Consider the following 72,089-nt stretch of genomic DNA (forward strand, 5'->3'; position numbering starts at 1 on the left):
AGACCGGCCATTCCCAAACTGTGGTCCGCGGACCACTAGTGGTCCGTGAGGGTACTGCAGGTGGTCCGTGTAAAGGCAAAATAAGAATATGTATATTTTGAGAATATGCTGTGTTGTGCTTGAACGAGTTCATTGAACAAAAGTTTAACGTGATCTGAACGTACTGTATTACAGCCTGATGAATGTTACTGTGAACTGTGTTTCAGTTTAACGTCGTTCAATGGGGTGCCAGATTTCTATATTCTTCCAGGCGAAAACCCGACTAAAACACACTGTAAACAGTCCTTAATGTGTAGCGGAAAAAACACCCAATCTGGCAACACCGCCACCAGTCACTGTTCACCAGTCACGCTGCATGCGTAATCAAAACAACACAGACGCTGTTGATATTCCTGCTGTGCCACTCAAATAGTTTAACATTAAATAACATCATATTTGTCTTAAATTGTTAACGATTAACATAGGCTGCTAACGCATATTCTGGATCTTGAAATAGACTCTGACTAGCTCACGCTACTTAACGTGCACGTGCGGTTTGCGGTACCTGAGAGTTGTCATACACGCAATGCCTCGCAGCAGCCGGCTAGCCTTTCAAGGTATGTGCAAGCAAATACAAAAATTAAAAGACAGTCAATGCTTATGTTAACCCTGGTTGGATAAGGATTTAAAGTTGGACATGAAGATGAAATCTGACGCATTTAGCTTCAGTGTTACAAAAAGATCAAATAATTGCTGTCTGTGGTTCTTTATGGGCTATAATGGCAATCTTTTTTTTTATAATATGGGAAAAAAGAACTATAAATTTGTTCATTTTTGGAACTGTGAACTAGTTCAACATTTTGAAATATGAACTGAACTAGTTCATTTAAAAATTTGTAAACTGTGAACTGAAGTAGTTCATGTAGAAAGTGAACTTTCCCAACACTGAGAATATGTATATAAATAATATTGATATAAGAATATTGATATACATTTTTAATTAAATTGTCAAGTTATTGTGCGATTACTAAAATAGACCAGTGGCGCTCGGCCGTGACATTCAAGTTCAGTACACACAAAATGGATTGCTGTATGAATATGTGGCAGCTGTTTTGAGCAGAAAACTTTCTTTTAAGAAACATGTTGTACTGATGTGATGACAAGTTATAGTTTTAGTGCTAGTAAGACTATTTAGATGTGCAGATTAATTCAGGACTTTGTGTAGACATATTTTATAATGAGTATTATGAGGTGGTCCGCGAAAATTCTTGATTACAAATAGTGGTCCACACACACAAAAAGTTTGAAAACCCCTGGATTAGACAACACAGTTCTGTTCCAGAATAGTTCACTTTAAATAAATTGTCATAATTTACTCGTCCTAAAGTTATTTCAAACATGTATGAGTTTTTCTTCTGCTGAACACAAAATAAAATATTTTGAAGAATCTTAGTAGCCAGAAAGTTGATGAACCCCATTGACTGCCATGTTATTTTGTTCCTACATATGAAGTCAATGGGATCCATCAACTGATTTTGGTTACCGACATTCTTAACTCTTTTCTTTTTTGTGTTCAGCAGAAGAAAGAAACTCATACAGGTTTGAAACAAGTTTAGGTATATGACCATTTAAATTAAGTGAACTATTCCTTTAAGTAGGTTATCTAAATTACACAGAGTTGCGTGTAGCTGGTATATTAGTTAACGTTCTGACATATCAGGATTTTGGAAAAATATTAGCCCTACTTAAAAATGTGTTTTTCTACTCTGTCTGATCTGACTTTCATTGTTTATTATTTTTATTTGAACACAACTGAATGCTATTTTTACATATTATCTGTTCTGTTGTCAGACATAAAGAAAGAGTTTAAAATAGCGACTAAACACGACCCAATAACACCTCGTGTTTAATCCAACTAGCTGTTACTTTATACTGCTAAAATCCTGATTTAAATGCGACATTGTCTGATACAATTTACATTGAAGAGCTGATACGAGGTGATTTCGGATTACCTGTGCGTCTCATGCAGGGTTGCTCTTCTCATCTGATTGTGTTTATGAGTGCTTTTAATTTTAAATTAAAGTTTAATTGTAGATCGCGTATAGCGCAGACAATTCAGCGCAAATTCAAAAATATCAGAGAATACTGTTACGCGTGCGTGCGCAAACCGCACCATAGGGAGAGAGAGAGCTCGTGCACAGAGAACTGGTGTGTGTCTGTGTGGGAAAACACTACTAACCTTTAAGTCGTGATACTCGATCAACAGTCTTCTCTGTCAGTAACATCTGTTGACTGTTAACTTTTACGTGAAAAGACAAGTACACGGAGGAACCCAGGTGGAAAACACCGCCAACTTTTAACTCCTTCACTCAGTGTCATGTAAGAGAGGGACTGTCGAGGTTCCGCACGCAGCAGTGAGAAAGCGTGCACGCGAGCGAGAGAGAGAGAGAGAGGCGCTGCTGAGCGCTTGCAAAAGCGAACAAAGCCGTTTTAAATAGTAAAATAAAATGTAAATGGTTATCATGAGAAATCTATTTGATTTGTGTTGATTTGTGCCTGTGTTGAGTCTGTGGCGGGTTGCCCGCCCCTTATTCGCGTTCGCACGAGTCTCAAATCAAACAGTGATTGACAACTGGTCCAAAGGTGCGGTGGGTGTCTTGGTGTCTCTTTCCTCCTGTTTAAAAACGCGCAACTACTGTGCTCGCTTCGTCTTCGCGTTCGCGGGAGTCTCAAATCAAAAAGTGATTGACAGCTCTCTGGTCCAATGGTGCGGTGGACATTTTCAGGTTGACAGTAAATCTAGCTGGCCCAATGAGATTGGAGGGGGGGCACCAGGGGGGGCCAATCATATTCCAAGGGGGGGCGGTGCCACCCCATGCCCCCCCTCTAGACACGCCCCTGCACTCCTGACAGCTAAGAACAAGAAACTGAGGCTGCAATTCGCACATGCTCACCAAAATTGGACAGTAGAAGTTGAAAAAACGTTGCCTGGTCTGATGAGTCTTGATTTCTGTTGATTGATGACCACAGTGTACCCATCCTCTGATGGATACTTCCAGCAGGATAACACGCCATGTCATAAAGCGCAAATCATCTCAGACTGGTCCTTTATCATGTTATTATTTTGTTTTATGGTGCTACTTAGCTGTATTTTTTAAGTTATGAAGGTTTAAATCAAAACAAACCAACTGCAGTTGAATTGATATTAATTGAAATGCACAACCAAAAACCTGATTTCTGACAAATAAAAAAACGTTTTCGTTTTGTAACGAAACTCTTCATATATATTCTAGTGTGTGTATTTACATTCCACAAAAAAATTATTGTTATAAATTCCCATGTAGGTAAACCTTATCATGGTTTTACTCAGGGGCGATTCTAGGATTTTCATTTTAGGGGGGCTCAGCCCCCCAATGAGGGTATAATAAAAGATAAAAATAAATAGTTTGAATACAGTGTTTGGTTATGTGTATATATGAACAGTGGCAGAGCTAGAATTAAAGGGGGTGACCAAGTTATAGTCTATGGGGTCCATACAAGAAAACAATGTGCAAACTGTATCAAAACAGCATGAATGAATCTCATGATTGCTGAATACTTAATATTACCCCACATTAGATAAAAATGCATATAGGCTACTGCACTGACTGCATGGATTCCTGTAAACATAATGTAATGTTGAATTTTAAACTTTTCTTTTCTCTCATTTGATAGAAATGAAACTGTTAATGAAACAAAATATCTTATTTTAACTGCAGTAACTTTCGCAAAAGTTCCACCAGGAAATCTAAACTACATTATAAACCTCAAACTTAAAGTTTTTGGGCAAAAAAAAGTAATTAGCCTATTTCAAATAAATATGGATTAATCTTTGTAACAGAGGAACAGATAGCCATATCATAGAGTGATTTTCTCTTCTTGTTTTCTTTTAGTTAATTTTGATGACAGAGATTTCATCAGGTATAAGACCGAATGCAATAAAATGTTTACATTCGGTTAAGATAATCAGTTGTTTACTATGATACTTACTATGACAGCTATTTTGAAACATGTTTATGTGTATTTGTCTGTTAACCAAAAAGACGCAAACATAAACTCATTCAGCTCTGTGCACGCCCGCTTGGGTAGGAAGTGCTGTGCCGCGAACAAGATGCGCGTCGCGTTTTCAAGTTCAAGGCGGCAGTTTAATGCAACACAGTAAATCTAATTATCATACAGTAAAGAGATCACTTCAAGAAGAAAAACATGTAATTGAGTTCTGCTGTTAAACAGTATAAAGAGAAAAAGAAAGCTCAATCTATAAGCATAGACTTTATTCAGTCCACAGAAAGACAAAAACTACACTGAAAAAAACAACTTGTAAAATTTACTTAAAAAAATCCTCGTAACAATTTGCACAAACTTTTTTTAAGTAAAATTTACTGCTTTTTTATAAGTAAAACTTACCTACTAAAATCAAATAAAATTAACTTAAAATTGCATGATAAAACATATGTTAAATAATTAATTAAATGTTACTTAATTATTTTATTTAGAAGTTAGATTTATTTTAATTGTTTAGGTAAAGTCTATTAGGGTTTTTTTTGAAAATTGAAGCATTGCTGTCCTAATAATATTAAATAAATCGTATTTTCTGTTTGTTATTTTCTTTACACATTTCTATGGACCTAGTTATTTTTAGTGTTATAAATGGCATTATAACACAAAATTCATGACTGACAACAAGTCAGTCATTGAATAAACTTGATTCTGAACAGAAACGCACACAAACTGTGTTTCTGACATGCATTATCAGCACTGTGGAGAGAATTACAATATAATGTTCTGAACAGGGTTCATGTAAAGAAACACTGATCACCTGAACGGTGACTTCACAAAATTATTATTTACAACAAAACAATATCAATAATATAAGAGCTTAAACCTTTATGACATTTTGCTAACAAATATTTAAGTAGTTAAAGTTCTTATCAGTTCTTATTCTGTGATAAAGCTTAAAAAATAAAAATATTCAGGTGCAAAGCATTGTGGGTATTCCTTACAACATGTGCAAATAAATGTAAGTAAATTTGTACTTAGATTTTTTAGTTAAATGGATTTAAAATTTACTTAATTATTTTATGACTATGTGCAGTGACTATAAAACAGTTAAATAATACAAGAAAATATCTAATAAGACTTACTATTCCCACACAGTTCATTTTTTACATGAATTAATTGTGTATTTATCATGTATAAATCTAGTTCTCAATAAATGTTAATATTAATATGTAGAAATTATGAGAGCTAATTTAATAAATATTACTACACCAAAAAGTTCGTTTTTTCAGTGTATGCACCCTAATCAAGCTGCTGAAATCATTATTTAAAATTTGCAACGTACGTTAATATTTTCTTAATATTTGTTTTTAACAATGTGCTGTTTTAATTAATGGGAAATAAATTATTGTAGGGACTAGGGAGTGAAAGTAGCACATTAAATATGAACGCCCTTTTAGCTCCGCCACCTTATTGGAGTATTCCACTGTATTGCATAGATGGGCTGAACGTGCTGAAAGTCAGAGAGGGGAAAAAGATAAAGTCTGCCCTGCTGACTTGTTCATATGTAATGTAAAGAGGACTGAAACGATAATGAATCCGTGTTCAGTTTATAGAGCTAACATAGAAAATTTTTAGGGGGGCTAAAGAAGAATTTTAAAATGGCCTAATGACGCCCCTGGTTTTACTACAGAGAAAGTTACATTCCTTTTGAACATTCCTACAAAGCTCATTATGTGGCTCATTATGCAAATCTTTTGTTTCCTCAGCTGTCAATCACTGATTATTCAGGAGCTTTCCCGCCTCCATGCATACTGCCTTTCCAAGCAAAAGTGTCTTAGAAATTGTAAATCAATATATTGTTTTATGTGAATGAGTAGGCCGAACGATTTTCACATCATTTTGAAGAAAAAACTCTAGACTACTAGATCCTGTTTTTGGGAAAACATGTTTAGAATGAGTTTTGTGGACTTATATCAGTGACTAAAAAATTTAGCTTTTTCAAAAACTATGAATAAACATTTTTTCTCTCAAAAATACAAACATGTACATACATGTTGATCATATAACAGTGTGTTCAGCACAAACTGGGCTACAATATTATGAGACTTTTGCCATTAATATGTTTTTAAGCAACTGAAAAAAAAAATGTCAGTGCAGGTCAAAACTTCTCCAGGGCCCTAAAAACCTGTTAGACCCCAGAGGGTTAATACAAGAGAGAACACTCTGACTTTACTTAAGTAAAGTTTTTGGCTACTCGTTCCACCTCTGTTAAAATCTTCATAAATCCAGGCTGAGTTTGCCACATTAAGCCTAAATAATCAGTAGCTTGCAGACAAGCGGCCTAGGTTTACTATTTTTTGGTAGGCATTAGGCAAACATGTTTGCTGAATTTAATAAAGACTCTGTTATTCTCAGTCCTTCATATAGGCCGTGATTTGTGTTTTTGGGGGGTGCCCTTTTTTTAGGTCAGAGCAACTGCCCCTCAAAATTCCTGTGCACATCCCTGATATACGGACAATAAAAAATTGAAAGAGACATGATTGCATTTAGCGCCTCCACTGCAAGTCATGAACACACACAAATGCACATGGCAACTATCACTGCAACACCCCAACATTCAATCACTTCCTTCCAGCTCTGTGGGAATAAAACCACCAACCTCTGGGTTACAAACAAGTCTGACTCTCTAACGACTAGGCCACAACGCTTGGACAAAATAAAGCTGTGAATCCCAGTAACTTTTACCTCCAATCTGTGTGAGCTTTCTGAAACCTTTATTTACTGTATTTGGCTTCTTGATGCCATAACGTTGTTGTTGACATGGTATATACATTACACACCATGTATATGACTGTATAAAATGCTGTGTAGAAAGTGTCTATGAAAATGTGATTCTATGATCATTCCTATAATATTTCTTAGAAATTATAGGTAAGAAGGGTGACATTCTACTCTTGGGACAACATTTTCCAGACATGTGTTCTGTCCTGCTATAACAGACTGATTGTGACTCATACTATGGTCACGATGTACCACGATGTACCTTGAACTTAACATTCTGAATTCACAATAAGCTCACAAATAGCTCACACTGTGATTATCACAGTATGAGAATGGTGTGACGTCACTGTGATCCTCCAGTATCCACCTTTTCCTAGTAAGATATAGGAAGTAGAATGTACCTACTTGTGTTGTATTGCCTTCTTTTAACCTGCTCAACATTTTAAAATCACAATGAGCTCACATATAGCTCACACTGTGAATTATCACGGTATGAAAATAGTGTGAATTCACTGTGATCTCGTGTGATCTCACGTGTTGACTGGGGTTCATCTGAGATGTTCTGAATTTAGTCTATGTTCAATATAGTTTATTTGAATTTAGTGCTACCAGTGATATTTACCCATCAGTTATGTATGTAAGCTTCTGTGTTACTTCTGGGGACAATTTATACTAACAGCTGTGCATACTGTAACTTTCTTACAGGTCTTCATCTCTCTCAGCTGTTACAGTACTACACTGCACACAGCACAAAACCATGAAGTTAAAAGACATATTCACACTTTTTGTGCATTAAATTTATCTGGCAACATGAACCACATGAAGTTTATGTAACAGCTCATAGCAGAGCTCTGTTGTGTATTAGTTTCTTAGCATATTATTTTAGCACAGGTTGTGCTGAATACAGTGTTATGTGATATTAGCCATTAATAATGTTTAAAGCAACTGAAAAAGACAGAATGTTAGAGCATGTCAAAACCTCTGCAGGGGTCCCAAAATAGTCAGACCCCAGGGGTTAATCAAGTGACTGTCCTAAAATAGAATATAATGTATATCTAAAATAGAATATAATGCACAATGATCTCTGCATTTAAGTATGCTGTTACCGGAAATGACTGAGCTGCATTGAGAAGAATGAGGAAAAAGCAAGTAGTCAATTGCTGCTTACTTTATTGTGTTTAACATTCACCTTCATTAAAATTAATTATATATAATTTCATTAAACATTACAGAAGAATCCAAAAGTGTAGAAAGAAAAAAAATAAGTAAATTAAGTCAGTTAAGATATGTTAAACGAGTACAGTTTAAGCTATACTTAGAAAATATTTTAAGCATTATCTTTAAATTTGCAAATCATTTTTTAAAATTGTAACAGAGTAATGTTCAAATCTAAAATAATAAATGCAAGGTCTGATAGATAGCAAAATAATCTGTTATCCGGTCTTCATTCCTCACACTTGGTTGGAGTGCATTCACAGCTGTCAATGTGGATGTATTGGTGCGAGATCACTTTGTTATTTGGACACTTCAGCTTCACTTCTTTAATGCTAGTATTCAGCTCCCGGCAACAAGAACAGACGTGCATCATTGAGCCTTGCTCCATTGAATACCTGTGCCCAAAAAAACAAGTGTAAATGAGTGATGTTTTTAAGTGACTGCCAGTTTTGGTTGGCTTGCGACCTGAAGTGTACAGATTATTAAAAGATAAAAAATCATGCACTCTTACATTGACTTGGTACCACATTGGCCACTGCAGGACGTCATTTCTATAGGATCGATGGATATGCAGTTGTTTGCGCTCACTTTCTCTGTGGTCCTTACGACTGCACAGTTTTTGCGATCACCTAAACAAGATAAGCAAGAGATAAGCGTTGGCCCTTCTGACATTGCCTAGATTAGATTATATCTGATGATTTATTTGGTTTATCTGATATCTTATTTAAAGCAATGACATCTGTGCATTTTTAAATGTCCAAACACATGATTATAATTTTTCCCCCCCTTTTAATGGTCAGAGAAAATATCTTACAGATTTTGCAGCATCCATTTTCATCCATTCTCTCAGTCCCCTGTATGAAAACAAAGCCTTTTTACATCAGAGCAATACAATGTTTCTCAGGCATTAGTTGTACACAGTCGTACATCGCACAAAATATACAAAAATATCATGTTTGGCCTACAAGCTAGTGCTACAGATAGTGTACTTACCGGCACACAATCAACTGGATTAAAGGCCGGGCAATGCATTATTGACTTTTCAATCAAATACACTCCATCAACCTCCTGGCAGACCACCTCCTCGCATGCAGAACTGTGTATTTCTCCAACCTAATAAACGACAGATAGGGTACTGAAAAACCAATAATTTTTTGGATTGGTGAAATAGAAGTTTGAAGAAAGACGCACCTTGAGAATTTGTGAGACGTTGTTTGCGTTTTTATACAAACATCCTGTTTGCTTACATTTTCCACAACACTCTCCTTCAACCTTTACCTCTTCAAAGCCCTTTGGAGCGAGTTTAAAGGGTCAATAGACCAATTTCAACTTGATTCTTATAAATCCATTGAAATATCAAGGATCTCTTACAAACTACTCAAACCTTTAATATTAATTAAACCTTCACTATTTGTCTGTGCCTAAAAGTATGGTTAGACTTTCTAATATTATACAACCTGATCAAAATGGTGATATTACCTCTCCACAGGGTTCACATTTTATTGGAGAACATTGCATAATATTTAGGTTAGTCTGTGGGTTCTTGTCCATTCCACATGTGCAATAGTTGCATGAATCTGTTGGGATTTCAACACCAGGCTAAAGAAAACGACAGAATAATTAAAGTGAACCCATCACTGTAAAATTAGAAATGTTTGATTTGTGTGTTAGTATGCCAGATGTGCATTTTGTGGTGTTATGATGTAACGTTCTTGTACTTACCTTGTACTCATTGTCATTGTAAACACAGACATTTTTGGGTACTGATCAGAAAAAAAATGGAATTAGTGATTGTTTAATTAAAGATAATTGTTTAATTATAGAAAATATGCTCTTACAAAAATGATCAACACTGTTAAGGTGCTGTGTGTACAATTGTGTAGAGCTTAGAAAAATGTGTATAAAATGTTCTAGTAAATGAGTATGCAACTTACCACAGGCTGGACAGCAGCTTTCCTCAGATTTAGTTGTTGCTAACTCGTATCCAATGTCACATTTCTTCATAAGACACAGCTCCATATTGCATTCTGAATTTAAAAAATAGACAAGCTTTTTAAAAATGATTGTTGACTGTTATGAAATTTAACAAAAGGGTTATGACTATTTAGAGGTTGGATACTCATAATGTACTTTATGATCTGAAATAATTGCTTATGATATAGCATTTCAGTCTGGATGTTTGCGTTTTCATTTTCCCTGCTTCTTAAATTTTAGCAATAAAGGCCAAAGTATTGTGCATTTTTTATGCATATGTGCAAGGGTCCATGTACAGTGTGCGTGACTCAATTTCTGTCTTCAGTATTCTTGAAACCCCACTTACATAGGTTACGCAAGAGTTTGTAGTATTGCCACAAGAGGAACTGCAAATTGTCGCAATCCTATAGGAGTTATCTGACATATCTAAGAGTGTCTTTTGGTGCCTTTGCTGAAGGTTTCTACAAAAGGGAGGCCGGGCAATTTAGGAAACCACTGTCTGTATTAGTTGTCTTGTACTGATAACTCACCACATGTTGGACAGCAGTTTGTTATAGTTGTTTTGTATTGTTCGCCACAGGGCTTTGTTTCTGGACACTTAACAGGCTCTTGCACAACACCAAAGCTCTCACTGGAACACCTATATGTTGTACAGTTGATGGTCCATGAATCCCCAGGCTACAGGAGATGAATATGTTGATGATAGTTAGTTATTGTAATGTTAATGTGTAAAGTTAATCGTATGAATGATTATAAGCCTGTTCAAATGATTCTGTACTTAAAACATACCTGTCTAGATAATCCGTCTGGGCCAATGCAATCTACAAGCATGGATTTAAAACACATCAACAAAAAATATTACATCAAGATGCATTAATCTTACAAACAGGGCTAGTAAATACAGTAACATTTCTTACCGCAGTTAGCTGTACATTGATCTGACGTTGAACTAAGTAGATATGTGTTATCTGGACAGAAACAGCCTTCCATATACTTTGGATCTTGGCATTCATTGTGCACAAACAGTTCGTTGTATCTGGTTTTAGGTATTAAAAAGAAAGATGTTTAAAATGTGTTGAATACAGTACATTAAGGAGCATTGCAGGATTACATGTATTTTAACTCTCAGAAAGAAAGCTACAAAAGTTGTCACTGTAAAGGTACCTTTTATTTAGGTCCTAATATGTACCATTTTGGTAGCTGTATGTACCTCTAATGTGTACACCAATGGGTACCTTTAAAGTACCAAAGTGTACAAACTTTTAGGTACCTTTTTGAACCTTTATTTCTGAGAATGTAGGACTTATTTTTGAATAGAAAGATTACCTTGTACTGCAGGTTTTTTCAACCTTTGGTCCACATGCCTTGTAGACTTTGTGATCAGCACACTTGTAGTCTATTGTGGAAATCAAGAGAAATTAAGACTTTTGATGGCCTCCTTACAGATAACCTTTTTCATTCATTCATTCATTCAAACCTTTATTTAACCAGGATAAAAACTCCTTGAGATTCAAAATCTCTTTTACAAGAGTGTCCTGGCAAGTGGCACCAACGCGGTTACAAATAAATACAAAAACATTGCAGCCATGAGTGTGTTTATATGAATATGTTATTTTTTTAATTAAATTGTTTGGCACGATTGGCACAGTTGTATGTTTGGGTTGGTAGATCTTTGGGCTGTTAATGCTTCGCTGTATTAGGGAATGGATTTCCAGTTCCCATGATACTTTGCATGGGACTAGACTGGAAGAGTAAATATTATGTTAATATAAGTAAATTTTTAAGTTTAATTAACTTGGATTTCAAGTAATTTAACTGTATTGACTAGCAATAAGTTGCTGTAACGTATAAAAGTAAAGTTAACATAACTAAAGCCAAGCATAACTAAAGTTTCTTTACTTAATGAGTGTTTTGTGGTAATGGACTGACTTTTCTTTGATTTTTTTATTTGGTACATTTAATATGCATGGTTTTGAATTAATTAAGTTTATTCATAAAAAAAATATGGACATAGGCTTTATGTACAAACAAAGTAACGCATTTGGTTCTTGCTGTTTTCTTACCGCATAGTCCTTTAGGTTCAGTTGAGTTCCTCCAGTCAATACAGATAGACGCCTCACCACACGTCCGTGCATAGGCCTCCAGACTGGTACAGGCCATTGATTCACTTTTCTTGTTGCATATGTCATATTTACATGCGTCATAGTAGCTTTGATAGGGCACCACTGCATGGCAACTCTTGAACAAACTGTATTAAATACAAACCATTGGGAATGAATAGATGTGAAGTGTATTGTGGTTTAGGCCTTAAAAAAGTCAAATGAATGATTGTGTGGTTGTCTGTGGCTTACTCGCTTTTGATGAGTTCACAGTTTTGTGCATTGCAGCTGGAGCCTGTAGATGGTGGTTGTGGAGAGGCTTGACAATCTGGGCTGTCTGCCCACAGTTGTGCCATATTCCCACATGATTCGTCCGTTTGTCCATCGGGACGTCTGCAGTCATTTGTAGGGTTGTTGTCACAGACCCCTTGAATTAGCAATAAAATCGAAAAAAATTTATTAACTTAAACACTTCGGACCTGCCAGCGAGTCCAAAACTGCATCATTAATGTTTTTTCAATATATAAGTTGTGAAGAACAAATAAGACAATTTTTTAGCAATTTACTCCAAAGTATGCAAGTAGATGACTTTTTTAAATTCAGGCATGCCCAATTCTGCAAAAATGTTAATTATATTGCAGAGCATAAAAATATTGTGGCACAGGCAACATGGAATGAAACCCTGTCGTAGTCTCATCCACAGATAAATCGGTAAAATAATATTTTTGTCCATTTATTAATGATTGTGGCATGAGAGATCTAATATATACTCACCACACTGTCCTTCTGTATTACCACTAAATTGATTGAATGGAAGTTTGACCTCAAAACCATGATGATTAACTAAAATTTCTGCTTTAATTTCAGGGATGCTCAAAGTCACAGCCATTCCAGATGTGGTAATGGTAAAGTCTTCATTACTATATGTTGGGATCTTTACATCATTATTGACATAGACCTGTGGGTAAAAAGTCATAATAAATATATATTTTTCTATTAAAATGTTATTTTGAACTCACATCACTACATGGCATATGGATGTGCATTTTGTGTGCCCAGGATACACTGCAGGATTTTTGCAGTCCTATAAGATCATTACTATATCACACTGTGCAACATGGATCGTTTAAACTTGGATATGACAAGCATGTAGTCTATGTGATGATGACACCTATTGAATCGAACGCTTCGGCAGATGCGGCACACATTAGCGCAATGTTATCAGCATGCGCTAGTGGTAAACAAATACCGGTACGTGAAGTAGTTTGTTTTAATCCGAATATGTGTATCAAATACTTTACCATTATGTTTTTGTGTTTTTCTATGTTTTTATGTTTTTCTGTATGGATATAACCAGTTATATGTATCACGTAGTGAACCATTGTGTTTGTAGGAAATTACCAGCATGCATTGCAGTTTGTTCAAAAAATACATGCTGAAGGTCGCTACATGGGGTGGGTAGGAACAAAGGACCTACAGTCCCGGGAATGAGATCACCATGTTTTTTTATATGATATGTTGCTTCATGTTACAAACCCTTGTGTATAGAAGCATATGATAAGGTTAATGTAAAGGTCATGAACTGCGTGCGAAGACAGCCTTAAATACTGTGGTACAGTGAAAAGATTTTCAGTGAGTCTTGGCGTTTGTGCCGAACTGCTCTGCTTTTATTTTATCCGGATAATAAAAGTCTATCTCTTGAAATCAAAACCTAAGACTGAAGATGGTTTCAAGTGAGGAAAAGAAAAACCACAACATACGCAGGTTGTAGCAGCAAACACTAGATCAAAACGTTGCAATAAACCCTTTTTGCAAGTGGATAGTGTGCGGGACTTCTCTCTTTTCAATTTTTGATATTTGGACTTTCGTGTCCTGCACTCATACGCACCTATCATACACAGGTTTGCGACGTTTATGTGAATGATTACATTTTTGAAGCTGTCAGAAATCTTTGGTGGCAAGACCGGATAAACGGCCGTCTTTGAACCTCTCTCACTGTACGACATAGGACCACCGATTAAAAGCCACAACCACAGAAATAGCCATGGTTGTTTCACAATGGTAATCTTTCTTCTGGTACAGCCAAAAATTGTGCAGTGTATCCCTTAAGTGTGTAAATATCACATCATCACAGAGTTTTTTGGAGTAAAATGTGTAGATAATGACCACATTTTCTTTACTAGGTGAACTTTTCCTTTTAGTAACTTTGCTTAACAAGTATGTTTGAACAGACTTGTCTGTATTAGTCCTGAAACTCACCTGAATATCCTCGCTATAGCTTGTCATCTTGATATTATAGGATTTGTAGTTCACAATCACATACTCCGGGCAAGCAAAATTTTTTGCAGTGTTACAGTAATAGTTTTTAACGTGGACATTGAAATCATATTTAGGAACAATTTCTTTGACCAAAACATAGGAACAGTTTCCTTGGAAAGCATAATATGTTCCATCAAATGTTTTGTAGTGAGGGTCACCCCAGCCACTGCATTTACCTGTTGTTTCAGAAAAACAAGTTAAATAAAATATTTTGCTAAAGACAGTGGTTACTATTTGTATGGAAAGAAGAGTTATCATTTCTATATAAAAAGGTAAACTTACATTGGCATTCATATTTAGAGCAGCAGCCATTGTTGTAATACACTTTCTCAGGTGTTAGTCCATTAGCACACGTAGGTACCACGGCATCATTTGTGTCACACTGTACAGGGGTGGAGGTCACCGTCCCTTCTGTGCACGTTTTCGTCATACATTCTTCAGTCCACGATTCTCCATTCTGTTACAAATAATTCAAATAATATTGTTTGCCCCATTTAAAATGACCTTGATTTTTAATACACCAATTGTATATATCACATTCTGTTTTATATTTTAAGATTACCTTTCGGTTGACATCATTACAATCTTTTGGAACTGTTGAAACTGGAACTGTAGTAGTTTTATAACACGGGTTCTTCGTTATCTCAACAAAACAACTTGAGTTGCAGTAAGCAGTGTAGCACCAGTCTGCTTTATCAGTTTGGTTGTATATCATAGACCCTGGTTATATATGATAGATAGCACAAAGTTAAAGTTAACATAGTGATTACAATTATTAATGGTAAAACATAGGTAAGGCATTTCTGATTCTGATTTGGCATGGCTTTTTACACTTCTCACATCACGAAAAAGTAAACAAGTCAGACGTTGTTGTGTCAGAAGCAAGGTTGTCGATGTGCAAGTGGAGAAGGCAGGAAGGAATAAAACCTTGTATGCCAGGATCCTATGTTCCTGCTGTTGCTTAATTAGACGCAGTAGTCCTGAACCACAGCTACACATTGTCATATTGTAAGACAACCTGAAGTAAGTACAGTGAGGGTGACTAGAAAAAATATTGCTTTCACGCTATTTTGATGACACATACCAATCAGTTTGCACTAGTTGTGATACGGATCACAAAACTCACGATTCGTATCACATTACGGTTTTTAAGGCACGGATCGGATCATTTTTCGAATCAGCCAAATGGGGTTGGGAAAAATATAATAAGAACAAATTAAAAAATTACAAGAAAATATATAAAAAAGGCAAAGTTGCACATTAGGTGAAATATCACTACAGGACACAAGTTGGACCTGAATGCTGTGACACACAGTTTGGACAGTGCATAAAATTATGCACAAAATTTAAATATGTACAAAACTCTGTCAGTGAGAAATTGACATGAATGTGTGTTTTACCTGGAGGGAATGTTTCATTTGCGAATGTGCAGTAACAACTTGTTGTAATTTTTATTTGGTGTGAAGTGAAATGAGATGTTTGTTCAGTTGATTGTGTGAAGACTGTAAACTTTGTTGATGTTTCTGTCACTGTAGTAGACAATGGTTTTGATGTTGTAGCAGTAATGGTGGAAGTAGCAGTTTCTTTTGTTAATTGTGTAGTTGGTTGTGTTGTTCCTGTTGATGGTGCTGTAGATGTGGACACCCCAGTGGTTTGTGTAGCTGTTGTTGGTTGTGTTGTTGGTGGTCCTGCAGTTGTGGACGAACCAGTGGTTTGAGTAGCTGTTGTTGGTTGTGTTGTTGGTGGTCCTGTTATTGTGGACAAACCAGTGGTATGAGAAGTTTTTGATACTTGTGTTGTTGATTGTGCTGTTCCCATTGACGTTCCTGCAGTTGTGGACGCACCAGTGGTTTGTGTAGCTGTTGTTGGTTTTGTTGGTGTTGGTCCTGTTGTTGTGGACAAACCAGTGGTATGAGAAGTTGTTGATACTCGTGTTGTTGATTGTGGTGTTCCTGTTGATGGTCCTGCAGTTGTGGAAGCTCCAGTGGTTTGTTTAGGTGTTGTTGGTTGTGTTGTTGTTGGTCCTGTAGTTGTGGACAAACCAGTAGTATGAGAAGTTGTTGATACTTGTGTTGTTGATTGTGGTGTTCCTGTGGATGGTCCTGCAGTTGTGGACGCACTGGTGGTTTGTGAAGCTGTTGTTGCTTGTGTTGTTGGTGGTCCTGTAGTTGTGTACAAACCAGTGGTATGAGAAGTTGTTGATACTTGTGTTGTTGATTGTGCTGTTCCCGTTGACGGTCCTGCAGTTGTGGAAGCACCAGTGGTTTGTGTAGCTGTTGTTGGTTGTGTTGTTGCTGGTCCTCTTGTTGTGGACAAACCAGTGGTATGAGAAGTTGTTGATACTTGTGTTGTTGATTGTGCTGTTCCTGTTGATGGTCCTGCAGTTGTGGAAGCGCCAGTGGTTTGTGTAGCTGTTGTTGTTCGTGTTGTTGGTGGTCCTGTAGTTGTGGACAAACCAGTGGTATGAGAAGTTGTTGATTCTGGGGTTGTTGATTGTTCTGTTACTGCTGATGTACCTGCAGTTGTGGAAGCACCAGTCGTTTTTGTAGCTGTTGTTGGTTTTGTTGTTGGTGGTCCTGTTGTTGTGGACAAACCAGTGGTATGAAAAGTTGTTGATACTTGTGTTGTTGTTGATTGTGGTGTTCCTGATGATGGTCCTGCAGTTGTGGATGCACCAGTGGTTTGTGTAGCTGTGGTTGGTTGTGTTGTTGGTGGTCCTGTAGTTGTGGATAAACCAGTGGTATGAGAAGTTGTCGATACTTGTGTTGTTGATTGTGCTGTTCTCGTTGATGGTCCTGCAGTTGTGGAAGCACCAGTGGTTTGTGTAGCTGTTGTTGGCTTTGTTGTTGGTGGTCCTGTAGTTGTGGACAAACCAGTGGTATGAGAAATTGTTGATTCTGGGGTTGTTGATTGTTCTGTTACTGCTGATGTTCCTGCAGTTGTGGAAGCACCAGTCGTTTGTGTAGCTGTTGTTGGTTTTGTTGTTGGGGGTCCTGTTGTTGTGGACAAACCAGTGGTATGAAAAGTTGTTGATACTTGTGTTGTTGATTGTGGTGTTCCTGATGATGGTCCTGCAGTTGTGGATGCACCAGTTGTTTGTGTAGCTGTGGTTGGTTTTGTTGTTGGTGGTCCTGTTGTTGTGGACAAACCAGTGGTATGAAAAGTTGTTGATACTTGTGTTGTTGATTGTGGTGTTCCTGTTGATGGTCCTGCAGTTGTGGATGCACCAGTGGTTTGTGTAGCTGTTGTTGGCTTTGTTGTTGGTGGTCCTGTAGTTGTGGACAAACCAGTGGTATGAGAAATTGTTGATTCTGGGGTTGTTGATTGTTCTGTTACTGCTGATGTTCCTGCAGTTGTGGAAGCACCAGTCGTTTGTGTAGCTGTTGTTGGTTTTGTTGTTGGGGGTCCTGTTGTTGTGGACAAACCAGTGGTATGAGAAGTTGTTGATACTTGTGTTGTTGATTGTGGTGTTCCTGTTGATGGTCCTGCAGTTGTGGATGCACCAGTGGTTTGTGTAGCTGTGGTTGGTTGTGTTGTTGGTGGTCCTGTAGTTGTGGATAAACCAGTGGTATGAGAAGTTGTTGATACTTGTGTTGTTGATTGTGCTGTTCTCGTTGATGGTCCTGCAGTTGTGGATGCACCAGTGGTTTGTGTAGCTGTTGTTGTTCGTGTTGTTGGTAGTCCTGTAGTTGTGGACAAACCAGTGGTATGAGAAGTTGTTGATACTTGTGTTGTTGATTGTGCTGTTCTCGTTGATGGTCCTGCAGTTGTGGAAGCACCAGTGGTTTGTGTAGCTGTTGTTGGCTTTGTTGTTGGTGGTCCTGTAGTTGTGGACAAACCAGTGGTATGAGAAATTGTTGATTCTGGGGTTGTTGATTGTTCTGTTACTGCTGATGTTCCTGCAGTTGTGGAAGCACCAGTCGTTTGTGTAGCTGTTGTTGGTTTTGTTGTTGGGGGTCCTGTTGTTGTGGACAAACCAGTGGTATGAAAAGTTGTTGATACTTGTGTTGTTGATTGTGGTGTTCCTGTTGATGGTCCTGCAGTTGTGGATGCACCAGTGGTTTGTGTAGCTGTGGTTGGTTTTGTTGTTGGTGGTCCTGTTGTTGTGGACAAACCAGTGGTATGAGAAGTTGTTGATACTTGTGTTGTTGATTGTGGTGTTCCTGTTGATAGTCCTGCAGTTGTGGATGCACCAGTGGTTTGTGTAGCTGTGGTTGGTTGTGTTGTTGGTGGTCCTGTAGTTGTGGATAAACCAGTGGTATGAGAAGTTGTTGATTCTTGTGTTGTTGATTGTGCTGTTCTCGTTGATGGTCCTGCAGTTGTGGATGCACCAGTGGTTTGTGTAGCTGTTGTTGTTCGTGTTGTTGGTGGTCCTGTAGTTGTGGACAAACCAGTGGTATGAGAAGTTGTTGATACTTGTGTTGTTGATTGTGCTGTTCCCGTTGATGGTCCTGCAGTTGTGGATGCACCAGTGGTTTGTGTAGCTGTTGTTGTTCGTGTTGTTGGTGGTCCTGTAGTTGTGGACAAACCAGTGGTATGAGAAGTTGTTGATACTTGTGTTGTTGATTGTGGTGTTCCCGTTGATGGTCCTGCAGTTGTGGACGCACCAGTGGTTTGTGTAGCTGTGGTTGGTTGTGTTGTTGATGGTCTTGTAGTTGTGGATAAACCAGTGGTATGAGAAGTTGTTGATACTTGTGTTGTTGATTGTGCTGTTCTCGTTGATGGTCCTGCAGTTGTGGACGCACCAGTGGTTTGTGTAGCTGTTGTTGGCTTTGTTGTTGGTGGTCCTGTAGTTGTGGACAAACCAGTGGTATGAGAAATTGTTGATTCTGGGGTTGTTGATTGTTTTGTTACTGCTGATGTTCCTGCAGTTGTGGAAGCACCAGTCGTTTGTGTAGCTGTTGTTGGTTTTGTTGTTGGGGGTCCTGTTGTTGTGGACAAACCAGTGGTATGAAAAGTTGTTGATACTTGTGTTGTTGATTGTGGTGTTCCTGTTGATGGTCCTGCAGTTGTGGATGCACCAGTGGTTTGTGTAGCTGTGGTTGGTTTTGTTGTTGGTGGTCCTGTTGTTGTGGACAAACCAGTGGTATGAAAAGTTGTTGATACTTGTGTTGTTGATTGTGGTGTTCCTGTTGATGGTCCTGCAGTTGTGGATGCACCAGTGGTTTGTGTAGCTGTGGTTGGTTGTGTTGTTGGTGGTCCTGTAGTTGTGGATAAACCAGTGGTATGAGAAGTTGTTGATACTTGTGTTGTTGATTGTGCTGTTCTCGTTGATGGTCCTGCAGTTGTGGATGCACCAGTGGTTTGTGTAGCTGTTGTTGGTCGTGTTGTTGGTGGTCCTGTAGTTGTGGACAAACCAGTGGTATGAGAAGTTGTTGATACTTGTGTTGTTGATTGTGGTGTTCCCGTTGATGGTCCTGCAGTTGTGGACGCACCAGTGGTTTGTGTAGCTGTGGTTGGTTGTGTTGTTGATGGTCTTGTAGTTGTGGATAAACCAGTGGTATGAGAAGTTGTTGATACTTGTGTTGTTGATTGTGCTGTTCTCGTTGATGGTCCTGCAGTTGTGGAAGCACCAGTGATTTGTGTAGCTGTTGTTGGCTTTGTTGTTGGTGGTCCTGTAGTTGTGGACAAACCAGTGGTATGAGAAATTGTTGATTCTGGGGTTGTTGATTGTTCTGTTACTGCTGATGTTCCTGCAGTTGTGGAAGCACCAGTCGTTTGTGTAGCTGTTGTTGGTTTTGTTGTTGAGGGTCCTGTTGTTGTGGACAAACCAGTGGTATGAAAAGTTGTTGATACTTGTGTTGTTGATTGTGGTGTTCCTGTTGATGGTCCTGCAGTTGTGGATGCACCAGTGGTTTGTGTAGCTGTGGTTGGTTGTGTTGTTGGTGGTCCTGTAGTTGTGGATAAACCAGTGGTATGAAAAGTTGTTGATACTTGTGTTGTTGATTGTGGTGTTCCTGTGGATGGTCCTGCAGTTGTGGACGCACTGGTGGTTTGTGTAGCTGTTGTTGCTTGTGTTGTTGGTGGTCCTGTAGTTGTGGACAAACCAGTGTTATGAGAAGTTGTTGATACTTGTGTTGTTGATTGTGGTGTTCCTGTTGATGGTCCTGCAGTTGTGGATGCACCAGTGGTTTGTGTAGCTGTGGTTGGTTTTGTTGTTGGTGGTCCTGTTGTTGTGGACAAACCAGTGGTATGAAAAGTTGTTGATACTTGTGTTGTTGATTGTGGTGTTCCTGTTGATGGTCCTGCAGTTGTGGAAGCGCCAGTGGTTTGTGTAGCTGTTGTTGTTCCTGTTGTTGGTGGTCCTGTAGTTGTGGACAAACCAGTGGTATGAGAAGTTGTTGATTCTGGGGTTGTTGATTGTTCTGTTACTGCTGATGTACCTGCAGTTGTGGAAGCACCAGTCGTTTTTGTAGCTGTTGTTGGTTTTGTTGTTGGTGGTCCTGTTGTTGTGGACAAACCAGTGGTATGAAAAGTTGTTGATACTTGTGTTGTTGTTGATTGTGGTGTTCCTGATGATGGTCCTGCAGTTGTGGATGCACCAGTGGTTTGTGTAGCTGTGGTTGGTTGTGTTGTTGGTGGTCCTGTAGTTGTGGATAAACCAGTGGTATGAGAAGTTGTCGATACTTGTGTTGTTGATTGTGCTGTTCTCGTTGATGGTCCTGCAGTTGTGGAAGCACCAGTGGTTTGTGTAGCTGTTGTTGGCTTTGTTGTTGGTGGTCCTGTAGTTGTGGACAAACCAGTGGTATGAGAAATTGTTGATTCTGGGGTTGTTGATTGTTCTGTTACTGCTGATGTTCCTGCAGTTGTGGAAGCACCAGTCGTTTGTGTAGCTGTTGTTGGTTTTGTTGTTGGGGGTCCTGTTGTTGTGGACAAACCAGTGGTATGAAAAGTTGTTGATACTTGTGTTGTTGATTGTGGTGTTCCTGATGATGGTCCTGCAGTTGTGGATGCACCAGTGGTTTGTGTAGCTGTGGTTGGTTTTGTTGTTGGTGGTCCTGTTGTTGTGGACAAACCAGTGGTATGAAAAGTTGTTGATACTTGTGTTGTTGATTGTGGTGTTCCTGTTGATGGTCCTGCAGTTGTGGATGCACCAGTGGTTTGTGTAGCTGTTGTTGGCTTTGTTGTTGGTGGTCCTGTAGTTGTGGACAAACCAGTGGTATGAGAAATTGTTGATTCTGGGGTTGTTGATTGTTCTGTTACTGCTGATGTTCCTGCAGTTGTGGAAGCACCAGTCGTTTGTGTAGCTGTTGTTGGTTTTGTTGTTGGGGGTCCTGTTGTTGTGGACAAACCAGTGGTATGAGAAGTTGTTGATACTTGTGTTGTTGATTGTGGTGTTCCTGTTGATGGTCCTGCAGTTGTGGATGCACCAGTGGTTTGTGTAGCTGTGGTTGGTTGTGTTGTTGGTGGTCCTGTAGTTGTGGATAAACCAGTGGTATGAGAAGTTGTTGATACTTGTGTTGTTGATTGTGCTGTTCTCGTTGATGGTCCTGCAGTTGTGGATGCACCAGTGGTTTGTGTAGCTGTTGTTGTTCGTGTTGTTGGTAGTCCTGTAGTTGTGGACAAACCAGTGGTATGAGAAGTTGTTGATACTTGTGTTGTTGATTGTGCTGTTCTCGTTGATGGTCCTGCAGTTGTGGAAGCACCAGTGGTTTGTGTAGCTGTTGTTGGCTTTGTTGTTGGTGGTCCTGTAGTTGTGGACAAACCAGTGGTATGAGAAATTGTTGATTCTGGGGTTGTTGATTGTTTTGTTACTGCTGATGTTCCTGCAGTTGTGGAAGCACCAGTCGTTTGTGTAGCTGTTGTTGGTTTTGTTGTTGGGGGTCCTGTTGTTGTGGACAAACCAGTGGTATGAAAAGTTGTTGATACTTGTGTTGTTGATTGTGGTGTTCCTGTTGATGGTCCTGCAGTTGTGGATGCACCAGTGGTTTGTGTAGCTGTGGTTGGTTTTGTTGTTGGTGGTCCTGTTGTTGTGGACAAACCAGTGGTATGAAAAGTTGTTGATACTTGTGTTGTTGATTGTGGTGTTCCTGTTGATGGTCCTGCAGTTGTGGATGCACCAGTGGTTTGTGTAGCTGTGGTTGGTTGTGTTGTTGGTGGTCCTGTAGTTGTGGATAAACCAGTGGTATGAGAAGTTGTTGATACTTGTGTTGTTGATTGTGCTGTTCTCGTTGATGGTCCTGCAGTTGTGGATGCACCAGTGGTTTGTGTAGCTGTTGTTGGTCGTGTTGTTGGTGGTCCTGTAGTTGTGGACAAACCAGTGGTATGAGAAGTTGTTGATACTTGTGTTGTTGATTGTGGTGTTCCCGTTGATGGTCCTGCAGTTGTGGATGCACCAGTGGTTTGTGTAGCTGTGGTTGGTTGTGTTGTTGATGGTCTTGTAGTTGTGGATAAACCAGTGGTATGAGAAGTTGTTGATACTTGTGTTGTTGATTGTGCTGTTCTCGTTGATGGTCCTGCAGTTGTGGAAGCACCAGTGATTTGTGTAGCTGTTGTTGGCTTTGTTGTTGGTGGTCCTGTAGTTGTGGACAAACCAGTGGTATGAGAAATTGTTGATTCTGGGGTTGTTGATTGTTCTGTTACTGCTGATGTTCCTGCAGTTGTGGAAGCACCAGTCGTTTGTGTAGCTGTTGTTGGTTTTGTTGTTGAGGGTCCTGTTGTTGTGGACAAACCAGTGGTATGAAAAGTTGTTGATACTTGTGTTGTTGATTGTGGTGTTCCTGTTGATGGTCCTGCAGTTGTGGATGCACCAGTGGTTTGTGTAGCTGTGGTTGGTTGTGTTGTTGGTGGTCCTGTAGTTGTGGATAAACCAGTGGTATGAAAAGTTGTTGATACTTGTGTTGTTGATTGTGGTGTTCCTGTGGATGGTCCTGCAGTTGTGGACGCACTGGTGGTTTGTGTAGCTGTTGTTGCTTGTGTTGTTGGTGGTCCTGTAGTTGTGGACAAACCAGTGGTATGAGAAGTTGTTGATACTTGTGTTGTTGATTGTGGTGTTCCCGTTGATGGTCCTGCAGTTGTGGACGCACCAGTGGTTTGTGTAGCTGTGGTTGGTTGTGTTGTTGATGGTCTTGTAGTTGTGGATAAACCAGTGGTATGAGAAGTTGTTGATACTTGTGTTGTTGATTGTGCTGTTCTCGTTGATGGTCCTGCAGTTGTGGAAGCACCAGTGATTTGTGTAGCTGTTGTTGGCTTTGTTGTTGGTGGTCCTGTAGTTGTGGACAAACCAGTGGTATGTGAACTTGTTGATTCTGGGGTTGTTGATTGTTCTGTTACTGCTGATGTTCCTGCAGTTGTGGAAGCACCAGTCGTTTGTGTAGCTGTTGTTGGTTTTGTTGTTGGGGGTCCTGTTGTTGTGGACAAACCAGTGGTATGAAAAGTTGTTGATACTTGTGTTGTTGATTGTGGTGTTCCTGTTGATGGTCCTGCAGTTGTGGATGCACCAGTGGTTTGTGTAGCTGTGGTTGGTTTTTTTGTTGGTGGTCCTGTAGTTGTGGACAAACCAGTGGTATGTGAAATTGTTGATTCTGGGGTTGTTGATTGTTCTGTTACTGCTGATGTTCCTGCAGTTGTGGAAGCACCAGTCGTTTGTGTAGCTGTTGTTGGTTTTGTTGTTGGGGGTCCTGTTGTTGTGGACAAACCAGTGGTATGAAAAGTTGTTGATACTTGTGTTGTTGATTGTGGTGTTCCTGTTGATGGTCCTGCAGTTGTGGATGCACCAGTGGTTTGTGTAGCTGTGGTTGGTTTTGTTGTTGTGGACAAACCAGTGGTATGAAAAGTTGTTGATACTTGTGTTGTTGATTGTGGTGTTCCTGTTGATGGTCCTGCAGTTGTGGATGCACCAGTGGTTTGTGTAGCTGTGGTTGGTTGTGTTGTTGGTGGTCCTGTAGTTGTGGACAAACCAGTGGTATGAGAAGTTGTTGATACTTGTGTTGTTGATTGTGCTGTTCTCGTTGATGGTCCTGCAGTTGTGGAAGCACCAGTGATTTGTGTAGCTGTTGTTGGCTTTGTTGTTGGTGGTCCTGTAGTTGTGGACAAACCAGTGGTATGAGAAATTGTTGATTCTGGGGTTGTTGATTGTTCTGTTACTGCTGATGTTCCTGCAGTTGTGGAAGCACCAGTCGTTTGTGTAGCTGTTGTTGGTTTTGTTGTTGGGGGTCCTGTTGTTGTGGACAAACCAGTGGTATGAAAAGTTGTTGATACTTGTGTTGTTGATTGTGGTGTTCCTGTTGATGGTCCTGCAGTTGTGGATGCACCAGTGGTTTGTGTAGCTGTGGTTGGTTTTTTTGTTGGTGGTCCTGTTGTTGTGGACAAACCAGTGGTATGAGAAGTTGTTGATACTTGTGTTGTTGATTGTGGTGTTCCTGTTGATGGTCCTGCAGTTGTGGATGCACCAGTGGTTTGTGTAGCTGTGGTTGGTTGTGTTGTTGGTGGTCCTGTTGTTGTGGACAAACCAGTGGTATGAAAAGTTGTTGATACTTGTGTTGTTGATTGTGGTGTTCCTGTTGATGGTCCTGCAGTTGTGGATGCACCAGTGGTTTGTGTAGCTGTGGTTGGTTTTGTTGTTGGTGGTCCTGTTGTTGTGGACAAACCAGTGGTATGAAAAGTTGTTGATACTTGTGTTGTTGATTGTGGTGTTCCTGTTGATGGTCCTGCAGTTGTGGATGCACCAGTGGTTTGTGTAGCTGTTGTTGGCTTTGTTGTTGGTGGTCCTGTAGTTGTGGACAAACCAGTGGTATGAGAAATTGTTGATTCTGGGGTTGTTGATTGTTCTGTTACTGCTGATGTTCCTGCAGTTGTGGAAGCACCAGTCGTTTGTGTAGTTGTTGTTGGTTTTGTTGTTGGGGGTCCTGTTGTTGTGGACAAACCAGTGGTATGAGAAGTTGTTGATACTTGTGTTGTTGATTGTGGTGTTCCTGTTGATGGTCCTGCAGTTGTGGATGCACCAGTGGTTTGTGTAGCTGTGGTTGGTTGTGTTGTTGGTGGTCCTGTAGTTGTGGATAAACCAGTGGTATGAGAAGTTGTTGATACTTGTGTTGTTGATTGTGCTGTTCTCGTTGATGGTCCTGCAGTTGTGGATGCACCAGTGGTTTGTGTAGCTGTTGTTGTTCGTGTTGTTGGTAGTCCTGTAGTTGTGGACAAACCAGTGGTATGAGAAGTTGTTGATACTTGTGTTGTTGATTGTGCTGTTCTCGTTGATGGTCCTGCAGTTGTGGAAGCACCAGTGGTTTGTGTAGCTGTTGTTGGCTTTGTTGTTGGTGGTCCTGTAGTTGTGGACAAACCAGTGGTATGAGAAATTGTTGATTCTGGGGTTGTTGATTGTTCTGTTACTGCTGATGTTCCTGCAGTTGTGGAAGCACCAGTCGTTTGTGTAGCTGTTGTTGGTTTTGTTGTTGGGGGTCCTGTTGTTGTGGACAAACCAGTGGTATGAAAAGTTGTTGATACTTGTGTTGTTGATTGTGGTGTTCCTGTTGATGGTCCTGCAGTTGTGGATGCACCAGTGGTTTGTGTAGCTGTGGTTGGTTTTGTTGTTGGTGGTCCTGTTGTTGTGGACAAACCAGTGGTATGAGAAGTTGTTGATACTTGTGTTGTTGATTGTGGTGTTCCTGTTGATGGTCCTGCAGTTGTGGATGCACCAGTGGTTTGTGTAGCTGTGGTTGGTTGTGTTGTTGGTGGTCCTGTAGTTGTGGATAAACCAGTGGTATGAGAAGTTGTTGATTCTTGTGTTGTTGATTGTGCTGTTCTCGTTGATGGTCCTGCAGTTGTGGATGCACCAGTGGTTTGTGTAGCTGTTGTTGTTCGTGTTGTTGGTGGTCCTGTAGTTGTGGACAAACCAGTGGTATGAGAAGTTGTTGATACTTGTGTTGTTGATTGTGCTGTTCCCGTTGATGGTCCTGCAGTTGTGGATGCACCAGTGGTTTGTGTAGCTGTTGTTGTTCGTGTTGTTGGTGGTCCTGTAGTTGTGGACAAACCAGTGGTATGAGAAGTTGTTGATACTTGTGTTGTTGATTGTGGTGTTCCCGTTGATGGTCCTGCAGTTGTGGACGCACCAGTGGTTTGTGTAGCTGTGGTTGGTTGTGTTGTTGATGGTCTTGTAGTTGTGGATAAACCAGTGGTATGAGAAGTTGTTGATACTTGTGTTGTTGATTGTGCTGTTCTCGTTGATGGTCCTGCAGTTGTGGACGCACCAGTGGTTTGTGTAGCTGTTGTTGGCTTTGTTGTTGGTGGTCCTGTAGTTGTGGACAAACCAGTGGTATGAGAAATTGTTGATTCTGGGGTTGTTGATTGTTTTGTTACTGCTGATGTTCCTGCAGTTGTGGAAGCACCAGTCGTTTGTGTAGCTGTTGTTGGTTTTGTTGTTGGGGGTCCTGTTGTTGTGGACAAACCAGTGGTATGAAAAGTTGTTGATACTTGTGTTGTTGATTGTGGTGTTCCTGTTGATGGTCCTGCAGTTGTGGATGCACCAGTGGTTTGTGTAGCTGTGGTTGGTTTTGTTGTTGGTGGTCCTGTTGTTGTGGACAAACCAGTGGTATGAAAAGTTGTTGATACTTGTGTTGTTGATTGTGGTGTTCCTGTTGATGGTCCTGCAGTTGTGGATGCACCAGTGGTTTGTGTAGCTGTGGTTGGTTGTGTTGTTGGTGGTCCTGTAGTTGTGGATAAACCAGTGGTATGAGAAGTTGTTGATACTTGTGTTGTTGATTGTGCTGTTCTCGTTGATGGTCCTGCAGTTGTGGATGCACCAGTGGTTTGTGTAGCTGTTGTTGGTCGTGTTGTTGGTGGTCCTGTAGTTGTGGACAAACCAGTGGTATGAGAAGTTGTTGATACTTGTGTTGTTGATTGTGGTGTTCCCGTTGATGGTCCTGCAGTTGTGGACGCACCAGTGGTTTGTGTAGCTGTGGTTGGTTGTGTTGTTGATGGTCTTGTAGTTGTGGATAAACCAGTGGTATGAGAAGTTGTTGATACTTGTGTTGTTGATTGTGCTGTTCTCGTTGATGGTCCTGCAGTTGTGGAAGCACCAGTGATTTGTGTAGCTGTTGTTGGCTTTGTTGTTGGTGGTCCTGTAGTTGTGGACAAACCAGTGGTATGAGAAATTGTTGATTCTGGGGTTGTTGATTGTTCTGTTACTGCTGATGTTCCTGCAGTTGTGGAAGCACCAGTCGTTTGTGTAGCTGTTGTTGGTTTTGTTGTTGAGGGTCCTGTTGTTGTGGACAAACCAGTGGTATGAAAAGTTGTTGATACTTGTGTTGTTGATTGTGGTGTTCCTGTTGATGGTCCTGCAGTTGTGGATGCACCAGTGGTTTGTGTAGCTGTGGTTGGTTGTGTTGTTGGTGGTCCTGTAGTTGTGGATAAACCAGTGGTATGAAAAGTTGTTGATACTTGTGTTGTTGATTGTGGTGTTCCTGTGGATGGTCCTGCAGTTGTGGACGCACTGGTGGTTTGTGTAGCTGTTGTTGCTTGTGTTGTTGGTGGTCCTGTAGTTGTGGACAAACCAGTGGTATGTGAACTTGTTGATTCTGGGGTTGTTGATTGTTCTGTTACTGCTGATGTTCCTGCAGTTGTGGAAGCACCAGTCGTTTGTGTAGCTGTTGTTGGTTTTGTTGTTGGGGGTCCTGTTGTTGTGGACAAACCAGTGGTATGAAAAGTTGTTGATACTTGTGTTGTTGATTGTGGTGTTCCTGTTGATGGTCCTGCAGTTGTGGATGCACCAGTGGTTTGTGTAGCTGTGGTTGGTTTTGTTGTTGTGGACAAACCAGTGGTATGAAAAGTTGTTGATACTTGTGTTGTTGATTGTGGTGTTCCTGTTGATGGTCCTGCAGTTGTGGATGCACCAGTGGTTTGTGTAGCTGTGGTTGGTTGTGTTGTTGGTGGTCCTGTAGTTGTGGACAAACCAGTGGTATGAGAAATTGTTGATTCTGGGGTTGTTGATTGTTCTGTTACTGCTGATGTTCCTGCAGTTGTGGAAGCACCAGTCGTTTGTGTAGCTGTTGTTGGTTTTGTTGTTGGGGGTCCTGTTGTTGTGGACAAACCAGTGGTATGAAAAGTTGTTGATACTTGTGTTGTTGATTGTGGTGTTCCTGTTGATGGTCCTGCAGTTGTGGATGCACCAGTGGTTTGTGTAGCTGTGGTTGGTTTTGTTGTTGTGGACAAACCAGTGGTATGAAAAGTTGTTGATACTTGTGTTGTTGATTGTGGTGTTCCTGTTGATGGTCCTGCAGTTGTGGATGCACCAGTGGTTTGTGTAGCTGTGGTTGGTTGTGTTGTTGGTGGTCCTGTAGTTGTGGACAAACCAGTTGTGGATGCACCAGTGGTTTGTGTAGCTGTGGTTGGTTTTGTTGTTGGTGGTCCTGTTGTTGTGGACAAACCAGTGGTATGAAAAGTTGTTGATACTTGTGTTGTTGATTGTGGTGTTCCTGTTGATGGTCCTGCAGTTGTGGATGCACCAGTGGTTTGTGTAGCTGTGGTTGGTTGTGTTGTTGGTGGTCCTGTAGTTGTGGATAAACCAGTGGTATGAGAAGTTGTTGATTCTTGTGTTGTTGATTGTGCTGTTCTCGTTGATGGTCCTGCAGTTGTGGATGCACCAGTGGTTTGTGTAGCTGTTGTTGTTCGTGTTGTTGGTGGTCCTGTAGTTGTGGACAAACCAGTGGTATGAGAAGTTGTTGATACTTGTGTTGTTGATTGTGCTGTTCCCGTTGATGGTCCTGCAGTTGTGGATGCACCAGTGGTTTGTGTAGCTGTTGTTGTTCGTGTTGTTGGTGGTCCTGTAGTTGTGGACAAACCAGTGGTATGAGAAGTTGTTGATACTTGTGTTGTTGATTGTGGTGTTCCCGTTGATGGTCCTGCAGTTGTGGACGCACCAGTGGTTTGTGTAGCTGTTGTTGGCTTTGTTGTTGGTGGTCCTGTAGTTGTGGACAAACCAGTGGTATGAGAAATTGTTGATTCTGGGGTTGTTGATTGTTTTGTTACTGCTGATGTTCCTGCAGTTGTGGAAGCACCAGTCGTTTGTGTAGCTGTTGTTGGTTTTGTTGTTGGGGGTCCTGTTGTTGTGGACAAACCAGTGGTATGAAAAGTTGTTGATACTTGTGTTGTTGATTGTGGTGTTCCTGTTGATGGTCCTGCAGTTGTGGATGCACCAGTGGTTTGTGTAGCTGTGGTTGGTTTTGTTGTTGGTGGTCCTGTTGTTGTGGACAAACCAGTGGTATGAAAAGTTGTTGATACTTGTGTTGTTGATTGTGGTGTTCCTGTTGATGGTCCTGCAGTTGTGGATGCACCAGTGGTTTGTGTAGCTGTGGTTGGATGTGTTGTTGGTGGTCCTGTAGTTGTGGATAAACCAGTGGTATGAGAAGTTGTTGATACTTGTGTTGTTGATTGTGCTGTTCTCGTTGATGGTCCTGCAGTTGTGGATGCACCAGTGGTTTGTGTAGCTGTTGTTGTTCGTGTTGTTGGTGGTCCTGTAGTTGTGGACAAACCAGTGGTATGAGAAGTTGTTGATACTTGTGTTGTTGATTGTGGTGTTCCCGTTGATGGTCCTGCAGTTGTGGACGCACCAGTGGTTTGTGTAGCTGTGGTTGGTTGTGTTGTTGATGGTCTTGTAGTTGTGGATAAACCAGTGGTATGAGAAGTTGTTGATACTTGTGTTGTTGATTGTGCTGTTCTCGTTGATGGTCCTGCAGTTGTGGAAGCACCAGAGATTTGTGTAGCTGTTGTTGGCTTTGTTGTTGGTGGTCCTGTAGTTGTGGACAAACCAGTGGTATGAGAAATTGTTGATTCTGGGGTTGTTGATTGTTCTGTTACTGCTGATGTTCCTGCAGTTGTGGAAGCACCAGTCGTTTGTGTAGCTGTTGTTGGTTTTGTTGTTGGGGGTCCTGTTGTTGTGGACAAACCAGTGGTATGAAAAGTTGTTGATACTTGTGTTGTTGATTGTGGTGTTCCTGTTGATGGTCCTGCAGTTGTGGATGCACCAGTGGTTTGTGTAGCTGTGGTTGGTTTTGTTGTTGGTGGTCCTGTTGTTGTGGACAAACCAGTGGTATGAAAAGTTGTTGATACTTGTGTTGTTGATTGTGGTGTTCCTGTTGATGGTCCTGCAGTTGTGGATGCACCAGTGGTTTGTGTAGCTGTTGTTGTTCGTGTTGTTGGTGGTCCTGTAGTTGTGGATAAACCAGTGGTATGAGAAGTTGTTGATACTTGTGTTGTTGATTGTGCTGTTCTCGTTGATGGTCCTCCAGTTGTGGAAGCACCAGTCGTTTGTGTAGCTGTTGTTGGCTTTGTTGTTGGTGGTCCTGTAGTTGTGGACAAACCAGTGGTATGAGAAATTGTTGATTCTGGGGTTGTTGATTGTTCTGTTACTGCTGATGTTCCTGCAGTTGTGGAAGCACCAGTCGTTTGTGTAGCTGTTGTTGGTTTTGTTGTTGGGGGTCCTGTTGTTGTGGACAAACCAGTGGTATGAAAAGTTGTTGATACTTGTGTTGTTGATTGTGGTGTTCCTGTTGATGGTCCTGCAGTTGTGGATGCACCAGTGGTTTGTGTAGCTGTGGTTGGTTTTGTTGTTGGTGGTCCTGTTGTTGTGGACAAACCAGTGGTATGAAAAGTTGTTGATACTTGTGTTGTTGATTGTGGTGTTCCTGTTGATGGTCCTGCAGTTGTGGATGCACCAGTGGTTTGTGTAGCTGTGGTTGGTTGTGTTGTTGGTGGTCCTGTAGTTGTGGATAAACCAGTGGTATGAGAAGTTGTTGATACTTGTGTTGTTGATTGTGGTGTTCCTGTGGATGGTCCTGCAGTTGTGGAAGCACCAGTCGTTTGTGTAGCTGTTGTTGGTTTTGTTGTTGGTGGTCCTGTAGTTGTGGACAAACCAGTGGTATGAGAAGTTGTTGATACTTGTGTTGTTGATTGTGGTGTTCCCGTTGATGGTCCTGCAGTTGTGGACGCACCAGTGGTTTGTGTAGCTGTGGTTGGTTGTGTTGTTGATGGTCTTGTAGTTGTGGATAAACCAGTGGTATGAGAAGTTGTTGATACTTGTGTTGTTGATTGTGCTGTTCTCGTTGATGGTCCTGCAGTTGTGGAAGCACCAGTGATTTGTGTAGCTGTTGTTGGCTTTGTTGTTGGTGGTCCTGTAGTTGTGGACAAACCAGTGGTATGTGAAATTGTTGATTCTGGGGTTGTTGATTGTTCTGTTACTGCTGATGTTCCTGCAGTTGTGGAAGCACCAGTCGTTTGTGTAGCTGTTGTTGGTTTTGTTGTTGGGGGTCCTGTTGTTGTGGACAAACCAGTGGTATGAAAAGTTGTTGATACTTGTGTTGTTGATTGTGGTGTTCCTGTTGATGGTCCTGCAGTTGTGGATGCACCAGTGGTTTGTGTAGCTGTGGTTGGTTTTGTTGTTGTGGACAAACCAGTGGTATGAGAAGTTGTTGATACTTGTGTTGTTGATTGTGCTGTTCCCGTTGATGGTCCTGCAGTTGTGGATGCACCAGTGGTTTGTGTAGCTGTTGTTGTTCGTGTTGTTGGTGGTCCTGTAGTTGTGGACAAACCAGTGGTATGAGAAGTTGTTGATACTTGTGTTGTTGATTGTGGTGTTCCCGTTGATGGTCCAGCAGTTGTGGACGCACCAGTGGTTTGTGTAGCTGTGGTTGGTTGTGTGGTTGGTGGTCCTGTAGTTGTGGATAAACCAGTGGTATGAGAAGTTGTTGATACTTGTGTTGTTGATTGTGCTGTTCTCGTTGATGATCCTGCAGTTGTGGAAGCACCAGTGGTTTGTGTAGCTGTTGTTGGTTTTGTTGGTGGTGGTCCTGTTGTTGTGAACAAACCAGTGGTATGAAAAGTTGTTGATACTTGTGTTGTTGATTGTGGTGTTCCCGTTGATGGTCCTGCAGTTGTGGACGCACCAGTGGTTTGTGTAGCTGTGGTTGGTTGTGTGGTTGGTGGTCCTGTAGTTGTGGATAAACCAGTGGTATGAGAAGTTGTTGATACTTGTGTTGTTGATTGTGCTGTTCTCGTTGATGGTCCTGCAGTTGTGGAAGCACCAGTGGTTTGTGTAGCTGTTGTTGGTTTTGTTGGTGGTGGTCCTGTTGTTGTGAACAAACCAGTGGTATGAGAAGTTGTTGATACTTGTGTTGTTGATTGTGCTGTTCCTGTTGATGGTCGTGCAGTTGTGGAAGCACCAGTCGTTTTTGTAGCTGTTGTTGGTTGTGTTGTTGGTGGTCCTGTAGTTGTGGACAAACCAGTGGTATGAGAAGTTGTTGATTCTGGGGTTGTTGATTGTTCTGTTACTGCTGATGTTCCTGCAGTTGTGGAAGCACCAGTCGTTTGTGTAGCTGTTGTTGGTTTTGTTGGTGGTCCTGTTGTTGTGGGCAAACCAGTGGTATGAAAAGTTGTTGATACTTGTGTTGTTGATTGTGGTGTTCCTGTTGTTGGTCCTGCAGTTGTGGATGCACCAGTGGTTTGTGTAGCTGTGGTTGGTTGTGTTGTTGGTGGTCCTGTAGTTGTGGATAAACCAGTGGTATGAGAAGTTGTCGATACTTGTGTTGTTGATTGTGGTGTTCCTGTTGTTGGTCCTGCAGTTGTGGATGCACCAGTGGTTTGTGTAGCTGTGGTTGGTTGTGTTGTTGGCGGTCCTGTAGTTGTGGATAAACCAGTGGTATGAGAAGTTGTCGATACTTGTGTTGTTGATTGTGCTGTTCTCGTTGATGGTCCTGCAGTTGTGGAAGCACCAGTGCTTTGTGTAGCTGTTGTTGGCTTTGTTGTTGGTGGTCCTGTAGTTGTGGACAAACCAGTGGTATGAGAAGTTGTTGATTCTGGGGTTGTTGATTGTTTTGTTACTGCTGATGTTCCTGCAGTTGTGGAAGCACCAGTCGTTTGTGTAGCTGTTGTTGGTTTTGTTGTTGGTGGTCCTGTTGTTGTGGACAAACCAGTGGTATGAGAAGTTGTTGATACTTGTGTTGTTGATTGTGCTGTTCCCGTTGATGGTCCTGCAGTTGTGGATGCACCAATGGTTTGTGTAGCTGTTGCTGTTTGTGTTGTTGGTGGTCCTGTAGTTGTGGACAATCCAGTGGTATGAGAAGTTGTTGATTCTGGGGTTGTTGATTGTTCTGTTACTGCTGATGTTCCTGCAGTTGTGGAAGCACCAGTCGTTTGTGTAGCTGTTGTTGGTTTTGTTGTTGGTGGTCCTGTTGTTGTGGACAAACCAGTGGTATGAAAAGTTGTTGATACTTGTGTTGTTGATTGTGGTGTTCCTGTTGATGGTCCTGCAGTTGTGGATGCACCAGTGGTTTGTGTAGCTGGGGTTGGTTGTGTTGTTGGTGGTCCTGTTGTTGTGGATAAACCAGTGGTATGAGAAGTTGTTGATACTTTTGTTGTTGATTGTGCTGTTCTCGTTGATGGTCCTGCAGTTGTGGAAGCACCAGTGGTTTGTGTAGCTGTTGTTGGTTTTGTTGTTGGTGGTCCTGTAATTGTGGACAAACCAGTGGTATGAGAAGTTGTTGATTCTGGGGTTGTTGATTGTTCTGTTACTGCTGATGTTCCTGCAGTTGTGGAAGCACCAGTCGTTTGTGTAGCTGTTGTGGGTTTTGTTGTTGGTGGTCCTGTTGTTGTGGACAAACCAGTGGTATGAGAAGTTGTTAATACTTGTGTTGTTGATTGTGGTGTTCCTGTTGTTGGTCCTGCAGTTGTGGATGCACCAGTGCTTTGTGTAGCTGTGGTTGGTTGTGTTGTTGGTGGTCCTGTAGTTGTGGATAAACCAGTGGTATGAGAAGTTGTCGATACTTGTGTTGTTGATTGTGGTGTTCCTGTTGTTGGTCCTGCAGTTGTGGATGCACCAGTGGTTTGTGTGGCTGTTGTTTGTTTTGTTGTTGGTGGTCCTGTTGTTGTAGACAAACTAGTGGTATGAGAAGTTCCTGTTGATGGTCCTGCAGTTGTGAAAGCCCCAGTGCTTTCTGTAGCTGTTGTTGGCTTTGTTGTTGGTGGTCCTGTAGTTGTGGACAAACCAGTGGTATGAGAAGTTGTTGATTCTGGGGTTGTTGATTGTGGTGTTCCTGTTGATGGTCCTGCAGTTGTGGATGCACCAGTGGTTTGTGTAGCTGTGGTTGGTTGTGTTGTTGGTGGTCCTGTAGTTGTGGATAAACCAGTGGTATGAGAAGTTGTTGATACTTGTGTTGTTGATTGTGCTGTTCTCGTTGATGGTCCTGCAGTTGTGGAAGCACCAGTGGTTTGTGTAGCTGTTGTTGGTTTTGTTGTTGGTGGTCCTGTAGTTGTGGACAAACCAGTGGTATGAGAAGTTGTTGATTCTGGGGTTGTTGATTGTTCTGTTACTGCTGATGTTCCTGCAGTTGTGGAAGCACCAGTCATTTGTGTAGCTGTTGTTGGTTTTGTTGTTGGTGGTCCTGTTGTTGTGGAGAAACCAGTGGCATAAAAAGTTGTTGATACTTGTGTTGTTGATTGTTGTGTTCCTGTAGATGGTCCTGCAGTTGTGGACGCACCAGTGGTTTGTGTTCCTGTTGTTGGTTGTGTTGTTGATGGTCCTGCAGTTGTGGACGCACCAGTGGTTTTAGTAGCTGTTGTTGGTTGTGTTGTTGTTGATGGTTGTGTGGTTGTAGGTGTTGTTGTTGTTGTGAAAGTAAATGGTGTAGCTGTTGTGACACAAGTTTCCATATATCTAATTATTGTTGCATTTGATCCACACACAGCTTTGAAACACATGCCATTTCCATCTGTGGTGTGGTACACTTCTTCTCCAATCATGAACTCCTTCCCATCATATACACACGTAGGAGCACACTCTATCTCTGTGACACATTTTTGAGTTTCTTCCTTTAAAAATGGCCTGTCAGAAGGGCACTGAGGAAAACACCCTAGGCAAATAAAAAAAGGGTAGAATGATTAAACAGAATTGATATATTACTTTAAATTTTGTAACAGCCCATTGGTCAATTAATATATAGAAGTTTAAAAAGTGTCATACCTTCTAGAAGAGGAATTTGATTGGAACAGGTCCCTTCTGGGTTTTTGCATGTTTTCATGCAGGCTGAACCACAGGCTCTGTAGTGCCACTCACAGTCTCCCACTGGGCCATTGTAGTAGTCACAGAATAAAGCTGCAAAGTAGTTCAGATAATGTAGTCACAACTTCAATAGCAGACAACACAACATAATATGTTCTAGACAATTTTACTAGGTCATACATAGAAGATTAGGTAATATACAATGGAATTGTAAAGGTATGCTTGTATTTCAAAGGCACATGTGTTAATGTTTGTGTTAACTCATCAGATACTACACAAATTTCATATTAGAACTGTAATTTCAAGGATGCATATCGCAATAGTTATTTTACGTTAAGAGCTTTCCATTTTCTGAGACATACCCCTGTGTAAAGACTAGCCACATTGTTCTCATAACACTTACGACAAATATGTGGAGTCCGCCATGCAATGCAAACCTCTTTCTTTCGGCATTCAGCCGCATAAGCAGCCACTGCTGTACAGAAACAATCACAGTCTCCACCAGAATCACATGCACAGGTGTCCCTCACACAGGCATCATAGTATGGGGCAGAGTCCACCTATAGACAAGTAAATGTACAACTTTATAACAGAACAGAGTAGATTATTTTCTTCTATTTTAGGTACTAATTCAACAATTCATTTAAATGATTTATAATAAACTAATACGTTCAAAAAGTTTTGATATCTTTACATACATGTGCATGGCAGTCTTGAAAGACATTGCTTGTAATGATGCTGCATTGTTTGATAGCCCAGACACTCCGGTGAGGGTTTTTCTCACAAGGGTCTTTCAAACTGTCCACTTCTGGGCAGCTTGGTTTCACTTTCCAGCTATTCCCAAACACCACCGCATCAGTTACTACTTCTCCATCGTGCTTTACAAAGTCGTTATTTGCATTACCGTCAAAGTTTCCACACAGTCCACACACTTTGCCCTGTAATAGAGATCATAAAGTCGTTTAGGTGAGTGGGTGAACATGTAAAATGTATAGTTTTATGCATACCTTCGTATGTAATTCATACCTTTAAGCTGGGATGGAGTTGGATCATCAGAGTTGTTTGGCCATCCCAAATTAAGTTTAAAAGCTTTTTGATCTCAATGACTTTGTAAATCCCCACAGAATTGATTTGATATTTGTAGTCGGTGCCATTGGTTTCAATAACCTTTACTCCATCCGCTTCAGATAAAGCCACCTTGTATTTCTAAAGGATTTGAATAGTAAATTGCATAAAATTGTCCACGACACAAATGAATGTAGCTCGCTGCTAGTATTATCCGAAATGTTGAATGTGAAACTTGTCAATGCTTTTTAAACAATAATTTCAGAGATACATTCAATTGTATGTTGCATTCATGTTGACTTGAAACACTTTAGTAGCCTCACCCCAAAGAAAAGATTGATAGATTTGGAGCAAATGGAGTCGGTGGAGCCACAGGGAATGTTTTCTGTAACAATACGTAATGAGTATTGACTCTCCCCCATGTTGCAGTAATCCTGGTGGGATTTCACAGAGAAATTATGTATCAGGTCAGATTCAGATATTTGGACTAATATAATTGCTGTCGACATTTTACCAAGAAATAGTTCAGCAAATATTTACACATATATGACCCTGCCTGTGAAATTTAAAGTATTATAATCTAAATATGAGATTAGGAGGATCAATCAATTTCAGTTGTTGACATGATTTTAAAGATTATATTCACAGAATGTTCTTTACATACTTTTGTTAAAATCTTTCTGTACAGTACATGAATGTGACCAGTGGCTGCCAAATTTGAGAAATGACAAAAATAACTGTGAATGTGCCATAAAAGTGTAGTTTAACTTTTTTTGTGAGTACATCTTGTTTTTTGTTTACATAAAGAACTTTGTAACTACATGTCAATTAACTGTCATTATAGTGTTAGTAGACTGTAGGGGTTAGGGTAAGGAAAGAGGTTAGGGTTGGTGGAATAAGTTGACATGCACCTGATACTTATAGACATTTGAACGTCTGTTGAGGGATCATCACAAAAAAGTGTTAATGGATATTAACTCTTTCACCACCATTGACGAGTTATCATGTCAATTAAGATAAACCATTTGCATAAAAAGTGTTCCTGATTAATTTTTATGAAAAAACTGAAGCCAAAACGTTTTTACTAATTTCAAATTCTTTGTATGTTTTGATAATCGTTCTGAACAAAATTCCTTCACAAAAATACAATTATTTCAAATATATAAATAAATAAATAAATATAATATATATAAACATATCCATATTTAAGAGTTTATAGCAGAGAAAAAATATACACTCTCAGAAAAGAAAGTACATAATTGTACCTTTAGGGGTACAATGGCTTGTCACTGGGGCTGTACCCTCAAGGGTACAGTTTTTGTACCCTTGGCAGAGGGTACAAAATTGTACCCTTGTGATTTGTACCTTAATGGACCAGTTTTGTACCTCTAGTGACAATTTTGTACCTTTATTTAACAGTACAAATATGGACCCTTCAAAAAGGGTACACAATTGGCTTTGACAGGGTACACTCATGGTTTTAAAACTTATACATATTCTCAATCTAAATATTGTAAACTTTAAATTATAAGTGCATATGACTCAGTGTATTTGTGTTGGTTTAGCCAATTGTTTAGAGTAAAGGTAAATTTTAAACATTAGTATAAAAAAATGATAACAGAAAAGATAAAATACACAGTGAGTTTAATGAACAATCATTTATTTTACAAAAGGTTCAGATATAAAACAGAAGTGTGCTGTTCAGTCCAAATCATTCACAACATTGTGTTCAGTCACAACATTAAAAACTAATTTTTTTTCATTTACACTTTACTTAGAAATATATCAAGTATTCCTTTGACTTTAACAGACTGTCCAAACAGGAATATTTTAAAACAAAATCAGTGTGCTGTTCCTTAACCAAACAACATTTAAACATTTTTAACAGGGCCACATCTGTCCTTGCCAAGCAGTGAGAAAACACACAAATATAAATTTTTTCACTGATAAAACTGTGGTGTACTCACAGCATAATGAGTAAATGAATAGGTCCATATGGAGTAACATTTCTTTAGTTTTTGTTGTGTTAATGACGGGTGGTAGAGGATAGTCAGTCAGCCTCCTTAATGGTAAAGATCGAAAACTGCTCTGGGCACGTTCATACTTATCTGTGAGAAAACACAAAAATATGAATACATTTTCCAATGACAGAACTATGGTATACTCACAACATAAATAAATGTGGTACCTTTAAAGTTTTTGCGTGTGAATGATGGTTGGTCGAGAACAGTCAGCCACCCTCAATGGTAAAGATCCAAACTTGTGCTGGAAACTTTTGTGCTAAACTGAGAAAAAACACACAAATATAAATTTATTTTCCACTTACAGAACTGTGGTGTACTCACACAACATAATAAATAAATTAATAAATGTGGTAACGTTACCTTTAAAAGGTCTTGAAAGACTGTTTGGTTGAGAGCAGACAGACAGACAGACAGACAGTCAGTTAACGTTAGTCCTTACTGAGAGAGAAACACACAAATATAAATTATTTTTCACTTACAGAACTGTGGTGTACTCACTTAACATAATAAATACATTAATAAATGTGGTAATGTTACCTTTAACAGGTCTTTAATGACTTTGGTTGAGAACCGACAGACAGACAGACAGACAGTCAGTTAACGTTAGTCCTTACTGAGAGAGAAACACACAAATATAAATTAATTTTCCACTTACAGAAATGTGGTGTACTCACACAACATATTAAATTAATGAATAAATGTGGTAAAGTTACCTTTAAAAGGTTTCTGTATAAATAACTGTTTGGTGGCGTGTAGACAGTCAGTCAGTCAGTCAGTCAGTCAGTCAATCTCCCCTGACTGAGAGAGATTCAAACTTGCGCGGGAAACGTTTGTGCTAAACTGTGAGAAAACACACATAAATATGGATTATTTTTCACTTACAGAACTATGGTGTACTCAAACAACATAAAAATACATTAATAAATGTGGTAATGTTACCTTTTACAGGTCTTGAATGACTTTGGTTGAGGACAGACAGTCAGTTAATGTTAGTCCTTACTGAGAGAAAAACACACAAATATGAATTATTTCTCCACTTACAGAACTGTGGTGTACTTAATGAACATTAACCAGCTCATTAAAATGAGTCTATTAAAATGAGGCAATAGTGCTGTGTCAATGTCGCGTTGTCACGTCGTATACAACTTTACACAAATTACCGTAACCGAATCAGTATTAAAATGAAGAGTCACGACAAACAACACATTTTTAAAGTTTAAAAATGCTTTAAAGGTGATGAAGGAAGGATTTTCCAGTGTTTACCTGTTAATGCTCTTATAACTGTTGTGTCATCCTCCTGTTGCGTTGCTCTGTGAAACTCGACTCCAGTCAGACCGTGAGATGTGGGGGGATGGGCGCGTGTCAAAATAAAAGCGCGTTTTTTTCCATTGTGTGTGAGGGATTTAGTTATTCAGTATTTATTTAGTTTGTAAGTAATGGTTAATCAATTGCAGTTTTTGAGTTCACAGCACAGTTTTTATGAATTGAAATTAACTTTTTTTTCATTAAAATTTCAAATTAAAATTTTAAATTAAACACATTGTCAATGAACAGAAGAAAACTAACACTACTTCAAGACCCATGTGCCCAACTAAAGGAAACAAAATTGACACAATGGTTACTTACTTTATTGACCAGATTTACAGCAGTTGTCTAGAACAACAAATAAAAAAATGGCAAGAGGCTGTTTCTTTTAGCATTGTACCTTATCCTTTAAAAGAAATGGTACAAAAATGTACCTTTTAATGCTTGGGAACAAATATGTACCTTTTTGACCCTCAAAAAGGTACATACATGTACTTTGAGGTCCAATAATGGGCCCTTTGGGGTACTTTTATGTAGATTGTACCTTGGGGGACAGAAATGGACCCCTACTGTACCCCTATTTCTGACAGTGTAGATAGGATGAATTTTTTTTCCTGTTTTGTTTGTTTGTTTATTGTTTGTGTCAAAGCAGAGGGTCTGGTCTTCCATTTGATATATTTGTATGGTTATATAGTTTTAGAAGAAAATTTCCCTAGAAGGCATTTTATGAAACTTTTCTGAAAAACAAAAAATGCTGGTGCCAACTTTTTAACAAATGTCTGGTGAAGATTGAGTTAAGCGGACAGTCTACTAATACTGTAAAGGTAGTTGAGAAGTAGTTGCAAAGTTACTTATAATACGTCAAATGTCTAAAGTGGACTATCGAAATAATCATGTCATGATTCTGCCCTCTTGTTATTGTTTCATCCCAGTCTTGAGGCAGGATCATGGCAGGCTCATGTTATTTGTGCTTGTGTGTGTCGTCCCCTGACTCCTCCCCCCTCGTTTCCCTGTTAATCATCCAATTATTGTTTAGTTCTTGTCACCTTTTCCCTCTTTGATTTGTTCCCCTATTTAATGCCCTTGTGTTTGCTGTCCTGTGCTGATTCGTTTTGTTACCTTCGCTTGTGACATGCCTGTGCTATTCATGTCTGCATCTGTATTACCTGTTCATAAGTCTAGTTAGTTGTCAAGTCTATTGTTTTAGTTTATTGTTGAAGTTTATTGTTTTGTACTCTTAGTCGTGTTCCTGTCCTAGTTTAGTGTAAGTCTGGTTTTTGTTATAAATAAAGTGTTGTGTTCATCTGATCCAGCATCTGGGTTCTCACTCTCTCTCCAACGTGGAGATTCGTGACAAATAAAGTGTTACCATAAAGCCATAACTAGCCAATCATTTGCTTCAACATGAAACTAGAAAGAGATGTTAAAAACATACTTGTGCTAAGATGTATTCACAGGCTCCGTGGTAAAAATATTTTCTTCCATCGAAAGTCTTATAATGTCCTTCACCATAGATGGTACAGGTGCCGTAACAATCTTTACCAGTACAACTCCACATCCCTTTTGTGCATTTGCTAAAAAAAGATTAATTGCAAAATTAAAAGTTTGCAAACGTTGCAGATTTTTATCAAGCACATGGCAAATCTTTGCATGACTCTGTTTGTGTTTTCATATTACTACTTCATGTAGTTTTTACAGTACATTATAATCTTTGATACAATGGATGAATGGCTTACCAGGTGTTGCATTCATCTTGAATCTCATCCCCAGGTAAATAAGTTAATCCATTGTGAAAACAGGGACAGTTTTCCTTCTCTACACAGCCACCTTGACCATCGGCTAGCAGGTTATCTGGGCACATACAACCTGATACACAACCTGTGCTGACCTGCAGTCAAAACCAGAAAGGTAGAATGTTTTCCTTCACCAAACTACCAATACATCCACTCAAATAATCAATCCATCCATCCATCAAACCACAAACTCATACATCCACCATTCATCTACCAACAAATATTTTCATTTGAACTCACGCAGTTATTTGGATCTTGGTTCTGGCATGTCCTTTGACACTCTGTTCCTGTTTTTCCATGTTCACTAATCAAACATTTGACGTAGACCATTGGGGCCACACAGTCTAAAAACAAAACAGGCACATGGATGAGGTTTGTATAACTTGCACACACCATGCTAAAGAAGTGTTGTTTCAGTGATATCTTATGATGGATTTTGTCTAGTTGTGTTTTAGAGGTTGTGGTTTGAGCTCACCTTCCGGACTGTAGCAGTGTATTTTGCCGAGGGTGCAGGTGCTGTGATATGAAAAAAAATCATGAATATCCACCATCAGGAGTTAATACATTATTTTTGTTAATTATTCATGTGTTAAAGCCTGTGTAAAAGTGTGTTAAAGTAAATTTAGAGAATTGTTTCAAAACACTATAAATGTTAGAAATGTATTGCTGTCAGGGCTTTGCCACGAGAGTTTGGTTTTATATTTATGTTTTATTGTGATGGCAGAGTTCTGACAGTCTCTTGTTTAATGTGGAGGCCATGCCTTGTTTATTGTGGCATGTGCCTCTGGTGTCTCGTCTTTAGTCCCCGCCCCCTTGTTCTTCCTGTTAATTATTCATTATTAGTTCATCCCGTGCACCTGTGTTACCCTCGTTTAGTTTCCCTATTTAATCTCCTCTTGTCTCTTGTCTTGTGCTGGATCATTGTGTTAATTCATGTCATGTCAAGCAGTCATTTAGGTTTTGCAAATGTTTCATCTTTGTCTAGTGATGCAAAGTCCGATTCATTTTCGCGAACCGGCTCTTTTCGAACAGTTCGGTTCATTGAACCGGTTCAAAAACCGGTTCCTGACGTCATCAAGAAATTACATTACTACGCATTTATTGTATCAATGAAACATTCAAATAAAGTCGTTTGTGTCAACACATTAAAACATTTAAATAAAAAGTTGTTTTTGTGAAGGCATAGCTGTTTTATTGCCTTGCATTCACAAGTTAGTAATGTTTGTGGTCACAGTTTAAATCGCGGATCATAAATAATAAATAAATAGTAAATGCCAGATATAATTGACCAGTTTTGACAAGCCTACAACTTGAATAAGATTCCTAAAAGACACTGATGCACAATTGTGGATTTGTGTAATAATAAATAAACTTGTGTGTTAAACTCATTGGTCTTCCTTAAACAACTACATTGATTTGCATGCAAAATAAATCGTATCAAAGCTAAAGCTTTCTAATAAAAGAAACATATCAAGAAACTAATAAAACAAAAACTTCGCGTATCAGGATCGTTCAAATCCTCGGTGATTCACACGCAGTGTCAGCAACTCATCCGTCAGAATCGTCGGCAATCCTCGCCTCGGCAATCATCGACAAACTTCGTCCGGGTCTTTACGAGTCCGACGTGCTATTTCGGCTGTGCGTCCTGCGTCATCAACCCGGAACCTATGCCCAAAACTAAAGTTCGATTCAGTTCGATTTGCGAACTGTCTCGACCGGTTACTTCCTGAGAACCGGCTCAAAAGAACGATTCGTTCAAGAACCTAACATCACTATCTTTGTCTAGTTTATCATGTTTAGTCAGTGGTCGTATTTCTTGTTTAATGTTGTGTTGCCCCCTCGTGGGTTTTTGTTTTCAGTTTTCATGTTAATAAATGTTATATCTTCACTCCCCGATATCATCTGCGCTTGGGTTCTCTGTTCCTTGTCTCCAGTTCCTGACATTTGCGTGACAAAGACTACGCGTGAACCATGTAGTACTGAATTATGGAGTTACACCTTTAAAATGTTTTGCCTTTTCTGAGTTCTGGATTTTTTGGGTGGGCCTGAAGTCATGGCTCGATGATGCACTGGAGCACAGCTGGCCCCTAATACTATAGACAATTTCAGCAGCAACAACATAACCAAACGTGTTTTTTTTTGTTGACTTAACTCAGCTTATGGTAAACTTCAACATAGATTCAATAACAATTAATTAATAATAAATTACCTTAGTTCATATATAATATCTAGCACGTATCAACTATTAAACTCAGCTTACATTACTTTGTAAAATTAATGTATACAATGTTAGCTACAGGTCCTTGAATTCTTGCCTGGCTGCCAAACCTCTCTGCACAGTTGTGATCTACGCTCGTCGTCTTCCTTCGTCTTCAGTAAACCAAAACATTTTATTTTTGAAAAGGTATTTGTTTCAGAGATTAGTTTAACCACTAGCCAGACCAATAAATAAATACAGGCCGGAAGTTCACTTCTGTTCAGGTGTGTAACAGCGCCAATGCGGCAGATTTCAACTAGAGTGCATTAGCATGAGCGGTTTGTAATGTGATATTTATCCTCCCAGAAATGATAATTTTAGTAGGTGGTCCCTGCCAATTACACCCCCAGAACCCCTCCTCGCAGCGCACTATTGAGTAGCAATTTTCTTCTTGCTGTAAAGTTGGTCATTTTAACATGTGGAAATATGGGAATATGGGTCTCCAATGGCCCGTTAATAAATTGCTGTTTAAATAACTCGAAAGGTTGCCCCTCGTTAATAACACATTTTCCCCTGACAAACTCAGAACGCATATTTAATATCACATTACACAGACTTTAACAATATGTTGAAATATTTTCTTTACCAGTTGGCACCATCAATGTTTATTAATCCTGATGGCTCTATGAGCAGGTTGTTATAGTAACAAGGACACTGGTCAGCATTCACACAGTCGCCTGCATCGTTTAGGTAAGTCCCTTCAGAACAAACACAGCCTTCCACAGGTGTAGACATTTTGCAGATGTAGTCGGTCTTAGAGTTAGAACGACAGGTTTTGCTACAACCGGTCACATTGTAGGAGTACTCCATATTTTCTGAACACTCGAACACTTCGTCTGTATAATCAAAGGCAGAGATCCAATTTTAAAACAGAGCAATCTTAAGAAACTAGACATTTAACCAAATTAAATCAAATCCTCACCACAGGGGTATGAATCCAGCCATCCGTGAAGAATGATCCCTCTTGCGGCACATGCATGGGCATAGGCGGAGAGGGCAGCACACATACACTTCTCAATATCAGCACACTTACAGGTGTCATAAACGCAGTTCTGCAGAAGATGATCGTAAACAGTTAATTATTTGTCCACTTACAGTAAATTTAGAGGAAAGAGTGTTCTGTGAGGTAAAGACTTACTTGATAGTAAGTTTCAGGAAATATTTCTGAATGACACGAGGAGAAGATTCCATTTGGATCCGTCAGACGGGAACACCAGTCTTTTGCAAGTTTTTCTAGATAAATAAGAAAAATATATTTGGCACATTTTCTCAAAGTTCGCACGGTCCCAAAAAATGAGCATGGTAGGTAGTTTAAGTAAAATTTGGAATGAATTTTTGACCTGTTTCCACTCTCAGACTGCAGGGGTTATCAAATGTGTTTTCAACATCTGGACAACCGTATGGGTTTTTTTTCCAAAAGTTGACAAAGGATGTTGGTGTTCCCTCTATAATGCCCGAATCTGTTTTAAAATCATCTTTCTGGACACCGTTATAGTTCCCACACAGACCTGAATGAAACATAGTGCACAGTAATGTAATCATTAATACATCTTTCCTTTTTTAAAGGGTGTGGAGTCATTACTGTAAAATTGTGATGTATTGTAGGTCAATATGCACCAAATGACAAAACTCACCACTCAATTTGCCTTTCTCTGAGGTGCTGGCTATAATATACACCTGCATGATTGGAGAAATTTGAATCTCTAGACTAACACTCTTTGTTTCAGCGATAATGAAGGATGATGAGGGCCGGTAGATGACCAGTTGCTCTGTCACAGAAATTGTGTAAGAAACAAAATAGATGATATACCGTACTTAATCTTGCATATTTCAGATAAAGGCCATTTTCTCATATTTAATTACACACCTGTGATAATTGGAAACTTATCTGGACTGATTCCATTTAGCGTGACAGTCCCACTGGATGAAAAAATGACCTGTTTTACAGGTAAAGAAAAGCTTGATCACAATTGAGAAACAAGACTAATTTGATAGCATTTTCCCACTACTGTAAATAAAATATGCACTATGTATACAAAGCTATTTATGCTCTAAAGCAGGGGTTTTCAAACTTTTTGTGTGTGTGGACCACTATTTGTAATCAAGAATTTTCGCGGACCACCTCATAATACTCATTATAAAATATGTCTACACAAAGTCCTGAATTAATCTGCACATCTAAATAGTCTTACTAGCACTAAAACTATAACTTGTCATCACATCAGTACAACATGTTTCTTAAAAGAAAGTTTTCTGCTCAAAACAGCTGCCACATATTCATACAGCAATCCATTTTGTGTGTACTGAACTTGAATGTCACGGCCGAGCGCCACTGGTCTATTTTAGTAATCGCACAATAACTTGACAATTTAATTAAAAATGTATATCAATATTCTTATATCAATATTATTTATATACATATTCTCAGTGTTGGGAAAGTTCACTTTCTACATGAACTACTTCAGTTCACAGTTTACAAATTTTTAAATGAACTAGTTCAGTTCATATTTCAAAATGTTGAACTAGTTCACAGTTCCAAAAATGAACAAATTTATAGTTCTTTTTTCCCATATTATAAAAAAAAAGATTGCCATTATAGCCCATAAAGAACCACAGACAGCAATTATTTGATCAGTTTTAACACTGAAGCTAAATGCGTCAGATTTCATCTTCATGTCCAACTTTAAATCCTTATCCAACCAGGGTTAACATAAGCATTGACTGTCTTTTAATTTTTGTATTTGCTTGCACATACCTTGAAAGGCTAGCCGGCTGCTGCGAGGCATTGCGTGTATGACAACTCTCAGGTACCGCAAACCGCACGTGCACGTTAAGTAGCGTGAGCTAGTCAGAGTCTATTTCAAGATCCAGAATATGCGTTAGCAGCCTATGTTAATCGTTAACAATTTAAGACAAATATGATGTTATTTAATGTTAAACTATTTGAGTGGCACAGCAGGAATATCAACAGCGTCTGTGTTGTTTTGATTACGCATGCAGCGTGACTGGTGAACAGTGACTGGTGGCGGTGTTGCCAGATTGGGTGTTTTTTCCGCTACACATTAAGGACTGTTTACAGTGTGTTTTAGTCGGGTTTTCGCCTGGAAGAATATAGAAATCTGGCACCCCATTGAACGACGTTAAACTGAAACACAGTTCACAGTAACATTCATCAGGCTGTAATACAGTACGTTCAGATCACGTTAAACTTTTGTTCAATGAACTCGTTCAAGCACAACACAGCATATTCTCAAAATATACATATTCTTATTTTGCCTTTACACGGACCACCTGCAGTACCCTCACGGACCACTAGTGGTCCGCGGACCACAGTTTGGGAATGGCCGCTCTAAAGGATACCCACTTAACTTACTACATTTACTAAAACCTCCAGAGAGCATGTTGCACAGAAAACAGCATCCTATGATGAATTAGTCACTTTGGAAGGCTCACTTCTCCCCTCATTTGATTGGACAACAGAAAAATGCTAATGACGTCAGGTACTTTTTCCAGCATCAGGAGCTAAGAGCATTTCTGCAAAATGCGTAGTGCGGCACACTCTAAAAATAAATGTTGTTAAATAGTACTAAAAGTTGTTCAATTGCTCTTAATCATAGGGGAACCATTTTAGATGTCACATTGCACCTATATAGCACCTGTGTAGAACCATATTGTGTTTTGTAGAACCATAAGTGGTGCTATAGTGGGGCAATTTTACTCCGTATGGTTCTTCAAAAATTGTTCCCCAATGATTACAAGCTTTTTGTGCTATTTAGCACACATTTTTGTTAGAATGCATGTGGCAAAAGCGAAAGGCGTTACTTCCTGTTTTCTTCAAAACAATTAGATCGTAATAAAGAGAAAATGCGCCCGAGCTCGGATCTGCACTTTGAGTACTTTGGTGTGGCGTTTAACGGATACTGGGGAAAAAAACGGTATTTGGGAATGGCCTGAGGCAGAGATTAACCAGATTTGAAGTGAAAGTATTTGATGAACATACGCTATAATACGGTCAATATCATTATCTTATTTTTGACGCAGGTGCCGTTAAGAGGCTTTTGCATATGAGCTCTTCAAATATTCTTCTAGGCAACATTCTGTATGGCTTATACTGTGATGTATTCAGTGAGCAGTTATTCTGAAAATAGCCACATTTGGCTTTACTCATAAGCTACAAAAATGATTTTTAGTTAATTTAGTATTTGACAAGTATGAAATTATCACATGCTAAAATTATTGAATGAGAAATTTAAACACTTACAGTGGTCACTATGGTCTCTGACATGACCAGAGTAACAGAATTCAAACACATGTCTGTTCGGCTCGGCTCACACTTGTCCAGATTTCCAACAACAGCGATACTGCTGTCATTAGAGTGCTGAAATAAAAAAAGATAATTTGTGATTTCATTGCTTTATTGGGTACCTGTTGAGGTACATTTATTGTATTGACAGTCACAGACCTTAGTGAAGATGTAGTCACAGTTGCCATTAAAGCTGTAAGTTTTTCCATCATAGGTGGTGATGTGAGAGCCTCCCACAACAGAGCAGATTCCAGGACAGTCCAGATCCGTGCAACTCCAGTATCCAGCAGCACACTCACTGTTACGGTACGACAGCAATGTTATCACAATAAAATCTGTTGGATTTGTGTTGACTGATGCATGTGTGTGACTTACCATTTTTTACACGCTTGCTCGTATGACTCTCCAGTCTGGTATATTGTGCCAGCGTGCATACATGGGCATTTGTTTAATGGAACGCAACCACTGTTACCAATGTTGTCTTCCACAGTGCCTGTAAAAATAATGGGGGAATTAAACACTTATAATGTCTTGGATTAATAAAGTTAAATCTGGCTATTTTGGCCCTCCTTCACAAAGATTTAATTGAAGAGTGAGAAAACAGTATTGTTTGAAACAAGGCCTTACCCTCAGGGCAGAAACAGCCATCTGTACAGTGATCTGTACACAGCAGGGTTCCATTTGGGGCGGAGCAGGTGTTTTTGCATGGGCCAGCACACTCCATGTATACCATGTTTAGTGGACATGTCTTTGCTGCTCCACAGTACAACACATAAATAATAAATCAGATACAATCTATGTGGTCATTGCTTCTCTGTATAATGTAGTTATCATACTTACGACATAGTTTGTCTGTTCTCCACGTTCCGGGCCTGCCACCAGCATGCGTGCACTGTCGTGATATTTCTGTAAGCGTGTTGCAGACACAGTCTTGGTTGCCAGGACATTGACACAGGTCGTCTGCGCAAACTTTCTCAAATGAACTCAGGTCCATCAGAGGGCGACAGTCATCAAACCCTGAACTCTCCAGATACTGCTTACAAATGTCAACCTGCGGGATAAAATTTGTGTTAGACACCCCAAGGCAAAGGTAGCAGTTTTTCAATACTTCAATACTTTTAACATTTGTCATTGTACCTGGTTTTCACACTGATCGCTGGGGGGAAGAGGAACTTTTTCACAGGGTTCAGCTGATGTGGACACCTTCCATGTCTCTGGATCTGAGAGGAATAACACGTCATGCTAATCATACATGTGATTTATTTGTAAAGTTGACATATGAAAATGGCTTTTGTCTTTAACTAACTTTGGATACAAGTGTTTGCCAAATGCATAAAACATTTAGGCTACTGTATTTAAAACAAGTAAAAAAAGGTGTTTCCCTGATTTACCTGTTACAATCACGTCATCAGTCTTGTCGCCATTGAAGTTTCCACAGAGTCCACATGTCTGACCTTGGTACTTCTCAGCGAGTTCAATCTGGAGAAATATAATTAACATTTTTATTTGTTTTAAGATTGTTTTTTTTTCTAAAATGCACTCTTTAAAATGTTGAGTTATTTCAACCCAACGTTGGGTCAAAAAGAAACAAGCCCAGCCATTGGATAAAATTTATAATGTTTATATTTGACCCAACAATGGTTAAAACCAAAGGGTTTTAATCTTTATGATGGCAAGAACTCCCAAGTATAATGTAATAAACCTTCTGGGGGACCCCAGTTTGAAAACGCATGTGTTAAAACAATCCAGCATTTTGCGTTGAAACAACTTAGCACACAGTAGGTTAAATAACAACCCCACGGGCAGGGCTTGTCCTTTTCTGCACCATCGCTGGGTTGAAAAAAAAACAAGTGATAATATTACAATGGATTCCCAATATAAATGTTATAGTATGCTACCCTAGGACAAAATTCAGATTAAGATTTTGAAGCCAAATTTTGCATCTTTAATCATTTTACTTTCTTCAATGTTTGATTTAAAGGAACAGTATGTAAGCAAGTTATATCAATTAATCATAAAATGGCCCTGATATGTCACTAGACATTAAGAAATCATTTTCATTTCAAATACCTATATCACTGACAACAGTGGTCTGGCCAGGATATTGTCATTTAAAAAGTGGAGTTGCAGCCCTCAACTGATGTTTATGTTGTCATTTCGTGTATTGGCCACCATACTGTTCCTTTAATGTCTAAAACCAATATTCTGCTTGATATAAGCATAACTGGCTTCATTACTGTGAGCAAACATGAGGATTAAAGGGTGTGCTAATGGGTGCACTTATTCCCTAGATAAAAAATGCATGACATATTACTAAAGAACCTGGGCTGTTCTCAGAAAGCAAGATCTGTAATGTAGCTTACCACCATAGAGTGATCTTCTTCCTCCCAAAAAACAGTCACTCCATATTTGGAGACCTTAACACTCGAAGAGCTTCCCTCGATTTTAATTCCATTCTGACTCATGGGAATAGATACCCTGCAGGAAGAAATTATAAAAAAATATATTTATATAGAGATGAATAAAATAATGTAACCCTACATCACATTATTTCTGTGATATATAGAAACAAATGCAGTGTCATGCAAAAAAAATATGTAACAACCTTAGAAATAATATTTATAACAAACTTTCATGTGAATTATGTACAGTATATGTTTTTTTTTACCAAACATATTAGTATATAATTTTAAATAGTACATTTTTAAAATCAGGATTAACCTTTTATATGAATCCATTAGGAAAAAGTGTATTACAGTGTTTAAGTGTTAAGGTGTTTTATTTATGGATAAGGCAAAAAAAAGTAAGGGCAAGAGAGAAACAGAGCAGAAGCAGTAAAAGTGCCTCTTCTTCTATCTAATTAAAATTACAACCATTATAACACCAGTCACACTTATAATCTATTGACCTGCACTGTCTAGCGTTAATATACTATACATATTATTGTATTTAATAGAGTTTGATAAATGGGGTCATCTAATTGCTTCATATATCAGTGGAAAAACAGTAAAGTGTTTTCATGGTGATTTCATAAGCAGTGTCTGCTTTGTTCATGGCAAAGAAAGTTTGGGGTGGTTAGATTAATGAACTATAATGTGAAATTAATATTAATGTTCAATAAATCAAAGTATTCTGTTGTGTCACACATTAATAGTAGTTCTTTGTCACATGTACAGTAGACCATTTTTTTGTCGGTTGATTGCCCTTTTCACCAGCTACCACCACAAGTAAATTTCAGATCTGTGGGAAACACTGTGTCATGGTGTAATGATTGGTTTAACTAGATATTAATACAATTGTCTAAACAAAAAAGGGGCAACACAGTAAAGGAAAATCTTATTTACACCTTTCAAAAATGTAAAGATAAACTCACTCTTGGTCGTCCATGAAGATCTTGCCTTGACTAAATTTGATGGACGTCCCCTCCAGCTCTAATTTGACTGAGGTGAAAGTAACCGAGCCATTCACAATCGTTCTTTGCATTTGGATGTTAAAATCTGAGACATGTGTGTCACACATCCCAGCCAGAATGTGGTTACATGTGTCAGCCATCTGATAGAAATGACCATCAAAGGTCCTGAAATGAAAATTTCCCCAGGTGCTACAGATGGTGGATTGATGATCCGGATTAGGTACTGCCAATTCAAGAGAGAGCATTTATTAATGTTTGTTTGTAGTAGTACACTTTTAGTAAACAAATATACACAATGTAGTTTTCTAATCACTGTAAAAACTGAATCAGGCTATTTCAGCGTTTTAAAAATTAATTTTCTATCTTTAATACCTGACGTTGTCACCAGATTTGGCACAGTGGGGAAGACTGAAAATAGAAGACAAAGAAAATTGTCATTGTTTTGGCAAACTATACACTTTAAAAAGAAAAATTTGGATTAATTTTACTTCAATTGTTAAAAAAAGTTTTTTCAACTCAAATTTTCTCACTTTTAAGTAAAAAATTTGGTAAGACTTTATTTCGATAGGCCACTTTGAGCCTTTTATTAATTATAATATTTATCAACTACCAATCTTTAGAGAATTAGTAGACTGTCTGCTTAATATCTATTAACACTTTATTGTGATGATATCTCAACAGACATTGAACTGTCTATAAGTATCTTTGCAGGTGCATGTCAACTTATTCCACTAACCCAAACCTCTTCCCTAACCCTATCCCTTACAATCTACTAATACTCTAATGACAGTTAGTTGACGTATAGTTGCAAATTATTGAAAGTTAGTTGACATGTAGTTGCAAAGTTAATTATAGTTAGTAGAATGTCTAAAGTGGACTATCAAAATAAAGTGTAACCAAAAATTTAAGATGGAAATGTTTAAATATTTTAGGTGTTAAAGTAGTTTTATAAAAAAAATTCACTTAAAGTAAGAATATGAAAGTAAAAAAAAACAAAATTTTTGAGTAAATTTTTAAGTGTATAAGTGTAGTATATTTTTTACAGTCTATAAATGAAAATAAGATTATTATTGATTATTATTGTTCAATAAATCATTTAATAGTAATTTATGTATAAGTTGACAAGTTGAATTGTAGAAACAGTTGAAATGACCCATCAGAGTTTATGAGGTTTACTTAACAAGTAATTTAATGGGTTTTAAATTACAGTTTTAAATTACAGAATTTAAGACATATACAGTGAGATCCAAAAGTCTAAGACTATATAATAATCTTATTTAAAACATGAAACACACTGCATTTGGTGGAGCATTGTGTGAACAGCGCAAAAGCACATGTGTCTGAACCCACACATACTGACAACATTTTTTTATGTATACTTTATATGCACTGTAAGTCAATTTAGATAAAAACATGAATTAATAATTAGTTTTTGATGAAGCAATTTCTAATGTAAAAATAAATGTAAGTTGATAAAACACTGATGTTAGTTAATCGTTTAGAATCAGTTGTAGCATTTGTTTGTTTCAATTTAATGGAATAGTTACCCGTTGTTGGCAAAAAAACATCATCTGACCCATTGTCCCCAACATCTGTCAAATATCCTTGAGACAGACAGAGATGAATTTACAATATTTTTATGTCAGAACAGTTGAGCTATTTATGAATTGAGTTGAGATCCGTTTTTGTAGTCTACTAACCTGCATACGCAGACTGCAGGCCCAGTAGGACTATGGCCCATTCCAGCATCTTCATCTGGAACATCTTCACTGACCCCATAGAGATCTGTTCTGCTCAAGCTCACCTGTTTCCAATGGCTTTTACTTCGTGATCAGAGGGTGGAACTGAAGGTGGATCTTAAATTTTGCCTCGGGTCAAGTAGATGCTGGGAACCCAATAAATATTTACTCTTTTTTTGGTGTTTGAGATTAAACAATCTATTTAAAAGATGAGTAACACATTCGGTCAAACAATGATACATTTGTTATTTGTTTAAAATAAACAAGGATGTGACTCTTACCCAACATGAAATAAAAAAATTCATAGGCCACCAAAATATAGCACCCTTAACATGCTATTGCTATTTCTTAGCAAGCATGACCAGTCTTGTTTTTTTTTTACACAGAACATCATACTTAAAATGCCAACAAATCATATTCAATGAGACATAAGTTACAAAAGATTGGCATTGTTTTTGAATGAAACCTATGGCAAAGTGGACACATCTGCCATGAGTATATTTGACTTGATCCATAATCCAAACATATACTGTACAGCAACAGAACACAATTCTATTAAATATAATGTTAGCAGAATCAGTTGTAATGGCTTGTTCATTGTAAACCTGAATGCTCAAATTAGAGTTAACTTAATTTTATAAAATATATAAAATGATTTTGATAGAGAGGAAAGGTCTAATTGTTCAGGAGATCATGAAGGTGGAAGGGGAAAACTATAGGGTTAAAGCTGTGAGCCAATCCCAGCAAGGGAAATGGGAGGCCTGGGAGCCGACCTGTGGAAGCTGCCCCAAGCAAGGTTAAGTTTCTTGATCAGGACCACGTATGATACCCTCCCAAGCTCCCAGAACCTACAACGCTGGTACTGCACAGAAGAGTATTGCCAGTTCTGTTGCCTACCAGAGTCCCAGCCTTCAACACATACCCTCTGGCTGTAAGATGAGTCTGACTCAGGGCCGCTATGGGTGGCGCCAAGACCGCATCCTGGGAAAGCTAGCAGATGTCATTGAAGCACCCAGAGTCGAAGTGAACAAAGCCAGCATGTCCACATCATACCAGTGTAGTGATTTTGACATGGGCAACAATTAATTTAATGATTTTGACATGGACAATTATTGGTTAGTATGCCATACACTTCAAGTGTGTGTGCGCGTGTGTGTGTCAGATGACCACTCCCTCCTCTACTTCGGGGCACCACCTAAAGAATTTCACTTTAACAATAAGACAGACCTAAATAGATCATTCAACAAATAAGAAAATATGTAAATTTGAGGGAAGTTTGTCATCTAATTTATCTGAAGGATTTTGTGAGATTCTGACCAGCTTGTAGAACCTTTAACTGTATTATCAACACAAGGAAGACACAGTGGTAATAAAATTGAATTTATTAACAAAAGATAAACAAGAAAACTAAAAACACTACTAAATGATACTAAAATACTAAAGAATAGAAAACGATTGAAACTAAAATGCAAAGAGTAGAAAATTGAAGTGACTGAGTTGAATTTATGGCATTTGCTTGTTTTCACTTTCTGATAAGATGAAAACCTTATTTCTCATAACCCAAATAATCAAAGAATTATCTGATAAACATTAAAGATATCAGTTATGCAATATTGAGGTGCATCTATGGTAAATAGTTACTAATAGAATAGACCAATGCCATGGTTTCAGGAAAGATTTGGTTGTGTGATATTTACGTTCTGTGCGGTTCAATGAGCAGTCCAGTGGTGGCCCGTCGGCCACGTGTCAAGCTTTTATGTGCTGAAATGGGGAAAGAGTCAGGTTCAGTTTAACAGCCTTGAACATGAAGTGCTGTGAAAATTATGATCTCTAGCGACCTGGAACACCCAGACGCGGTCCTGTAGTCGGAGCAGAAGGTCCTTAACAATTCTGGAACACACAGATGAAGGTCCCTTGGAGTGAAGGTTTGCTCTTCTGAGCTTCACCCTGTTGCAGACGTCTGTGATTGCCTTTCTGGACGTGAGGCTCGGAACATGGTGTAATCTGTTTAGTCTCTGGACACACAGGCCAGAAACTCAGAACTTGTGATTGATCTGGTTCAGTCTCTGTTGTCAAACTCAGAACAAGGAGCTGTAAAATCTGATTGGCTGTTGATGCCTGAAGGAGCCCACAAATATTGGGGTTTGCCTGGGTCCGATGACATGCCCCCACGGAAGAGAATTTTGAAAAAAAAATCAACCCTGAAAGAAGACTTCTGCTATATTTTCTACAATTTGTACTATTTTCGTCAAATCCAAGTATAGTTAAGTGTATTCAATTATGTATTAACTTCAACTTAACATCTTTTTGACTACACTAAAAGTGTAAATGTTATACTAAAATGGAACAACTTTTTAAAAACTTCAAGTGCACTAAAACACACTACTGAAAATCAAGATTCTTGAGCAATTAAGCGCACACTTACAGTACAATTGCATTGCATTGCATTGCCATTCTAATGGAAATACACTTAAAAAGGCATTGCAATGCAAATTATAGTTGTGTTTAAGTACATTTTGTGCATACACTAAAAGTATACTTTTAAAAAGTACATATTAAATATTCTTTAAATAAAGCACAACAAGTAGAAGCATAATTGTTTAATACTTCATGTACTTCAATCATATTTCTAAAGTATACTACTTTTTTTACCTAGGATGTCTAATCAGTATACAAGACTAAACCACATAGATGTGAAATATAAAGGCTATCATGAACATTTTGCCAACAATGAACTATGGATTTGTTAAGTTTATAATAAGTCTGAAACCTCTTCAAAGACCCCACCTTTTTTTAACCTTGAGCTATCTAAATCCATAATTATTTATTAAGAAACCCATCAGAAATGATTGACACATTATGAGACGGGAGGGAGCGGGACACAGGAACACTGGGGAGATATATGTGGAATGTTAGGCTAAACCTGTACTATCTCTTTTAATATAATCACTTTCTTATCAACTTTAAGTTTTAAAAATCCACATAATTACGAGCCTCTGGAGACGTCTGACGGACAAGGAACCTTGACATTGCTCCCTCCTGTGCCCGCAGGAGTCTTCATCTGATGATGGAAGGTGGTCACAAAATAAATTTTATTTTAGGGAAAAAAGCAATATTTTGCATGGGTCAAGCTGAACCTTTTTGGGCTGAACACTCAAATCCTTTGACATTCAAGAAAGTGAATAAAAAAGCTGGCAAGATGCAGACAATGAAAAAAAACTGTGTGTGACAAAGTGTTGGAGGAGCAAAGAGGAGGCAACAACTCTTAAGCTGGACTGAGGACACATCCTATATGAATGGGACTATAATTGATCTCAAGCAGTGAAGGGGGCACTGCACAATGTTCAGAGACAATTACAAGATGAAAAACAAAAAGACAAAATTACAAAGACAATATTGTTCATTTTCATACAAGCCTTTGGGTGAAAAGGGGAAGAGTGAAACAGCCGTCCAATGTTAAGTTAGGACCTTGTAACTATAGGGACACAGACTATCTTTATGAGAAAATCAGCTAGACAAATTTAAAGGCTGATCAAGAATTTGTGATGTTAGGTGTGACTACCTTTTCTGAAATCAAATCAGACTCCTATAAATCTAATAAGAAGAGAGGCATGATGTAAAATTATGGTTTTAAAGTTGGTATTCTACAGAGGAAGTTAGAACTCCAATGACTGTATTAAGCTAAAAAGCAAATATAAAAGGCATAGAACAGCTATGGCAGAAAGGAAAATAAAATAGATAAAAGAAATAAATTGAAATAACACCATAGGATATTATAAAAGGTAAACAAGAAATAGCTGTGAGAATAGAGGAAAGAAATAACTGATTATTGTGACAAACTTAGCATTACCCTAATCCAAGCAAATAAATCTAAATTGTATCTAGTGTACAAATTGAGAGCAATTAATGACGAGAAGATTGATGTTCCAAAAACCATATTTTGCTGACAAATGTTTCTCCATTTGATAAACATTTTCACCGTGTTTTTAATTTGCATAGGAAATAGATACTCGTTTGCATTTACTTATGAAGGAAAACATTATACAAGTGTAGAATTGATGAAACACCGTTCCAATATGCTGAAAGGTTAGTTTGGTTGATTGCTGCTAAAAAGTATATAGAGTGATTGTCATTGAAGTAGACTCACAGGAGAGCAGATGATTTCGCCAGCATGGACAAATGCATAACAGATGTGGAAGCTAAAAGGGCCTCAGAGTGTAAGGAAAACTTTTTAGATCATACAGAAGTGAAAATATCTCAGTCATAAATACTGTTATTAGCGATTCACATGGGAAAAGGAATTGGAATAAAAATGTGATTATTGATTTGTGATAAGAACGAAAATTTGATTTGACAATCATAAGAATGAAGAAATGACTGTCATCTACAATCATAAGGGATGGTAGATAAAATGGTATAGAAAAGAAATTATCCTCAAAGCCATACTTAACAAAATGTGTGAAAATACTAAACCTAACTGGATCGATGATTTACCTCTTGCATTAATAAGCATGTTAACTAACAAAAGTACACCTTTAACACTGCATGAAATGTTAGCTGATCAACCTATGCGTAGTTTAAAGGTGCTCTAAGCGAATTGAAGCACAATTTGGTAATTTTTGTCAATGTTAGTATGTTAACAAAAACATTAACATAGAAAAGGAAAGACAGAGATTTCAGAATGGTACAGTAAAGATTACAATCAAGAATATGTCAAACTTAGGAAATTAAAGACCTAAGAAAATTCAATAGGAAATGCTTTATAACAGGAATCATGAAGCTTAAGATGTTAATGTGAGAAGAGAAATGCTATTAGAAAAGTACTACAATCATAGAAACATATACAATAAAGATATTTGAAGATCAGACAATATTGTATGGAAAATTATTTTGGATTTGTAGAAAAAGAAAAAGTTTGACCTCGTTATCATTAGGATGGAGAGAAAAGGTACTTAAATATGATGTAGAGAGGAAAATAACTACAATAAGACGGGAACTTAGAATCCTCATAAAAGGATGAACAAAACATTTAATCATAAAATTATATGTAGATTCTGTTGATCAACCAAATTAGATTAAGGCATGGGATTAAGTTAAATCAGGAATTTAATAAAGTTTTGTCAGAATAAAAATACAGAATAGATAAGTTAGGTACAGTACTACAATCAAAAGTGGACTATCATTTATACCAGTAAGGCATTCATTTCTCTTAGGAGAACAATTATGCAACCAATAGAATTAGATGACAACATATACTGAATCAATTTTAATGAGATTAGTAGGAAAATGAGGTGTGGGGGTCTGGTTAGAAAACTAAATGGATAATGCTAAAATATATCAGGATGATGGAAACATTTGAAATTAACAAGAATGTTATCAGGACTTACGTTATAAAACAATATTGAATTTACAACTGGGAAATGGGTATTCAAGTACCTCTGATGATGATGATGAAGATGAGGAATAAGCTGTATTTATATTGAAACAAGTATTTCTTATTTTTCATGCTTTACTTCTTGTTTTTATTTTCAGTAATTTTGTTTTATTAGCGTTTTGGTTTTCTTTGCTTTTATTTTGTTTATTTTTCACTTTACAATATATTCTTCATAACTGGGACAACCAACAGCAGGTGCAGAACCAATTGCACACACATTATTTAAACTGTTTATAAAGAGGGACTTAACTTCTTTTACTTTTGCATTCAAAGACAAAACAAGAATGGAAAGATGTTTGCTCTTATTGTCCATAGTTCGAAGTACAGTGGCATAATTTGGTAATTGGTAAGGTATAGTGGCTTTCTTAAGTCACAATATACAGTAATAATTGAGACACTGAGTTATGAAACGGCACTCCGGATTAAAATAAATAAACAGGAAATCTGAGGCTAAGTAAGCCTCAGAGCGGGGAATAAAGTGGTTTGTTTTAATTCGAATATGTGTATCAAATACTTTACCATTATGTTTTTATGTTTTTCTATATGGATATAACCAGTTATATGTATCACTTAGTGTACCATTGTGTGTGTAGGAAAATTACCAGCATGCATTGCAGTTTGTTCAAAAAGTACATGTTGAAGGTCTACATGTCGAGGGTAGGGACAAAAGACCTACAGTCCCAGGAATGAGACCACCATGTGTTTCTATATGATATAAACCATATGTTTCTTCATGTTACAAACCTTTGGGAATAGAAGCAGATGCTAAAGTCAATGTAAAGGTCATGGATTGCGTGCGAAGACAGGCTTAAATACTGTGGTACAGGGAAAAGGTTTTCAGTGAGTCTTGGAGTTTTTGCAGGACTGCTCGGCTTTTATTTGTCTCGTTAATAAAAGTCTATCTTTGAAAATGAAACCTACGGCTTGAGTATTTTATTCTTAAAGAACCCAAAAAGAAAACCACAACAGTGGGGGCTCGGCTGAACTTGGTAACAATGTGGTGAGAAAGGGCGACGGGAAGCCAGAGGAAGGATGGAGTGCGACGTACACGTAGGGGTGCAGGTGAGAGGCATAGCCGAAATACCGGAAGTCCGTGTTGTAGGAAGGATGTCGACTGCAGACGGCTGACCAGGAGTCCCGAAGGAATCCAGCAGAGCCTCTGGGTAGACAGGCCGCGGCGGTGATGAGGGAATGGTGAGGCAAGGTGCAGGTGACAGTTGTCCAAGCTGTGGTGACATAGTGGGACCGGAGATCCGAGGTAGGGGTGTGACAAAAAAATTGATTCTTAGATAAATCATGATTTGGACGTGAACCGATTCTGAATCGATTCACAAATGTCAAGAATCGATTCTTAAATGTTAGTTTACATAATAATAACGTGACATTATCAGAACCAAAAGGCGGAACTCAACTGGGGCGGTTCTGCACATGGACAACTTAAGAGAGTGCCCACTGCACGAGCACATAGCGGAGCTTACAAGTGCAGAAAGAAAGAAATAAAATCTAGAACAGCCCTGTTTGACTCATTCTAAATTGCAAGAAAACAAGATACATTTTGGGATAGTATTTCTCTGCCTTTTATCTGTTTAGTGAGCGGCATGGAGAAAAAGCGTATTTAAATTACTGACTCTTCTGGCTGTGCTAATTGCGTTTTCCTAAACCATCTGCTGACTGTTTAGATATAACATGAATATACTTCTGTAAAAATATGCACAGAGTTTGTTATTTAGTCGCTGGGTGTGCTGTATTATATAAATACAGTGATACTGCCAATCACTGTGTATAATGATGATGCTTAACATTAGTCCGTTCGTGGAAGTTAATGACGGTTGACATAATGGGCCCTATTTTAACGATCTGAAACGCAAGTGCGAAGCGCAACACGCAAGTGAGTTTGTGGGCGGATCTTGGGCGCTGTTGCTATTTTCCCGCCGTGAGAAATAACTCTTGCGCCGGGCAAAAAACAATAAGGGGTTGGTCTGAAGTAGGTTCATTATTCATAGGTGTGGTTTGGGTGTAACGTCAAATAAACCAATCGGAACGCTATCCAACATTCCCTTTAAACGCAAGGGCGCAAGTTCCATGGCGGGTTCCTATTATTATGACGGATTTAATTACCAGGCGTACGCCAGGAGCGGTTTACAGCCGAGGAGACCCACGTTCTTGTAAGAGCAGTCAAAGACAAAGAAGTTGTTTTGTATGGGGATAGGAGAAACCCGCCCAAATCAGCGTTGGTTAAACAGGCGTGAGAGGAAATAGCCACAGTCTCATCAGCTGGCATCCCCATCGTTGCGTCCAAAAAAGCGCTACAATGGTGTCAGGAGACGGGGGAATCCCAAGCTTGCCAGCATAAATCGGGCACGCCGTGTAACGGGAGGTGGATCTGCCTCAGGACCTGATGCCAGCAGAGGACATTGCTGGGTCCACCCTCACCGCTGAAAGGGTTTGGGGGCTTTGAAATCGGACCCAAGAAACGCAACCAAAGTCTAACCCAAAGTACTCTTACAAATCAAGTTCATATACATTAAGGTTTCTTATGAAAACATTTTAATTATTATTTACATAAAATAAACGTAATACAGCCACACAACAAACTTATGAAAATATTTTAATCGTTATTTGCATGAGAAGTTTTTAACGCAGCCACACAATAAATAAAACTATCACCACAATGCTCACCACTATGATTCCCCTTATCTCGTGTATTAATATTTTTTAGTGTAACAATTTATGATTTGCAACAATAACTGTTGCATCTGTGTAGATTAGATAAGCAAAGTGTGGGCGCGTTGTGGACGCTATACATTATGGTCAAGCATGCGCCCTTAAAATAGCATAATGAACAACGCGAAACGCGCCACTGACTTTAAACTTTTTTTTCTGGTCAGTGGCGCGATTGTTTTTTGAAACTGCAAAATAGCATCAGGGATGGTTTGCGCCGGAACACGCCTCCTTTTTTGCGCTGAACCGCCCAGGGAGCGCAAGTTCATTCCCTAGTTCGCCGACGTGCGTCTGTGGAGGGAAAAACTCGCTGTGCGCCGGTGCAAAATACGAATGATACATCCGTCACTGACAAAGTCAATTGCGCTGGGTGCAAGATAGAGCCCATAGAATTAATATGTCACGTTTAATTACTATTTTAACTGGTTTTAATGTCTTACAACAGAAACAGGACATATATGTATATAAGAATGAGATTATTTATCCCTTAGTTGCATTAAAGTACAGTATATGACAGTTTAGAGACTAGTAGCAAAAGCACAAACATTAACCTGGCTTTGAGAGCAAATGTCACATAATGACGTCATATATATGCAAATTAGTACATGAAAAATCGATTCTGAATCGAATTGGGACCCTAAGAATTGATTCATGAGGGTCCACGCGATACCCACCCCAATCCGAGGCATGGATGGGAGCTCTCTTTCAGGCCATGCAGGTGTAGGAGAGGTCCGAGGCGAAGCAGATGGCTCCACTAGCGGTGGAGGCAGAGCCAAGGAGCATGACGATAGCAGCGGTGTTGACGGATCCAGCACAGGAGGAGGAATCAGAGTACAGGATGGATGAAGGTCTCCGGACGGGACCAGAGAAGACACAAGGGTAGGAATCAGGGTGGGATTAGGATCCGTCGACCACAGGTCTGTAAGGTCGAGGTCAGCTCCTGATTCAGAGATGAACTGATCCGCACGCTCTAGCTCCGGCTCAGGTACAGAAATCGCCTCGGGCTCTGGAGCAAGGAAAGAGAGCCCCCATCACCAGAGAGTCATCTCCAGGTAGCCCAGGAGCCCTCGGTTCTCCGGATGAAGAATAAGGTGCAGTGTGGGTGAGTCCATTTTGTTGTTTTGGTCGGTTATTCTGTCACGTTGCTCCGGTAAGGAAGACAAGGAGTCGAGGATACAAATAACATTAAAGCTTTACTGAGGTTTAAACACAATGACATGGAATAAACAAGGATGTAACATTAACAATATCCGACAAAGGAAGGAACTGAACAGGGAGTATAAATACACTGAGTGATGAGGGAGCTAAACAGGTGCAGGTTGGAGCAAACTAATCAAGTCAAATGAAAACAGGTGCAGTCAATACAAGACAAAGGCTGCGTCCGAAACCGCATACTATATAGTAGGTACTGAATTAGATGAAGTACCTACTTACTTGGCGTTAAAACAGTAGGTACTGTATAGTATGAATCCGGGTAGTATGAATGAGATTCGGACGTACTACATCCGCCATGTTGCTACATCACGTGACATACGTCGTCATCACTTCATGTCATTTCAGCGTGAAAACAGCCGCGTGCCTCTTCTTCTTCGTTGGATAACTCCTCGTCCGGGGCATCATGGGATAGTGAAGCGTCCATCGTATGCACACTGCAAAATCTAACCGGAAGTAGTAGGTCATCCGGGGACTTCGCATACTGTTTTTCGAATACTATGTATTCGGACATACTACTCGCCTCGCCTACTGCTTTTCGCGTACTATATAGTATGTAGTAGGCGGTTTCGGACGCAGCAAAAGTTTGACAGTTACATTTTCATATTTTTATATATTTACTTATTTATTTAATATTCACCTAGATTGACAACTTGAAGTAATTAAAAGATAATTTGTTACCAGAGTCTGCAATTATTGTTATGTTATTATCAGTGGTGGTAAGTAACGAAGTAAAAATACTTCGTTACTTTACTTAAGTATTTTTTTCGGGTATCTGTACTTTACTTGAGTATGTTTTATTTGCATCTACTTTTAATCTTACTCCACTACAATATTAAAGAAAAAGTTTACTTTTTACTCCGATACATTTCCCCATGCCTGCCCAAGTATTTATTACACTGGCTTTCCAAACCAATGAAAAACTGGGTTTTCTTTTGAAAAAAGCATATGCTCAGCAGTCAGTTCGGCACGCATTGCGAAGTGGAAGATGACCGCAGAAACAGGTGAAGGTTCAGCTCTCGCTGCCGTTCCCCTAACCTTTATATTGTGATATGTCCCAATGCAAATAATCAGACAAAAAATCATGTGTTAAACAGTGTTTATTGTTCAGAGAACATGATATTGAGCTTATTTTTTAATAATAAAAAACCTCAGCATCACATTGTTTTTAGATTACATTGTATTTCATAAAATATATAAATAATAAGTTCATCACGATATAGAGGACTTAAATGGATATTTATTGACAGATAAATAAACACTTACAAATCTTACCACTGCCAATCAGTTTTTAGATAAAATATTCAAAGCTTCTCCTTTACATCCTATTCTCTTTATAAGACGTGTCAAATCAATTGGAAATCATTAAAATATATTTTTGTCCACACATATTTAAGTTAACATTACTAAATGAAGAAAAAGATCAAATTATTTTCTTAAATAATGTAGTCTCTGAGATAAAAAGATTTCATTCACTTAAACAAATCTTACCACAGTTTATCCGCCTAACGTTAGCTATCTCCGTTTCACATCAATCAAAAGCTTCTTTTAACCTCATATATTCTCCTCATATAGACTTTATAAACGATCGAAAACCACTAAAATATATATTTGTTCTCTCATATTTAAGTTACTAAATGACGAAAGAAAGAAAAGAAATCAGTAAAATAATGTTTGTTTCTGAGGTAAAATTAAACTAAGTTCGCAAGCTCATGCTGGAGGAGCAGAGGAGAGAACCCCGTGCTGGAGTAGTGGAGAGCGCACGAATTACGCACTAATAAAGAATACAATGAATTTAATGATGTTTTCACTTAATTTCCCAAAAAAAATGGATGGATAGAAGCAGTAGTGAATACATACGTAGCAGTGGGACTTCTCTATAGGTTATAAAAATAAAAACTAAAAATAGCATACAGGGAACGTTTTTTTCTAGGTTATAAAAATAAAAATAACCTACAGGAAATGTTCTGGGAAGGTTCTCTTTAGGTCAGGGGTTCCCAAACTTTTTTTCCTGCGCACCCCCTACTATGTCCCAACCGGGTTGGCGCACCCCCAATCCCCGATCAAAAAAAAAAAAAAAACGCTAAAAAGATTTGTTTTTAAAGACTCATGTTTAATCATGCGCAAATAACCAGGGGCCGGTTGCAACAGCCGGACGTTAAGAAGTTGGGTGTAAAGCCCGTCCTACGTCGAGCTTAGCTACGTCTGACATTGTGAAAAATATTTACGCGTGTTGCACCATCTGAAACTACGACCAGACGCAGCTACGCTCAGCGTAGATGATGCGCGCCCCCGTGTATGCTATTAACCACTGTGATATTTAGATGCCATTCGAGTTTACTATGGTAAAAAACTTACACTTATTGCCGTTAGCTAATAGATGATATATGAGAGTTTCCTCATGTTTACCAGTGCGCTCTCCTTCTAGATGCGTGCATAACGTGCAGACCCATCATTCACGAAAGCCTTTACTGTTCGCACAAAAGGTGTATAATAGTTTGCAGATTCGTTATAACAGCTCAAGTTTAAAACAAAATTAAATGAAAGCTTTTAATAAGTTCCCTACAGTGTCTTTTTAAGTATTTATGTATTTTATTATATAATTCATTGGCGGTCTCTTTACCATGCATGAAAACACAATGCTCGTGTATCCTGTGCATTATCCTGCACCCATCTCGTCACATTTCATTATTTCTATTTTTGCCATAAAAAAGTCTCTCTCTCTTGGTCCCTCTCCTCCTTCGTGACTAACAACTTTATCATAAGATGTCCCACACTTGACAGTTTCCCTGATTTCAGCCAGTTAAGCATATTTATAATATATGGAATGAATGAAACAAGTTGGCACGCATAGCGGCTGCAGTGCATAACAGAAGAGCAGTGCGTAAAAAAAACCAGCAGCTGTCTTCTACGTTTCTATCAAAAACTAATTAATTATAGTTTTTATTTAAAATAAAAGCGATTACAAAGGAAATGTTTACTGTTCATTGTTTTATTTATTTATTGTATGGAAAAATCCCACTTAAAGAAACAGACCGCCATTACATTTTTCCTCTCGCGCACCCCCTGGTGGCAGCTCACGTACCCCTGGGGGTGCGCGCACCACACTTTGGGAATCCCTGCTTTAGGTTATAAAATTAAACCTAAAAATAACCTGCAGGGAACGTTCTGGGAGTGTTCTCTCTAGGTTATAAAATTAAACCTAAAAATAACCTGCAGGGAACGTTCTGGGAGCGTTCTCTCTAGGTTATAAAATTAAACCTAAAAATAACCTGCAGGGTTCTTATTTTGGTTCCCAAAAATGACCAAATGGGAACCATATTTGAACATTAGGGGAACGTTATGTGTGTTTGCTTGGAAGCTAGTAAGCACAACTGGTTCTCCTTGCATGCTGCCAAAACAATTGATCTGCCTAATTATTGCTATACAGTTATTTGTAATATTTACTTTTTATTTTCGGTACTTAAGTACGTTTTAAATTGGATACTTTTGTACTTTTACTCAAGTGATGTTTGATTGGAGGACTTTCTACTTTTACTCGAGTCATTTTTTATTTGGGTATTAATACTTTTACTCGAGTATAACTTTTGAGTACTTTTACCACCCCTGGTTATTATCCGAGTGCGGCATTTTATCAAGCTTTTCTGGTCTTGTGTAATTAAATAAAATGAAATAAAACAAAAAGGGTATTATTTTTACAGTTGGGTTAAAAGAAGTTTGAAATAATTTTCATAGATTACACTCATTCACTTCACACACATATTATTCATGCTTTAAGGGGTTTATTAATTACGGCTGATTGTGTATGGGCGAATATTTTTTTTTCCAGTTATTCGGATGAATTCATTATTCATTTTGAAGCCATTATCCATGCCCTTCCGAATAACGTATTCGGCTTCAGGCACATCCCTAGTGAGCAGTGTTGGGGAAAGTTGTTTTTAAAAGTAACGCATTACAATATTAAGTTACTCCCCAAAAAGTAACTAATTGCGTTACTTTGTTACTTTTCATGGAAAGTAATGCTTACGTTACTTTTTAGCTACTTTTTATTGGCTGAGGCTTGATCTCTTTCAGGCCTTGCATGTGTTTTTTATGACTGAAAAGTTCTGCATGTAATCTAATTTTTCCCATAATCATACTTATGGGAAAAAGACAGATAGTGCAAGGACTCAGATCCCCATCAGGTCAGAGACTCCTTGCCCTACAGAGCTACATGGATGATGTCACCACTCTCCTTCAGACGGCAGCATGCACCAACTTCAGCTTTGTTTACTGGAAAACATGCAGCTACTTTTAAAGCTGAAAGTCTATCCCGACCCAGTGGTACAAAATGCTAATGACCAAGATGTGCAAGCAGCGTTTCCTTAAGACACTTGGTGTCAAAAGCTTGCATGCACACAAGCTGGGTGGAGGGAATATACCTTTCCAGTGGAGTTGGTTGCATGGGATTCACCGGAACCTCCAAGAAGTATTTCCTTAACACTCTTGGTTTCAGAGGTGAAAAGCTGCAGAAGGCAGAGAAGGCAGAGCAGGGGAGATATTGGCTTTGGCTATGCAGAAGTGACAAGGTGTGGGGGAGACACGGATCCTACGGCAGCTGCAGGGGGTGGGAGGGAGACGTCCCTGCTGCTGCTTCACCACCTAGAGATGTTCCGGAATTAAAGGAGCGAAACATCAAGGATTGTGTTACGACCCGTAAGGTCTGTGTGTTGTGGTTGTGTTGCTGTGGGTGTTTTCTGTCTCTCTCCTACAGGTGTTCCGTGTTTAAAGTCTGACACAGTCAGAATCTCGCAGCTGAAGCTGATCAGTGGCAATTGGTGGGGTGCATAAATTGAGCCAGTGAAGTGTCTGGCTGGCTCTCTCACTCTTTCTGGGCGGCTCGCGTTGTACTGTGTGACTTACTGTGTGAACTACTGTGTGGATTGCTGTGTGGTTAAAGCGAGATCATCTGGGTGCTGATCTCAGCCGTCTGTCTGATGATTCGGTGGAGGCAGCTGTTGGACCAGTGTTCCCGAATCGATCAGCGGAAAGTGGGCGTCGCGTGCCCCGGGCCCCGTTAAGCGTTCGATCGGCCCCAAAAGCCAGCAACAGCCTATTTTCTTAGGCTGTTACAGGACGCTGCGTTTCTCTAAGGTCGCGGGAGCCTCCAGATTCGGGTCGGTGGCACCTGAGGGGCCCCCTAACTGGCCCTCGAAGTTTCGGCCCTCTGCGTCGTTCCTAAGTATGGTTTTTTGCCTCTTATGCAAAAATTAAATTTAAAAAATTTTTGCCATTCAAAAGGGTCTAGAGGCCTTAGGCTGACATAGCACACAAGAGATTTCTTTGCAAGGGTCAAAAAATTTTCGCCTTGCTCCCAGGGAGCCGCCGCTCGGGTATAACAGGTGGGGGCCTCTGCCGAACCAGGGCGCAAAGTCTGGGGCCCGTCGGGTGCTCGGGGACCGAACAGGACCCCCGGAAGCGCCCAACTTACGCCATTATACAGTAGGTGGTCGGAGGTAGGGTTAGGGTTCAGGAGGCCCTCGGGCCCTGGAATTCAACACGATGGTCTGCCGGGGCCCCTTTGTCGGGGCCCCGAGTTTCGCTGCTCCCGGTGCCCTCCCTGCGAACCAGGAAGTCCCATCCGTAACTTATTAGGCGGCAGATGGAAAGCTCTATATCTCGGGGGTCGAAGGTCGCAGGGGGCCCGAAACTCGACACAGCGTATCACAGGGGCCCGAAACACGGCTCGTATTTCTCGTCACGAGCCACCGACCGCGCCTCAGAAGTTCCACGGCCGGACGTAAAGGCAGGACGCAAAGTCGAGGGCCCCTCGGGTGCTCGGCGGCCGTACTGGACCCCCTGACGCCCCCAACTTACGCCATTATACGGTAGGCCGTCGGAGGTAGGGCTAGGGTTCGGGAGGCCCCTCCTGTGTCGCAGGAAGTCCCATCTGTAACTTATTAGGCGGCAGACGGACAGGCCTATATCTCAGGGGTCGAAGGTCGCAGGGGCCCGAAACTCGGCACAGTGTAACGACGAGGGCCCACGGGTCGGGGCCCGGAGTTCCGCGACTCCAGGCCCCTCCCGACCCTGTTTTGTACCGTGAAGAAAAGGCCTTCACGAGCACATGGTCTCATAGAGGCCTATGTAAGGCAGAGAGACGTATGAAAAATATACGGTAGGCCGTCAGAGGTAGGGCTAGGTAGGGCCCGAAACTCGGCACAGTGTAACGACGAGGGCCCACGGGTCGGGGCCCGGAGTTCCGCGACTCCAGGCCCCTCCCGACCCTGTTTTGTACCGTGAAGAAAAGGCCTTCACGAGCACATGGTCTCATAGAGGCCTATGTAAGGCAGAGAGACGTATGAAAAATATACGGTAGGCCGTCGGAGGTAGGGCTAGGGTTCGGGAGGCCCCGGGCCCCGAAATTTTGCCCGGCGCGTCGGCCGGGGCCCCCGAGTCGGGGCCCCGGGTCCCGCGGCTACAGGTGCCCTTCCTGTAACTTATTAGGCGGCAGATGGACAGGCCTATATCTCAGGGGTCGAAGGACACAGGGGCCCGAAGGTCGCAGGGGCCCGAAACTCGGCATGGCGTAACGTCGAGGGCCCACGGGTCGAGGAGTACCTGTCATTGTACATCCCGACTGTAACTTAATCAAAAGGGCCTAAATAGGCTGTCATTGTACATTGTACAAAAACACCATTGGAATTATGAATTTTGACGAGTTAACCCTCTATTTAACACCGTCAACAGCCTATTTGGGCCCTTGTGAATAAGTTACAGCTGGGATGTACACCAACAACCTAATGTGGTAGCCTCAAATGAGTTACAGTCGGGATGTACAACAACAACCTATTTTGGTTGTGTCAAATAAGTTACATTCGGGATGTCCAATGACAACCTAATCAACCATGTCAAATAAGTTGCATGTGGGATACAAATCAAAAAAATCATCCCGACTGTAACTTAATCAAAAGGGCATAAACAGGCTGTTTTTGTACATCCCAAACAAAGCTTATTTGACAGGGCCCAAATAGGCTGTTACTGGACAAGCCGTTTTTAGCCTAATTATGCATAATTAAAATATGCAAATTACCCTATGACATCAGACACGCCTTCCTGTACGCGTGTGAATGAAAAAACACCATTGGAATTATAAATTTTGACGAGTTAATACTCTATTTAACACTGTCCATCAACAGCCTATTTGGGCCCTTGCAAATAAGTTACAGCTGGGATGTACACCAACAGCCTAATTTGGTTGCGTCAAATAAGTTACATTCGGGATGTACAACAACAGCCTAGTTCTGTATTGTCAAATACGTTACAGCCGGGATGTCCAATGACAACCTAATCAACCATGTCAAATAAGTTGCATTTGGGATAAAGATCCCGGTCATAACTTAAACTGCTTGGGAGTTTTTACGTCAAATACGTTGTAGTCGGGATGTACAATGGCAACCTATTTAACAATGTCAAATAAGTTGCTTTCGGGATACAAATTCAAAAAATCATCCTGACTGTAACTTATTTGACAAGATCATCATAGGCTGTTGCTGTACATCCCGACTGTAACTTAATCAAAAGGGCCTAAATAGGCTGTTGTTGTACATCCCAAACATAGCTTATTTGACAGGGCCCAAATAGGCTGTTACTGGACAAGCCGTTTTTAGCCCAATTATGCAAAATTAAAATATGCAAATTACCCTACGACATCAGACACGCCTTCCTGTACGCGTGTGAACAAAAAAACACCATTGGAATTATGAATTATGACGAGTTATCCCTCTATTTAACACTGTCCATCAACAGCCTATTTGGGTCCTTTCGAATAAGTTACCATCGGGATGTACAACAACAACTTAACCAACGCTCCAAAACCTAAGTCGATGGGGGTTGACCAACGGTGGGAGGTCTTTTCGGGTTGACCAACGGTCGGAATTTCTCTAAGGGCCGGGAGGAGGGGGCTTTGTCCGGAGGGGGGTGCTTAAGAGTGGGATGCCAGGGCCCAAACGGAGAGCCGTGTACGGTCTCTAGGGAGCCCCAGTGTGTCCGTCTCGGGGTCCGAGGAACCCCATGGTCGGATACGGTGGTGTCCAACAACAGCCTATTCTCCAAGTCCAAAACAGCATCCCGGTCGTGGCCTAAATTGCTTAGGGGTTTTCGCGTCAAATGAGTTACGGTCGGGATGACCACTGGCAACCTAATCGACCGTGTGAAATAAGTTACGTTTGGGATAGAAATTGAAAATGGATCCCAACTGTAACCTATTTGATGCGACTAAACTAGGCTGTCGTTGTACATCCCGGCCGCAGCCTATTTTGACCCTTAGAATAAGTTACGACCGGACAAAGGCTGTTGCTGGACGTCCCGGCCCCAGCCTATTTTGACCAGGCGGAATAAGTTGCGACCGGACGAGATCGTACGAAAACGCTGTCCAAAACAGCATCCCGTTCCTAACTTATTTACCCGGTCAAAATAAGCTATATCCGGACACGTCTCTGGCGGTCAGGGGGACAAAAGGCCGTCGTTTAGGTGGCCGACAGGAGCTAAGCGGTCAGGGAGATGCATAGGCCTTCCGCGGGAGAGCGTAGGCGGTCAGGGGGACGAATAGGCCTTCCGCGGGAGGTTCTGCTTTGTGCACTTTTGGGTTTTTAAGAAATAAACCATTGCATTTGGATCCGTTGCCTTGTCTTGCATTCTTCGCCATGACACACAGAGGATTATAAAATTCTCTGTTTACGATGTAAATTAAGACCCCCCAAAAACTGAGGAGCGGTATCAGTAGGGTTGTGCAGTTGGACGTACTCCGAAAGAAATAGCCTTCTAGATGAAAGTTTACAGCTTAAACTTTGACTAACCATAATAGCATGATTAAACGTGACAGTTTTGTGCTAACAGTCTTACACATGATATGCACTTAAGAAGTTCTGAATTGCCACGCTGGCATTCCAGAAACGATCGAAGTCTGCACCATACATGACCGTGGACGTGAAACGTGACAACCTGCGTCCACGCGGCAAGTGCGCACGGCCCAATACTAACGAAAGCTTATTTCTTGTACATGTAGCAATTATGCATGTTCAAATCCTTGCAGCCATTTGCAATTAGAGTTCCTTGAAGTTGATAAAAAGCCCTGATGTTAATGCAGGCACTGAAAATAAAGCACTTATAGAACTGCATGTCCGTAGTCTGGGTAAAACATAGTTTTAAAATAGCTTGCCTCATGTATGCAGCCACGCTGTTATAATGGTTTAAATCCAGCAGCCGGTGTAATGTGGTTATATGGAAAGTTGATGCATGTTTCGCTATTTTCTTGAGGATGCAGAGTAAGTGGATTGTACGCATCTACTTCCAGACAAAGTTCCTTGTAAAGTTATCATTTAGAATCATAACTGCATGATTTTTGGCTTTCCCAGACGAAAGATTCCCATCGTGAAACATCATCACGAATTCT

General features: G+C 39.6%; 1 protein-coding gene and 1 long non-coding RNA gene across 4 annotated transcripts; both read right to left on the minus strand.

The window, feature by feature from the left end:
• Positions 1-7,954: 7,954 nt before the first annotated feature.
• On the minus strand, positions 7,955-53,368 carry LOC135781148 (uncharacterized). Its single transcript, XM_065291481.1, has 46 exons — positions 53,251-53,368; positions 53,098-53,154; positions 51,923-51,958; positions 51,512-51,773; positions 50,502-50,616; positions 49,530-49,617; positions 49,276-49,358; positions 48,979-49,189; positions 48,766-48,891; positions 48,514-48,631; positions 48,298-48,436; positions 48,097-48,213; positions 45,703-45,772; positions 45,470-45,604; positions 45,176-45,343; positions 44,974-45,068; positions 44,758-44,887; positions 44,422-44,671; positions 42,054-42,094; positions 41,819-41,922; positions 41,522-41,673; positions 41,221-41,359; positions 36,780-36,890; positions 36,418-36,597; positions 36,090-36,329; positions 35,795-35,951; positions 35,353-35,484; positions 15,809-35,242; positions 14,971-15,128; positions 14,691-14,865; positions 14,349-14,584; positions 12,864-13,047; positions 12,342-12,516; positions 12,054-12,238; positions 11,317-11,386; positions 10,908-11,026; positions 10,780-10,811; positions 10,521-10,668; positions 9,951-10,043; positions 9,739-9,779; positions 9,496-9,615; positions 9,208-9,306; positions 9,010-9,129; positions 8,831-8,870; positions 8,528-8,645; positions 7,955-8,411 (listed from the first exon to the last, which is right to left on the minus strand). Exons 1-46 carry the CDS (start codon positions 53,327-53,329, stop codon positions 8,246-8,248), a joined length of 25,248 nt encoding a protein of 8,415 aa, XP_065147553.1. The 5' UTR covers positions 53,330-53,368; the 3' UTR covers positions 7,955-8,245.
• On the minus strand, positions 38,119-39,956 carry LOC135781177 (uncharacterized). 3 transcript variants are annotated; one of them, XR_010545083.2, is made up of 7 exons: positions 39,744-39,956; positions 39,420-39,479; positions 39,194-39,320; positions 39,018-39,093; positions 38,841-38,918; positions 38,645-38,741; positions 38,119-38,564 (listed from the first exon to the last, which is right to left on the minus strand). It is a non-coding gene; the product is annotated as an uncharacterized lncRNA (long non-coding RNA). The 3 variants fall into 3 exon arrangements; XR_010545082.2 differs by lacking the exon at positions 38,841-38,918 and having other exon boundaries at positions 38,120-38,564; positions 39,744-39,949; XR_012335861.1 differs by lacking the exons at positions 38,841-38,918; positions 39,018-39,093 and having other exon boundaries at positions 38,122-38,564; positions 39,744-39,944.
• Positions 53,369-72,089: the final 18,721 nt, after the last annotated feature.

Source organism: Paramisgurnus dabryanus, chromosome 23 (assembly GCF_030506205.2).
Source record: "Paramisgurnus dabryanus chromosome 23, PD_genome_1.1, whole genome shotgun sequence".
NCBI classification, from domain to species: Eukaryota; Metazoa; Chordata; class Actinopteri; order Cypriniformes; family Cobitidae; genus Paramisgurnus; species Paramisgurnus dabryanus.

Coding starts and splice junctions, on each gene's coding strand:
- LOC135781148 (XM_065291481.1), bottom strand. CDS start 53,329: ATGGGGTCAGTGAAGATGTTCCAGATGAAGATGCTGGAATGGGCCATA. Junction 13,048..14,348: donor GCTATAGCGAGGATATTCAG/GTGAGTTTCAGG, acceptor TTTTACCCACAG/GTCTATGTCAATAATGATGT. Junction 11,387..12,053: donor TGAACCTAAAGGACTATGCG/GTAAGAAAACAG, acceptor TTTCCACAATAG/ACTACAAGTGTGCTGATCAC.